The sequence below is a fragment of the Leopardus geoffroyi genome, chromosome D1, assembly GCF_018350155.1.
Source record: "Leopardus geoffroyi isolate Oge1 chromosome D1, O.geoffroyi_Oge1_pat1.0, whole genome shotgun sequence".
Lineage (NCBI taxonomy): Eukaryota > Metazoa > Chordata > Mammalia > Carnivora > Felidae > Leopardus > Leopardus geoffroyi.
Window position 1 is genome coordinate 72,290,897 of NC_059329.1, and position 72,089 is coordinate 72,362,985.

General features: G+C 46.2%; 1 long non-coding RNA gene across 1 annotated transcript; it reads left to right on the forward strand.

The window, feature by feature from the left end:
* Positions 1-14,479: 14,479 nt before the first annotated feature.
* LOC123602589 lies at positions 14,480-30,542 on the forward strand. The gene is made up of 4 exons (XR_006714515.1): positions 14,480-14,564; positions 23,053-23,083; positions 26,418-26,572; positions 30,062-30,542. It is a non-coding gene; the product is annotated as an uncharacterized LOC123602589 (long non-coding RNA).
* The last annotated feature ends 41,547 nt before the right edge of the window (positions 30,543-72,089 follow it).

Here is a 72,089-nt window from a genome sequence, read left to right on the forward strand (position 1 = left end):
TCTCAACGCATCCTCAACCATGCAGCCAAATGATGTTTTTAAGGACAAATCAGATTGGGTCACTCACTCTCCTTAAAGCTTTTCCATGATTCTGATCATCATTAGGATGGTGATCCAAATTCATCAAATGGGCTTCAAGTAAGTCTCTGCATCATCCACAATTAAATCCTGCTTACCATCCTGACCTCCTAGATACTGTCCTCCTTGTTTCTCTGTTTCTTGGGGGAAAAAATGTTAATAATAAAATTATAATGGTTAATGATAAATGTGATATAGCACATTAACAACATGAAGGCTAAAGATCACGAGACCATCTCAATAGATTTAGAAAAAAGCATTTGACAAAACTAAATAAAAAAAATATACAAACCCTCAACAAACTGGGTATAGAGGGCATACACCTCAAAATAATAAAGGCCACATATGGCAAGCCCATAGTTAACATCATACTCAAGGGTAAAAAGCTGAAAGCTTCTGTTCTAAGTTCAGGAACAAGACAAGGATGCCTACTCTTGCCACGTTTATTCAACATGGTACTGGAAATCCTAGCCAGAGATTTGGGCAAGAAAAAGAAACAAAAGGCATCCAAGTCAGAAAGGAAGAAGCAAAACTGTCTTTATTTGCAGATGGCACGATACTGTATATAGCAAATCCTAAAGACTCCACCAAAATGCTGTTAGAACTAATAAACAACTTCAGTAAAGTTGCAAGACACCAAATCAATATATAAAAATCGGTTCCATTACTACATGCTAAAAACAAACTATCAGAAAGAGAAGTTAGGAAAATAATCCTATTTTTGTGAAGAAAGAGTATCTCTTGCACTGCTGGTGGGAATGCAAGCCAGTGCAGCTACTCTGGAAAACAGGATGGAGGTTCTTCAAAAAACTAAAAATAGAACTACCCTATGACCCAGCCATTGTACTACTAGGTATTTATCCAAGGGATACAGGTGTGCTATTTCGAAGGGACACATGCACCCCAATGTTTATAGCAACACTACCGACAATAGCCAAAGTATGGAAAGAGCCCAAATGTCCATTGATGGATGAATGGATAAAGAATTCGTGGTGTGTGTATATATATATGTATATGTGTATGTGTATGTGTGTGTATATATGTATATAAATTTTTTTTTTTAAAAAAAGAAAAGAATCCTATCTATAATAGTATTAAAAAGAATAAAATGCTTAGGAATAAATTTAACCAAGGTGGTGAAAGATCTGCACACTGGAAACTATAAGACATTGATAAAAGAAATTGAAGAAGACATAAGAAATGTAAAGAAATTCCATGCTCATGGATTAGAAGAACAAATATTCTTAAAATGTCCATACTACCCAAAACAATCTACAGATTCAATGCAATACCTATCAAAATTCCAAGGGCATTTTTCATAGAAATAGAAAAAACATTCCTAAAATTGGTATGGGACCACAAGGACCCCGAATAGCCAAAGCAATCTTGAGCAAGAACAAAGCTGGAGTCGCCACACTTTCTGATTTCAAACTATATTATAAAACTACAGTAATCAAAACAGTGTGGTAGCAGCATAAGAACAGACACACAGATCAGTGGAACAAAACAGAGAATCCAGAAATAATCCCAAGAATATACAGTCAATTAATCTATGACAACATTGGGGCAACTAAGTGGCTCAGTCGTTTAAGCATCAACTTCGGCTCAGGTCACGATCTCACAGTTCTTGAGTTTAAGCCCAACATCGGGTTCCCTGCTGTCAGTACAGAGCCTATTTCAGACATTCTGTCCCCCTCTCTCTCTGCCACGTGCTTTCTCTCTCTCTCTCTTTCTCTCTGAAATAAACATTAAAAAGATTTATGACAGCATGGAAAAACCCTGAAAGCATTATGCTAAGCAAAATAAGTCAGACAGAAAAAGACAGGGTATAATATCACTTTATATGGAATATAAAAAATTCAAACTCATAGAAACAGAGACTAGAATGGTGGCTATTAGGTCCTGGAGTGTGGGGAATATGGGGAGATGTTGGTCAGAGCACAACTTCCAGGTACCAAATGCATAAGTTCTGAGGATTTAATATACAGTGTGGTGAATATAGTCACTAAAACCATATTATGTACCTGAAGTTTTCTAAGAGTGTAGACTTTAAATGTTCTCACCACAAAAAAAGAAATGGCAACTATGTGACATGATCGAGGTGTTAGCTAACCTAGGATGACAATTATTTTGCCATATATATCAAATTTATGTATATATATATGTCAATTATATACAACATAATGTAATATAATTATAATTTATATACCACAATGTGATATTTAAATTATATCTAAATATAGCTAATAATAATAATAAAAACTAACATTTACTAAGTACATAAACATATGAAGCACTACTCTAAATGTTTTACTTGAAATAACTCATTTTATCGGCTTTCTAATCCTATAAAGTAGGTTTTATTGTTAGCCACACTTCACAGATGGGAAAATTGAGATGCAGAGAGGTTTAATAAGTTAGCCAATATCAAACAGCAAGGAACTGCTATAGCCAGGTTACAAACCTAGGAGTCAGCACCCGGAGCGCACATGTCCATCGCTATCCTATGCTACTTCTCTAAATGCATTCCCAGGCTTTTCCTCATCTTGTGACTGTGGTAGATGGAATAATGGTCCCCAACTATATTCACGTCCTAATCCCCAGAACCTGTGAATCTTAGCTTATTAGGCAAGAGGGACTTTGCAGAAGTGACTACATTCCTTAAGATGAGGAGGAGATGGCCCCGGATTATATGGGAGTAGGAGGGGGGGGTCGGGGATTTGATGTAATCATAAGTTTATGTCTGCAAAAAAGGGAAGCCAGGGAGGTCTGATGAGAGAAGGGGAAAAAGCAATTGTGAGCGCTGGGACAGGGGCTGGGGTAATGCAGCCACAAGCCAGGGAATGCTGGCTGCTACCAGAAGCTGAAAGAAGCAAGGAGAGACTCTTCCCTGGAGTCTCCAGAAGGAACCGGCCCCGTCAGCACCCTGGCGTTAGCCCAGTGAAACTGATTTTGGACTTCTGACCTCCAGAATTTGTCAGAGACTATATCTGTGCTGTTTTAAGCCACCACATTTGCAATAATTTGTTACGGCAGCCATAGGAAACTCACACAGGGGCGTTAGCGCAGCCTGGCTCTTCTGGCACACATTTTGCCTTCCTTGACCCCCACTCATTCTTTGGCTCCTAGCTTCGATTTTACCTCCTCAAGGCAGGCTGCCTTCTCACCTCAGCCTTGGGTTCACCCAACATATCCTCACACAGCACCCCAGATTTCTCCTTAATACTCACTGCATTTACAATTGTTAATGGTGGTTGCTCACTCTACTGAGCCCAAATGACAGGGTATAGTACGGGTCTGTATTGTCCCCCACTGTGTCCTGAGAGTCCAGTGCAGGGGCTAGAATGCTATAGGTTCTCATGTTTGAGGATCTCTATTCTCATAGTTTCTAAGTATTTGTTGAAATGAATGCACACACACATAGTTGCTCAAGGGACTACTGGATGCTTTCAAAGCATCATGAATGCATAGAGCTTAGTACAGGGACTGGCATATAATAAATTCTTAGTAAGTAGAGTTGTATGTGAGATAGATCTAGGACTTATCTGTGTGTCGTTTGTACAAAATCACAGACACTACAGTCCTTGATCTTAGGCAAGTCCCAGAAGTGCTCTGTGGTAGGTCCTTTTCCTCAACACTCTAAACATGGCTCCTTCTAACTGCGAATTCTGATAGTCACTCAGTCTTGATGGCCACACTGAGTGTTTTATAAAGGAAGGGATTAAGACAGTCCCAGGAGTACAATGGCACATGAAGGAGTCCCCAAATCTGCCTTCTGCTTCAAGTCTATGGCAAGCCCGTTGGGCCAATCCATAAGGTGGTGGAAATGGATAATTCCAGCCCTTTTTTAGCTTTGTAGTGTGTGTGTGTGAGCCTCCAGCTGGACCAGGGACTGACTTTCCAGGCCCAGATGAATTCTCATTTCCCAGGGATCCTTCAGCTTGAGTTTGGTTCTCGCGCCAAGGCTCTGACAGCTTTATTAGCACCTATAATTCAATGTAAGCATCAATGTGTTGGGAAACACTTTGAGGCTATCTTTTAAAGTCAACTTAATTCCCTCTCAAATGCCTCTTTGTTTGCCAAAGTGCCAGCCAGAAGACTTCCAGGTAGGCAGGAGATGAGCTCCAGACAGGGGATCAGCGGGACGTGTCTGCTGGGCGCCCAAGTCACTTTGCTGGTAGCTGATGTCATTTCCAGTTAGCGGGCTCCTGGCAGAGGTGCCTGCAGATGCTCAGATGACATCACTGGGGACCAGCCTGTCACCAGGGGAGATAACAAATGGAGCCTAACCCTGAGTTCCTGCTGCCCCAGGAAGTCACAATTCATTTCTTGGCTTTGCTGTGGACCGAAAGAATAGACACCCTGTGTTCCCACCCTGGCCAAGCCCCAGTGAGCCAGTACACACCCTCCTGCTGGCTGTTTTGCGTGAACAAAATAGAGTGGGACAGGCTGAGCTCATCCAAAAGTGTTCGGTGACTCTGTAATAATAGAAACTGGACAAGCTTGATGTAGTAGACATCTGGTCACCTACTCAGTAGACATCCATTTACTCTTCCTCCTGAGCTAGTAGAACCCAATTTTTCTCACATACGCATCCTCCATGACAAAAAACTGCCCATCCCCATCCACAAGCAGTGGATCCTCATGGTGTAAGCCAATTATTTATCCATTAATCACTCGTTTATTCATTCGACAAACGGTACTGAACACCTGTTCTGTGTTGGACATAGTTCTAGGCACTGAGATAAAGTCTTGGGTTAGGCTTCAGCATGGGGTGAAATTCTACCCACTGAGATATGGCTGAAGGGGCCTCTGGGAAATGTGTCATCACTTCTAATGGGTAATAAAGGCCAGCCGGTTTGTGGAATGAACGAGTGGATGAATAAATGAGTGAATTTCCAAGTTCCCACTCATCTGTAACAGGCATCTGGAGTATTTAGGTGCACTGGAATTAGAATTAGGAGGCCTGGGTTCTACCCCTGGTTCTTTCATGAACTGATCATAACCCTGGGCAAGGGCATACCTTCTCTGAGTTTCAGTTTCCCCATCTGCATGCCAAGGATACTGAGCTAGATAGTCTCTGGAACCAGAAGTTCTGGGAGAAATGTTGGCTTTCCCCTATTTGATGTGTGACCTCCAGCACTTCAGAGCCCCTCTTGGTTACAGTTTCCTCATCTCCAAAATGAAGATTTATCGCCCCTTCCAACATTTCCATTAAGTCACAGCACAGTTGCCTGGTTACTTGTGTTGATGGAAATAGTGAAAAACCTCTAGGAAAGCAGTATTTATGAGGAAACCAACTCCTGAGTGCACATGCATACGCACGCGCGCGCACACACACACACACACACACACACAAAGCTGGCAGGGGGACCAATCTTCTCCCCTCAGAACAGCCATGCCCTCATTCCTTCTGGGTACTGAATCTCGTTGCAGTGGGCACTAGGATCTTGATGTCAATTGGTTGTACTGGTCAACTGGAGGCTCTTGGCCTCCACTGGCACTTCATCTCCAAGAGCGAAGAGCTACATTAAGAATCCCAGAGCTTGGTCCTGCTGGACCCTCCTCTGGTTCTTCTGCAGGGCCTGGGGATAAGCAAAAGATATTAGGACTTCAAAGCTCCTGGCCCAGGGTCTGGTAGGCAGTGAGTGTGCAAACTGTGTTATACCTCAGGTCCCATGCCCCACAGGCACCTCTTAAAGTGAGCATTAATGACAGACTGTAAGGGAGTTTTAGATCTCATATTTTTAAGGTGCTAAAAAGTAGGGATTCCTCAGCTGCTTCATTCATTTCAAAGGTCTAACAATAATGGATCCTTTTTGAAAGTAAATTAAAAAGAAAATAAAAGACCTACCAGGAACATTCCTCTTACCATAGTTAATGCCGGCTAGCCCAACTAAAAGGTCTTTGGTCTGAAATTAAATCAACTCTGTCTTGTTAGTGTGATCTGATCAGTACTACATACAAAGGCAGATTAATAGAAAGTGAGCAAGTAAGTATACTATGACTTAATCAGCACTTTATGTTTGAAGACTTGATCTTTCAACACTCAGACATAAGGATTACTGAAAGAGGTCCTCAGTATCAGAAAGGTTGGGAGCCAACAAGTAAAATGTTGAATGTTTTGACAGGGGTCTGCTGGTGACTATATCCCTCCCTTTGATGTCTGGCCCCTAAGAACCTCTGAGCTGTGTCGGAGTGTCCCCAAGGCACAGATCCAAAGGAGAAAGGGGAAGAGACACTGTGCTAACAGTGACTAATGTCATTTCCAGTTAACTGGCTCTTGGCAGATACGCTACAGATGTTCAAATGACCTCATTAGGGACTAGGATGTCAACAACAAGACAGATACAAATAGAGCCCTGCTTAAGATTCCTGCACATCCATGGCTTTGGAATCCCTTAACTCATTTCCCAAGCTTTCCAAAGAGTGGGAATTGCAGGCCATGGTATCAGAAAGACCTTTAAGTGAGATGGCATCTATATGAGTGGAGTAGTCTGGCTTTGCTGCAATGACAAAGAACCCCCAAAGCTCTCCCTCACTCCCCACCCCATTTCACTTTGTGGGTTGTCTTCATCCTTTGCAATGTCACATGGGCTTTCCCCAGACAACATGGAAAGAGTAAGTACGGTCTCCAGACATGTCCAGGCTTCTATTTAACCAGCCTTTGACCCCAAAGGAAAGAGAGAGCTTGCATCTCTCAGTCACCATATATAAAATCCTAAGGAAGGACTCTGGCCCAGGTTGAATCAGGTGCTCATTTATTATAATATGCATGGCTATGCCTGGATTCATACATCTGCCTCCCTTCCCAGACTGTGAGCTTGAAAATGAGTCCCACTCTGCTTCCTGTCTGCAGCCTCTCCCAGCCGGGGGCCGCCCTGTAAGGGACACTCAGTAAAACATCGGTGGAGTGGTGGAGTCCTATGCATTAGCAAACCCAAAGGTTTTCTCTGGCAAATCCACTTGGCACAAACCAGGAAGACAAGAAATAAATGTAGGGAAGACTGGTAACAAGTGTGATTCATAAACTGACTAGTCAACTGATCAAAATGTTGTCACATTCAACAGCAGCAGCAGCAATTCTGAGAGAGCCCTGGACATATTTCATCAAATAAACTCCTTCCGGAACTAATAAGAAAAAAAAATTCCTTGCACAGTGGTTTACAAAGCATTTTTTTTTTTCAACGTTTATTTATTTTTGGGACAGAGAGAGACAGAGCATGAACGGGGGAGGGGCAGAGAGAGAGGGAGACACACAGAATCGGAAACAGGCTCCAGGCTCTGAGCCGTCAGCCCAGAGCCCGACGCGGGGCTCGAACTCACGGACCGCGAGATCGTGACCTGGCTGAAGTCGGACGCTTAACCGACTGCGCCACCCAGGCGCCCCTACAAAGCATTTTTACGTTATTTTACTTCAACACAATCCAAAGAATAATCGTCAGAATCTTCCAGGTGCCCGGCACAGTGCTCAGTGGTGGGTGAGCTACAGCAGTGGAAGCAGACGTGGTGCTTGTCCTCAGAGAACTCTCAGTGAAGGACTAAAGAGAGACAGTGAATAACTGAAGAGAGAATAAAAGCCGATGTACTCATACAGAACATTTGCTATGTGTCAGGCACTGGGCTACGTGCCTGACGCATATTAAGTCAATTAATCCTTACAATAGTCCTTTGAGATAGATACTATTCTCAGCCTTGGAAGTTGGGTGACTTATCCAGGGTCACCAGCCAGCAAGCCCCAGAGCCAGAAATCAAACCCACGGAGCTTGGCTCCCAGGTCTGTGCTGTTAGCCATAGTGCTATACCACCAGCCAACAATAGTGCTGTGAGTTCAGATGGAAAGTAGACGGGTTAAGGAAGGCTCTAGCATGTCATCCAGTCAGGAGGTCTGGAAAGCCCTTCTTCATGAAGCCTGAAGGATGAGCTCATGTTATGGTCACAATGACAAGACACTGAGAGTGCCTTCGGGCAGAAACCCTTTTACATTGACGGAAAAGTCCAGGCTGGGTGAGCCTGGGTGACTTGTCCCAGCTCACACAGCAAGAAGTGATGATTCCGATCTTAGAACCAGGCCTGCTGATTCTTAGAACCCAGTGTCCTTCCCACCAGTCTCAGCCCAAAGGCTGGAGCGGTGGCTGCTATAAGCTGCGTTCACAAGCCTCCAGGAAAGTCCACTTATAACACCCCTTGGCATTCTCCAAATTGCCTTAGCATAAATAACCAACAGGTTGATGGGCGCACATCTTATAAAGCACATCCTATAAGGAACTTAGAAGCAAATTACTTTTCTGGTAATTGCATTAAAGGAATGTTTTTGTTTATTTAACTTAGAAGTTAAAACAGAATGACCTTGTCTTGAAGATTGTGAAATAACAATCAGGTTATTTGCTTATGTTTACATTTAAAATTAAAGAGCATTCATTCATAAAAGCAAATGCAAAATAAGGGGGATGGGGTTTACAATACTGGCTACCGATTGAGAGCCTTTAGACAAGTGGGTCATCATTCATTCAGCTATAATGATTAACAGTTCAAAATCCACTCTCGGCTGTTACCCATGTCTGGGGAAGAATAGAAGATTTGGGTGGCTTTTTGTTTTTGTTTTGTTCGTTTTTTTTTGTTTTTGTTTTTCTGTTGTTTTGCTTTTTGTTTTTGTTTTTCTGAAAATAAAAAGCCACATCCTTCTTTCCAGGGAATGCAGTCGAATGAGGGGTTTTTCCACAGAGCTGGGAAAAAGCCAGGATATTTTGGAGTCAAGGTCAAGGTCCCCTGCCCCTCCCACTCACTGCGATCCTTGCAGAGGAGGGTGAGATGAGAACTCAGCTGGAAGGGAAGAAGGGGCTGACTCTACCTGGAAGCACACCTGAAGGATACAGTGTAGTTGCAAGAGCAGGATAACAAAGTAATACTACGAACAACTGATGATTAGCCTTGCTGGAGGACTTACTATGGCCAGACAGGAGTCTATGCGCTTCATGCCTTTAGCTCATCGAAGCAGGCTGAAACAATTGGTATCCTTGGTTTTCGGGAAAGGAAACAGACACAGGGGTTCCCTTGCTCAAGAGTGTATTTTTAGAAAGCAGAGGAGCCAGAATTCAAGCGGGGTGACTCCAACATCAGTGCCCTTTGCCGGGGTGATGCCACAGCAACAGGGTCATCCTGGAATCACCAACGCTGTTGATTGAGGTTTTGAGACCCTCTCGAGGCCATCCAGAGAGCACCACTTTTATGAGCTCTGCTGGCCCTGAACTTGACACCCTCCAGTCAGTTTTGGTTTATAGCCACCTTCTTGCAAACTGTCAGCTTAATGTGGGCCCCAGAGCTTCCTTCCCTGGGGAGCCGGAGTGGGGTGGGGAGGGGAAAGAAAGAGACAGGGACAGAGAGACAGAGAGACTAGTTAATCACTTTTGAAGAAGTCAAACAGCATTATAACCAACCTCTCACCCGAGAGATGAAAAAGCTATTGTCAGGGCATCTTGGCACCAGAAAGGAAGATTGAGATTTTCCTGAATCATTTCTCATCTTTTATTTAGGCTTCACACTTTTCCTGGGGCCTCTGGGCAGCCTTCCAGAACCCATCCCCAGACTGCCTCTGAATTTTGGAGGTAAGCGATCTGTCCCTCCCAGGCTGGGGAAGGGGCGGGCTGAGGCTGGGACAGACCGTGCTTGGCTCAGCCCCCTGACATTGTACACGCTAATGCAATGTGAAGTAGCACGTCTAAATAGCCTGTCCAACTTTTTTGATGTTCTTGAACCCACAGATGGGATTCATTTCCACACTGTTCGCAAAACGTAAACGATACAAGGACATTAAAGAGCATTAAACTACTTGATGACATTTTGGTCACATTAATGAAAAGTGGCGTTTTTTAAACTACCAGAAAGAAAGAGAAAGAGGGTGGGGGCAGAAAGGGGAGGGATGAAGAAGCAGAGAGACAAAACAGGGAAGGGGGAGGAGGAATAGGAGAGAGATTGGTATCCATCTCAAGTGTAGGAGAAATACTGGCAGTCCCAATTGGGACTTCATTGTGTAGGACACAGGAAGCAGACATCTTTGGTGACTAGACAGATCTACAGAACATTCTGACGCCTATATAGGAAGCTGGGCAGAGATACTACTACATTAATGTCCACTTCCAGACTGACTAGTTTGGCCAACATACTACTGAGGCACAAGAGAAGGCAGGAGGAATGTCAAACTCACCTCCTCTAGGCAGCCTTCCCTGAGTGCCTCCCCAGGGTAGATTAGGTGTCTATTCTCTGGACACCTGAAGACTCTAAACTTATCCTTGTCACAGCCCACCTCACCTTGTCATTTAATCATTGATTAACTTGCTGGAAACTCCCCCTGACTATGGGCTCTTTGAGGGCATAAAACAAGTATTGGGAACATAGGTTTGAAGGGACAAATTGGCCTGGGCTCAAATTCCAGTTAGCCCATGCATTCGCTTTATGACCTGGAGAGAGTAAATTAATTTCTCTGGGCCTCAGCTATGCCATCTGTAAATTGGGGTAAGAAGAAAACCTAGCTCAGAGAGTTGCCGTGATGCCTGGAGGAGGTCATGAGTAGAAAATACCCAGCACCATGCCTGGTACACATATACTCAACACATGTTGCAGATTAGCATCAACTTCATGCTCAGCACCCCAAGTACTTGGCACAGAGAAGGCACTCAGTAAATACTGTTAAAAAAAAAAATTAGTCTCAACAGACTGAAAGAGAAGAAAAAAATAGCCTATCAAAGGGACTAAGGAATCAGACCTGGAGCCACAGAAACTAAAAATGGGTGGCAGTGGCATTTTATAACTAACTTATCAAGTCCTAGACACCTTGTTTTAAAATAAAAACTTCTAGCACCGTATTATCTCTTGTGAATGCTGGGGAAGATGTCCTGCTCCTTCCTCTGACCAACGGATCCAACGGTAGCTGGTAGCCGGTAGCCAGTGAATGGGGGAAGCAGCCCCCTCCCCTCCAACAGCCTCTGCGGCCCCCTCCCCTCCCCCTCAGCCTTGGCAGGGCTTTCTCCTTCCAGCCCTGGTGGTTACATTAATTGCTAATGACAATGGCAACCTTCACTCTGTGTGGTTTCCTGCCCAGATTCTGGATCCCTTACAAGGCTCCCTTTTCTTTTTTTCCCAGATAGGAAATGCAACCCGAGACGTGTGAAGAAAAAAACAGTGTGCGTATTGTCATAGCCTCCACTCCTCGCTGCGCTCCCAGGCCGGCCGCGTGTGCTCTGGGGTGTCTGCCCCGCCACAGGGAAGAATAAACCCAGACTCAAATCATAGGAAATTCATCAAGTGTGCTTCTCAGAGCTCTGTCTTTCAAGGTCTGTTTCCCTGCCATATGATCTCTATAAACCAAATCACTGTTAGCCAGGGCACAGGACCAGAGGCGCCGGAGGCTCATGGATAATGAATGCCAAATGCATGTGACAATAGACTGATCAGGGAGCCGAATGGAAGTTTCTGAGTCGTGCTTTTATATATATATACATACATACATACTTATGTGTACTCTGTGCCCGCACACACACGCGTGTGCACACGCACAAGTAAGCACTACAGCTCCACAGAGGCCAACTGTGATCCTTGGTGCCAGACTCGGCTTAACTCGGTTCTCTATAACTCTGTTAAATTATCAAGACAAAGAAGGATAAAATGAAACAGAAACAAAATCAGATCCCAGTTTAGCAGGGCCATACTCCCTGTAGAAGAGTCACAGACCTGACTTCAAAATTCAGAATGCCTTTCACTCAGGGGCGAGCATAGGACTCCACACAGAGGGGCCTCACCTGAAAAATGAAAAAAACAAGAACTCATCTGGGCACCAAGGGTAACTGGGAGGAACCACCCTCAACTGAATGGATTATTGTGCGATCTCTCGCAGCAATCGTTTGACTCTGGGGTCTGAACGACCCCTTCACTCCATAAGCAGGTTGCCAGTGTGACAAGGTAAGAGACGAGAACACGGGACAGAAACTAGCAGGCCACCAGCTAAAGGCAAAAAGGTAATTAATGTTATAGCCTTTTAGATTCTAGAAAATACTGCACTTAAAACTGCAAGTCAACTGAGCGGCTGTCGGCAACCGATAAATGCTTCCATATTCACAGGCATCAGCAATCTTCCCTCACAAAAAAAGTAATAATACATACATATTAATGGATCACATTTTGTCCTTTGGGGAGCATAATTTTTAAAAGGGCCAAGGCAGCAATAATAGTTCCTTTAAAAATTCTAAATGCTGTAATTGTTTTCTCTGAATTATGGTGCTAGGATTTAATTAGTGATGAATGTTCGGTATGGGGTTTGGACATTTTTGATGAATTCAGCCAAACAGAAAAGTAGTCTTGTCCTCACGGCTCCCTCCCCGGCCCCCGCCCCTTTCCTTCCCTAGGACCCTGAAATGTGCCTGTGCCTGAGAACACGTCCACGTAGGAATTTTCTTTTCTGCAGTTTGGCCGTAGTTAAGAAGGAGATTGTTTTAACCGCAGTTCAACGAGGAACATGAAACGTGGTCAGTGAGGTCATGCAATTCAGCACAAGTTTTGAGGTTTTCCAGTTATAAGGAGGAAAAAATAATAAAATGCAAATGGTAGGAATTTCTTCTTGGCTATGTTCTTATCACTAGAAAGAAGCTGCCCCGGTCTTGGGCCCTCAGTCTTGGGCTTCAAGGGCTCATGGACAACAGGGCTGAAGGTGTGAGGGGGAGGAGGGAGGAAGAGGAAAGAGCTTTCTTCATTCATTCAACGAATAACCATTAAGCAAAGCAGAGTCTGGGTGCAGACTCTGAGCTGGGCACTGTGCACATAGCCCTGGCAAGGGAACACTTGCCTGGGGATAAACACAATCTCTTTGTTCTTCTCCAAACCACTTCTTTGTAAAAGCAGCTGGAGAGAAGCCCAGAGCAGCGGCCATCCACACAGGCCGAATCAACGTGGCCTACACAGCGGGGGGGCCCTGGGGGCCATGCCCACGCCTCTCATCCACCTTCAGGACTTCTTTCATTTGAGACCTGGAGGCTGTTCCTGAGTTCCCAGTATCCTCTATTAACATGCAAATGCCCCTGGGAAAGGTCGCACCTTGAGACCCCACCAGCTAACCTCTTGCTCACCAGTTACTTCTTAGCAAGGATTAGCAGAAATAGAACACCCGAAAAGGCTGGGGGTGGGGGGTGGGGGGAAGGTTAAGGCTTGTGGGGAAGGGAGGTAAAAGACCTCTTCCTACTGCCAATGTTTTCCTAGACAGTCGATGTGCTTTAATTTAACACAACAAATCAATATTCTTATTTCAATAATGGTTGTTCTTTTAAAACTGTAAAACAAAACAAAATTTCACTTGCATACCCATCATCCCTGCCTCGGTTATGCCATTAGTATGGCCCACTTCAAAATTTTGCCCAAGTATTAAAAATGCTGCCTCCCAACATGGCAAGCCATGGTGGTCAACAGAGGGTTTTTCCCCCCAGTCTGTCTGGCACCCCATCTTGTTTCTCCCCATCATCCCCCCCCTTCTCTCATTCTTTTTGGTTATCTCCTCTTATCACAACACCCTTCCTCTTCCTCACCATCCGTGCTGGGGGCATCTCTCCAGAGCCCTTGAGGCCCACGGATCCAGTGATGACAAGATTTTCAACATTCTCCTCAATAAAGCCTTTGAAATGCCACGCTGGGGAGAGTCATGGTTAAGAGCATAGGTTAAGAATCAAAATCAGCCAGAAAGATGTGGGTTCAAACTCTTGTTCTGCCACTCTAGATACTGGATGCAAGTGACTTATACTCTCTAATCATTAGTTTCTTCACTGTTTATCTTCTGAGATGAATAAATAAATAAATACATAAATAAATAAATAGTGCCTAGCATAGTGCCAGGCCCACAGTTAAGTACTCAATAAATATTTGCATTTGCTACTGGTATAATATATCTGATGTATTATATATTTTATCTTAGAGTCCCATTTCCCATGAGATGGGATTCCAAAATAACATTCAGGTAGTTTTTAAGAAAATGGGGGCACCTTGGTGGCTTACTCAGTTAAGGAGCCAACTCTTGATAGCGGCTCAGGTTGTGATCTCGCGGTGGTGAGATCCAGCCCCGCGTCAGGCTCTAGGACATGGAGCCTGCGTGGGATTCTCTCTTTGTCTCTCTCTCTCTCTCTCTCTCTCTCCCTCTCTCCTCTGCTCACATGCATGCTCTTTCTCTCTAAATAAATAAAAAACATTTTAAAACATGAACCATAATATATATACCATTGAGTGTAGCTCTCAAAAGTTGTTCTCTTAGGGAAATGTTTACTTATTTCAGCCTTGCTGTCATTGATCTTAGTTGTTATTCATTTACTACTTTATCCATTCAACAAATATTTACGTGCCCCTAGATCCAGAGATGGGCCCATTTGATCTTTGGCTTCCAGGAGCTCATCACATCTAGTGGGTCAATGCAGAGTAAGCAATAGCAGGTGCCCACAAAGAGCTATGAAAAAATGGTCAGTAGAGAACCAGCTGCCTAATGTAGTTGAAGACATCCAGAGAGGCATTCAAGCTGAGCGTTAATTAAAGGAGAATAACAGTTGTTGCAATTTACTAACACTCTTCTAGGTACCAGTCACAGAGCTAGGGGCTTAAGTATCTGCATGTATGGCATATAATATAATCATGCAAAGTAGATATTATTCTTATTTTGAAGATGAGAATCCTGAGTCTCAAGAAGGTTAAGAAGTGTGCCCATAATCTTACAACCAGTATAGGATAAGTGAAATTTCAAACCAAGTCATTGGGGTTCTCAAAGCCCATGCTTTTCCTTGCAACCTACTGGGCCAATTCAAAAGTCACTCAGGCCACAAAAAGGGAAGAAACAGTCTTGTTACTTATAAGCACACCCTCAGTATTTGCTTTTTATTATGCGATATTTTATATATACAAAACAATTTGCTAATGTATGTAAGTTTATTACCTAGAAATGTATATTTTAGAAAATATTAGAAAACATAGATATTATATATATAATACACACATATATACATATATATACACGTATATATGTGTGTGTATATATGTGTGTGTGTATATATATATATAATTAGATAGTTTACTAGGGATTCTTAGAGGAAGAGGGTTATATCTATACACAAGTACAATATTTTGATACATACTTATAAGTTCCTTTTTCCACTTAACAGCAGATCAAAAACATGTTTTGATGCCAGTTAATATACATGTATACCCTCTTCATTAATCACTGTTAAATGCTCTTTGAATGGATAGACCCCCTCATTTATTTAACCTATTCTCTCTTCAGACAGGTAGCTTAATTTCACCTTTTAGTATTATCGTGAATGACATTGTGATGACTATCTTTCACACAAATGTCTCTGTGTATATGTCAGTCATTCTCTTAAGATAAATTTCTGGGAGGAGAATTGCTGAGTCAAATGTTTAAGGTCTTTGATGTATGTTGCACGATTGTATTTCATCATGTGTGAGTTTATGCTTCCACTAATAATTTGTTAAAGCAACCTGACATTTCTTTAAAGTTAAATTTATTTTGAGAGAGAGAGAGAAAGTGAGAGAGAGAGAGAGAGAGAGAGAGAGAGAGAGAGAATGAGCTGGGGAAGGCCAGAGAGAGAGGGGGAGAGAGAGAGAATCCCAAGTAGGTTCTGCACTGTCAACGCAGAGCCCAATTCGGGGCTCAAACTCACGAACTGTGAGATCATCTCCTGAGCTGAGATCAAGAGTCAGATACTCAACCAGCCGATCCACCCAGGTGCCCCGACCTGATTTTTTTTTGACATTGCTATGTTTTCCATTTTATCTTGCTGATTTTATAAGAGTTCTTTGTATGTCAAGGCTAGGAACCTTTGTCTTTTGTATATTTTGTGGTATATTTGCTATACAGAAATATTTAATTTTTATACAGTTAAATCTACAAATGTGTTCATGGTTTTGGTTGTTGGTGCAATATTTAGGACAGCCTTTCCTAATCATGAACTTAAATTTTCTCTTAGATATTTTGTGGACTCACTTTTTACATCTTATTTTTTAATCTAGCCAGAATTTAATGTGGTATAGGATAGGAGGAAAGAATCCAAATCAGTATGTTTCTGGGTGCCACATTCTGCCCAACCTCCACATAGGGAATACTACTTCTACTGTATACCAAATAATAGTGTGGAGGGGTTTTCTGTCCTTTCCCACTCATCTATTTGTCTATTTTCATCCGCAGGACCATATGCTGTTTTAATTAATACTGCCTTGTAGTATATTGCATGCCTGGCAGTGCTGGTCTGTTCTCATCATTTTTCTTTTTCAAAGCTATTTATATGAATCTTTTTTTCTGGTTTTCTTTCTTTCAAAAGTGAGAGTATGGGGTGAGGTGATAACTTCTAAAAGTGTGGCAGTCGTATGCATGATAAAGTGTGTGTGTTTTTAAAAGATCAGTCTCACAACTTTATAGCCACACTTGGTTCATTTCCACACCAAATGGGGTTATTCTGGTGCTTAGAGTCAAGCATGCTCAATCTGTCACTAGACTTATTATATCCTGTTTGCCAAGAACCTTGGTGAGAGGTTTTCCTCATTCTGTCTGCATGAAAAGGCAATATAGGGTAGTGGCTGAGAGCACAGGATGTAGCTGTGTGACCTTAGGAAGGGATCTAACCTCTCTAAGCCTCCATGTCCACACTCACAACAGAGGGGTGACAATACACTAACTCATAACCTACAAACTGCATGTGGAAGGCTCTCAGAAGAGCGGCTGGCATGGAGTAAATACTCTGAACGTTAACTAGTACCATCACGTCCCCATGGTCTTGTCATTCCAGCAGTTTGCTGATATGTCTTAACTTGGAAGAGGGACACCGAAAGGAAGCCATTAAATTAGGAAACACAAGTTACATAAAATAAAATTTCACAAGCCTTTGCAAATGTTTATAGGGATGAGTAGTTGTCATTAAGTCTTTATTCCTCGTGGTGTCCAGGGTGCTGGTATTTAAAGCAAGCTGTGGCCTGGCCAGAGAGGGGGCCACGTGCTGTCAGAGGGTGGCTTACCACACGAGGACCCTGAACCAGCCAGATCATCTGAACCCACTGCAGATTCTACTTCGGGCCTTTGTCTTGGCCTTTGTCAATGCTGTCAGCTCAGGACTCACTTCTGACTTCCCTTACTGCTCTCCCTCCCCACTCTGCTGAGAGCAGATCTCCTCGCCTGCCAGCAGAGAATCTGAGCCTGGGGATGAGCCTGAGCTCTGAAGTCAGACGTTGGATCAAAATCCCAGCTCTACTACAAACCACTGCAGTATCAGAACTGGGGTTTTTCTTCAGCTGAAAAATAGGGATGTTATACCTTTCCTGCCAGGTTACCATGGGGATTAGGCGACAATAACACATGTAAGAGCATTTTATGGAGTGACAGGCATAGAATAGGTGCTCAATAAAGGTTACTGCATCAATAAAAAATGTTGGATTCTAAGTAGCAGAAAACCCAATTCAAACTGGCTTAAACAATAAGGGACAATTATTGGCTTATATAATTGGAGACTGAAGATCAAGTTGGGCTTCAGGAACAGTTTGATTCAGTAGCGTATACCATCAAGGATTTTTTCATTGTTCATTATTTCCTCTCCCTTCACCCTGCCCTTCCCAGAATCAGATTCATCTTAAGGTTGTCTCCCTCTTATGGTCCCCCAAATGGCTGCAAGTACCCAGAGAGAAAAAAACAGGGTTACCCCCAGAAATTTCCCCAGATGCCTGAGGAAGAGCTCTTCTGGGAACCCCCAGCAAACTTCTCTTCTTGTAGCTCTGTAGTCAGAATGGGGTCACAGTCCTGTCCCCGAAGAAATAACTATGGCCAGAAGACGAGATTGAGCACACCAGCTTCGGTCTGGGCCACAGGCCCTAGGTATAGAGTCACCTCTTTGCTGTTGCTAGAACTGTGTAGAGGCAGGGTGCAAACTGGACCAAATACCAGAGTAATTACCAGGAGAAGGGGCAATGGATTTGGAGGAACTAACTACTGCAGTGCCCACCCCTCATGTAGAGCACAGATGAGTAGGTAGGCAGGTTTCCACGGAAACTTGAGACAGGGAAAATAGCAATAATAATAATAACAATAACAATAATAATAATGTACATAGTTTCTCTTTACGGTTAGTAGTAAAAATAGCATTTTCAAAGTACAAAAGTATTCTCGTTCCACAGCACTGGAGTAGTAGATATTTGGATGTGTGCCGAAAGCCAATGATCAAGTCATAGGCACAACTGGTATTTTCTTTTAGACTCACTCAATGCCTGGGACCTTTCTCTTTAGGCGGCTCCCTTTCTCTCTGCCTCTTTCTGCTTCCCCTTCCTCCTCTGTTTACACTTTATTACCCTCAAGTACCTGGGGAGAAACCTACAAGAGGAGGGACAGTGTGGGCTCAAGGCCCGAGTGAGCCCTGGTTCCTTCTCAGCCCATGCCTGCTGCTGAGTGAAGCCTGGTCTCCCAAAGGGTTCAATGGCAGAGCCCAAATGGCCCCTTCATGCCTCCAGGTTGCTAAGCAACAAACACTTCAACTTTGGAAATCTTTATCCACACCGGATATATTATCCTGGCAAATTGGACTTTCAGATCTGGCAGCAATGGAAAGAGTAACTTCTTTTTTTTTTTTTTTTTTTTTTTTTTTAAATAGAGACAATTTAGATGATTTCAAAGACATCTGGTCTCTTTTTCCAGCGATGTAGGACTCTTCTCTTTCACTAAGCACATTGGATCCAAACACTTCACGTGTACAAAAACACAAGGTCCCTGAAGAAACAAGTGTCTCAGTGGCAAAAGTGGACTCACAAAAAAGTACTGCCAGTTGGAAAGGCCTGGAACCCTCTAGGGCAACAGCACCAGGGCACATGTCCTTTTCTCTTCCCTCTAGTTGAAGCTTCTTTTAACTTGGTTCCCCCCAAGGACTCTTTCTTCTATCTCTTATTCTCTTGGTTGCTGACTCCCTTCCTGTCTTCTTGTCTTTATCTTTCTCTCCCTTTTCCTCATTCCCACCTTTCTCTCTGCAAACTTCTACCCAGCCTTCTGTCTTCCTCTCCATCCTTCCTTCTCCCAAGTCCAGATGACACAAGGACAAAAGGCACCTGAATGGCTTATGGCCAGGGGCTCTTCAACTTCCTGCCCCACCACCTTGGTGGGGCATAGAGTTGATCATTCCCCTTTCCTTCCTAAATCATAGTTGGGGTAATCTCAGGGCAGAATCTCTTGGCCCTAAGTCTTTCAAAAATTTTTTTTCAAGACAAACCCAAACACCAAAATACCTTCTCCACCTGTTTGCTAATATCTAGAATTCTTCCAACAGAGAACATTACATTCCACAATTAAAGACCAAATTTCAGACATAAATAATAAACAACTCACATCTGGGCAGCTCTTAACAGTTTTCCAAACATATCCAGCTGTTTTCAACCAATTCCCTCATTTGACCCCCACAATAATCTGGAAATTGAAGCATTATTTTACTCTTACCTCCATTTAAAAATGAGGAAACTGAGGCTCGAAGATGTGAAGTAACTTTCCAAAAGTTGCTCTAGCCCAGTTCTGTCTGCTGCTAACATCCGTATTCCACCTCACTTCTCTAAGAAGGAACCATCATAAGCTGACATGAGGAGGAATCTTCCTCTAATTTCTTCAGACCCAAGATGTACCCCCCCCTTCCCCAATTCCTAGCTCCCTGAGATCTTTCATTTGTGGTATTGCTGTGGAACCTGCCGGTGGGGTATGCTGCCACCAGATGGCAGATGATACTCTGGTTTAACGTAAGCTCCAGAGTTTTACCATAACTATGAGACTCAAGTGTTTCTCTATGTTTTACCATTTTATAATCAAAATTATGGTTCACTAAAGAATAGGTTAAGCATAGCAGTATCCACATGTATGTAGAGGATACACAAATGACATATACTTAGAGGAATAAGTATGCAGGCTGATGATATGCCTATTAAAATGCTCATTGGTTGTTAACAAGCACAACTCAGTCTAATTCTGCCCACAAAGTCACAGCCTACTTCAAGTTTCCAAGATGTTGGCCATGGCACTCTAGGGTCACTGCCTTCCCATCTTGGCCATTCATTCTCCAAACACTGGCATAATAGTAGAAGTCAGAATGGTTCTCAAACCTAAGAGTACCTCTGAATCACTGGGAGGACTAGTTCAAGCACAAATGTCCAGGTCTCCATTCCAGAGTTTCTGATGCACTAGGTGTGGAGCCAGAGCTGTGAATTTACATTTCTTTTCTTTTTTTAATGTTTTCTTTATTTTTGAGACAGAGCATGAGTGGGGGAGGGGCAGAGAGAGAGGGAGACACAGAATCCGAAGCAGGCTCCAGGCTCTGAGCTGTCAGCACACAGCCTGACATGGAGCTCGAACTTGTCAACTACGAGATCCCGATCTGAGCCAAAGTCGGACGCTCAACCGACTGAGCCACCCAGGCGCCCCTGTGAATTCACATTTCTAACAAATTCCCAGGTGATGCTGATGCCACTAGTCTGGGGACCACATTTTGGGAGCCCCTGGACTGTGGCAAGCCACCCTGTCTGGCTCTCATGCTTCCCTCCTTTCCCCTCACCTCTTGCCAGCATCCTGGAGGAAGGAGTGTGAGCCCCAAGGCCTCCCAGCCACAGCCTGGGGTCTCATTGTGAGCGATTAATCACAGGCCTTACGTGCTGTTCCTGACACCAAACATTGTGCCACTTTCGATCATATTTTCGCTGCTAAGTGCTGCCTTCTGATCAGATATTCTGTGGTATCAATGCCTGTCAGAAGTCTGTGTCCTCTGTGTCTCACTATTATAATGATAGAAAATGCTAGCATTTATGAAAGCTGCCCACACTGAGGGAAGTGTTGATTCATTGCCTCAGCTAATCCTCACAACAATTCTATGAGAAAGATACCATCATTACCACCCTTGTGCAGATGGGAAGGCAGAGGAGCCAGATTATAAAACCACCAAGCTACAGAGCCTGGACTAAATGCCAGCTTCCCTTCAGAACATAAGCTCTCTCAGCCACTGTAGATACTGATTCCAAGTTTTCAATTTAGATACTAAAACTTGGATTCTGGCTCCCTCAAGTCAGTTTCTTCTGGTTCCTACAGCTTCTAGTCGTAGCATTAGCCTCACTGGTCCATGTCCCAGCCCACCAGCCAGTCAGGATGCCCCTCAGAGTCTCCGGTCTAAATTCGCTGCCTCAGTCCACCATACCGCCATACTGGATGCAGGGGAAACAGTCAGAAGTGCAGGCCCTAAGTGTCTTCCAGAGAGTCTTAGGCAACAAACATAGATTCAAATGTATTCCCCAGGCGGTACTTTCTAAGGCAGAGATGTGGAATCAGACACTTTATAATGAGCTTCTACAAATGTTATGTTGGTGAGTTGAAACAGCATCGTAAGAACTTCTCACTTATTTATGAAAGAGCTATGCAAACATTGTGAAAGAAGAAAGTGAGGTGGAAGAGGGTGGGAGGGAGAAAGGAGGGAGGGAGAAAGGGGAGGAACAAGGGACGGAGGGAGGAAACAAGGGAAGAAGGGGGCTAGGAGGAAGGGAGGGAGAGAAGGAGGGGGAGGAGGGAAGGAGGAAAGAAAGGAAGGAGAAAGGGAAGGAGAGAAGGAGGGAGAAAGGGAAGGAGAGAAGGAGGGAGAAAGGGAAAGAGGAAAGAAGGGAGGAAAGAGGAGGGGAGAGTGATAAAGAAGCAACCTAGGAGAAAACATAACAAAAGAACAAAAGGAAATCTTCATAGCCTTTCAGGTTATAGAACATCTTAGTAAGAGTATAAATTCAGGGACAGAAGCTCTGAGAGACAAGATAATGAGGTTGAAGACAAATTAGGAGATGGAGGATCTAGAGAAACAAACTGAGGACACAAACCACATCACTACAGAACTAATATAAAAATTAGAGCAAGTGGGGCACCAGGGAGGCTCAGTCGGTTGGATGTCTGACTTTGGCTCGGGTCATGATCTCACCGTTCGTGAGTTCGAGCCCCGCGTCGGGCTCTGTGCTGACAGCTCGGAGCCTGGAGCCTGCTTCGGATTCTGTGTCTCCCTCTCTCTCTACCCCTACCCCGCTTGTGCTTTGTCTCTGTCTCTGTCTCTCTCTCTCAAAAATAAATAAATGTAAAAAAAAAATTAGAGCAAGTAACAGGTATATTTCACTAAAAATGAATTAGATGGATAGAAGCTTGAGATAATCACAGTAAATGTAGATTAAAACAACGGTATTAAAAACAAGTACAGGGAAACTAATAGATTTTTTTAAAGCCTAGTAAATAAAAAAAATAAGTTTCCAAACCCAAAGGTAAAAATTTTTTAAATTATCTAAATAAATTAAAAACTTGCAAAAGCAAATTGAAAGATACACCATGTTCCAGGAAAATTTAATACAGACAACTCAAAATAGAGGTATGTAAGTTTAAAAAAAAAATGACACTTCAAACATTTAATCAGCAAAAGCAAATCATTTCAAGGGGTTAAAATCAAGCTGGCCTCAGCTTTCTCCACAGCAACATTTAAGGCCAAAAGACAGTGTTCACAATAAGAGAGAGAAAATGTACCCCAGGTGTTACAACCGCACAAGAGTGTTGTTAAATATAAAAAGCAATAGACTTTCTCGAAGCTGAGAAATCAGTAATACGGCCCCCTTCTTGAACAAAACTATGTGACAGTGACATTCAGGCAATTAAGAAATAAAGAAAAAAATAACTTAGGAACAGAAACACCATGAAGGTGCACTAGTGGTAAGCAGTAGGTCTAGTTAATATTTATAGTGGTAATAAACACTATCTTCAATGAAGCTCGCCCTAACTGCCTTATTTCCTATGGCAATATGTGCCCACTCCACTCTACTCCAGTATTCTGGACCTCCCTTTGTCTGCTTTACTTTTTGCTTTTGTTCTATAGCATGTATGATTTCCTAATACACCATATGTTTTACTCTTTTGCGGTTTAGCTGCCCCTACCCCACTTACCCTACCTACAAGGTAAGTCATGGGAGCTGGAATTGAACGGTTGCATGAAATATGGGAACTATTCTAGTTAGAGAGCAGACAGAGCTGTAAGTCTGAACAATGTACAAATAATCATATAACTAACAAAATCCAAATTCTGTGGAGAGGGGAGCTGAGAACGTGTGAGGGTGTTAATGTCTTTATCTTCCACAGCCCAAACGTTATTGCTATTAACATTGAAACATGGTTTCAGAAGACATGATGACTGCCATCTCTTGATGCTTTCTATAATCACTTCCATCGACCTTGAAAGGATTTTTCATGAAATACTACCCTATGGTAAAGAAGCATGTATTCAATAATCTACAGTTTTCTTTGGTATATTTTCTTCTGTTAAATTCCAGGAAAGTTAAAGGTAATACTTCATATTTTACAATAGTATTTAGAGTTATGATTTCATTTTTATTAAAGTTTTTTTAGATATTTATTTTTCTATCTATGTATACAAATACAAAGACAACAGTGATGATGTTTGCTTATTCTCAATATATGAGTATTATTATTTGGGTTATTTTACTATTTTCATTTCTAAACTTTTCTCTATTTAAATTTTTTTTAAGTTTATTAATTTATTTTGAGAGAGAGAGAAAGACAGCAGGGGAGGGGCAGAAAGAGGGAGGGAGAGAAAGAATCCCAAGCAGGTGCTGCGCTGTCAGCACAAAGCTCAATGCGGGGCTCGATCTCACGAACTGTGAGATCATGACCTCGTTGGAAACCAAGAGTCAGATCCTTGACCAACTGAGGCACCCAGGCGCCCCTAAACTTTTCTCTATTATATTAATTGTTTATAAGGAGCATGAACATATCTTTCTTTTTTCTTTTTTCAAATACAATTGAATGACTTCCCTTTGTTTTAAAAAAGTAAGAGAAAAACTAGAAGCATATATGTCATGGAGATAGACACAGAAATATAGAGACAGATAGAGACACATCAGATGGAGATACAGGTATAGATGTTTAGCACCCATGGTGGAAATAACAGAACTCAAGCCTTAACCTTGAGTTAACATATCTTTCTTTCTGTCTACCAGAACTCCCCTGTGGACTTGCCAGATGGGAGGAAGGAAATTAAAGCTGACTGGAGAACCCACTAGGTGCTTTGCCATAAACTTTTGGTTAAGTCTGTAGGGTAGGAATAGTCTCATTATTTTAGAGAAAATGAAGAACTTGAAGTTTACATAGGTTGTGACTTGCCTGATGTTGTCTAGTAGGAGGGATGACAATAATAATGGCAAGAACTGCACATTGAGTACATATAGTCAGGCTCCATACTCAGCATATCTGTGAAGGATCCCTTTTAACCCTCACAACAGCCTGTGGCGCTAGCAATTTTTACTCTTATTTTTGAAACGTAATTCAGAGCAAATTGTATGGCCAAATGTCACACAGCTAGAAGGCAGCAGTGTCAGGAATGGAGCTCAGGTCTGTTCCACACCCACACCCATGCTATTTCCTCTGCACCGTGGTCCTTGTAGGCTGAAAGAGGAGTGGCCTGTGCTGGTCACTGGGATCTAATAGAGAGTCAGGCTCCCGCTGGGGGGCTCTGCCACCAGCCAGTCATGAATCCCCTTGTCCCCTCCTGGGTGTCCTTGCTGAGCTGAACAGGCAAAAAGGAGCACCGGTGGTTTCCTGAGATGGCTCCAAGTCCAGTCTGGGAGCTCAGGCCCCATCTCAGCAGGCCATTCTTGGATGGCTCAGACACAATAAACAGTCAGGACACAGTACTGGGTTATGGTCCGTGGGAATGCAGACAATGGCTACTTCAAATGAGTGTCAGGAGATCTGGATTCCAAGTCCACTTCTACCATTCCTTTGTGGGTTGACCCTGGGGTAATCGCTTGATGTCTCCGAGCCTCATTTGTCCCATCACTACAATGAAAGGGTTTTGCTACTGGACAATTCCCAAAGTCTCCAGCTCAATACTTCTCTAATTTAGTCAGAGAATAACATCCTCTCTTTGGAAGGGTCTGGGTGTTTGGCAGCAAGCTTCCCTTTGAAAGAGCAAAATGGCAGCCAGGGAGCCAAGCCAGCGAGGGGCAGGAGAGCCTAGATTATCCCCAGATGGGAAAAGAGTGACTTTAAGGAAACAAGTCTTTGAGGCTATAGGAAGGGTCTCTGTTGTAGGCCTTTGCTTTCTCCCCAGGTGGGTCTTGGCAGCTGGACCACAGGCCTTTATGAGATTATCTGTTAATCATGGCCTGGGCATGAGCACTCGAGAGGTGTCACATGCAGAATGAGATGCTTTTTTATGATGCAGTAAAAGAGAGGAAATCGCCTTGGCCTCTTGCCTCGTCTTGCATTCAGTAAAGAAGCAGGCAGGCTGAGCCAGCCTCCCATGGGTGAGGGCCCTGAGAGCTCAGAATTTCCACCCAAGGGCTGCCATTTCATTAGAGTGCTACAGGGAGGGGCTGTGGCAGGGGGGAAAGAGAGATAGCCCCCACCCCCCGACTCTCACCCCACTCCAGACGTTTAGGAGAGGCCGGGGATTGCTGAAATCCACCGACAATGAAAGTTTAGAAGAGCTAGGGTCACACACACTACATTAGTAACATTATATACTCATAACCACAGAGTAAATCACTGGCCCCACTTGGGACAGGAATTTCTCTCCAAATGCTATTATGGCAACAATCTATTATATTTTCTCTGAAAAGTAGATTGTGCCCAGAACTACTGTTCCTCCCAATGACCACTCCCACTCACTGTCAGGGTAACTAGTGATGATTGTTACCCCAAAGATAAAACAGAGGATTCAACCACCAGGGCCATGGAAGCATCATAAGAATTAAAGCAATCGAGTTAACAGTGATCTGGTAACTTTACCTGTATTAACTTATTTAATCCTTATAATAATGCAGATTCAACCCAACAAAAATTAAGTTGATAATATCATCCCCCCCATTTTATAGATGAGAACACCGAGTCCCAGAGATGCTAAGCAACATGTCCAAGGTCACACAGCTAGTTGGTGACAGCGCCAGGATGATCTCTCTGTGTGCACCTTTACTGCTCCCATATCTGCTTGTCATAATTTACCGTTCATTCTAAGTATAGGTCTCTGGGTCCTCCCTCCTTCAAGAATGGTCTTTAATCTTAACACCTGTAGTGGAAGCCATTCTCTCTCTCCCTCAAGATGTTAAGAAGAAACCTTCTGCTCTTTGCTTCACCCTCTCCTAAGCTCCCTGCCAGGGGACTGGCGGTTTGGGTGAGAATGCTGACTTCCACTGGTCCATCACTTTGTAACAGGAAGTGATGGGGGCGTCACTGGTTAAGACTCTGTATGGTTATTGTTTTCCTCATACTGCAGATGAGGAATCTGAGGCTCAGAGGATGCAGACATCGTGTCCATGGTACCCATGTCAGAAACCGTTAAAGTAGCCAGCAGACACGAAATCAGACTTCTCGCCACCAAACTCTGCTTAGAAGACATGAACCACAACCCGCAGGCCTCCTGAGAACCTGGTGAGTCCTGCCCATCCCAGTACCTTCACTGGGAGGAGAGAGCAGAGGAGGTGAAGGTGACAGGGTGGCCTTCAGGACTCTAACCCTGAGGTGGGGGCAGGGGCTCTCTCTTCCCTGAGACCAGCACTTCCAGACCTAGAGTTCCACAGTCCACAGGTTATTCACATGTGGTGACTAACTCAGGTGACTCCTGTCTATCCATTGGTGTCAAGGACCAAGAGCCTGTGATCCCAAGTGGGTCATCTTGAAGCCATGGTTTATATCTTTGCCAGAGAAGCTCAAATACAGCTGCTGCAGATTCCCATTCTGCTGGGGTGCCTGGGTGGCTCAGTCGGTTAAGCATCCAACTCTTGGTTTTGACTCATCTCATGGTTCCTGGGTTCGAGTTCTGTGCCGTCAGCAGGGCTGACAGAATCCTGCTTGGGATTCTCTCTCCCTCTCTCTCTGCCCTTCCCCCATTCCCTCTGTCTCTCTCAAAAATAAATAAACTTAAAAAAATTCCCATTCTGCTAGTGCTTTTGTGCAAAAGTCAATCTGTTTCCTGGGGCTAGAGGTGGCAAGGCAGAGTTTGATTTTGGAGAAGGAGAATCAAGAATTAAGACTAAAGAAAGATACTTTCAGGCAGTATAGAAAAGGTGGGAAGTGTGGCACTTTTGCTTAGACCCTGCAAGGCACATTTCTCCCTGAATTAGTTATGTCACCACGGTCTCCTCCTACATCTGTCCTGGCCTCTGTGCCAGCTTCCTCCTAGCCCATTGTCCACACTCTTTTCTCCAGCCTTGTTAAACTTCGCTTTCAAGGCTGCTGCTTCTTCTCCTCCCCCTCCTCCCCCTCCCACTCCTCCTCCTTTCCTTCTCTTCCTTCTTTTTTTCTCCTCCTCCTCCTCTTCCTCCTTCTTTTCTGGTCACCTTTCTCATTGCCTGAAATACCTATCCTTCCTTCTCTTCAGCTGGGTATTTCTTATTTGTCTTCCAAAGGCCAGGTAGGCATAGGCATCACCTCCTCCAGAAAGCCTTCCCTGATCCATACTGTTGTCTTTGTTCCCAAGGCACTCAATGCCCATTCAGACAGCACTCCTATGCTGTACTGCCATTCTATCTATACTGATTCACAAAAAGAAATCTTTAAAAAATTTTTTTAACGTTTTTATTTATTTTTGAGACAGAGAGAGACAGAGCGTGAGCAGGGGAGGGTCAGAGAGAGAGGGAGACACAGAATCTGAAACAGGCTCTAGGCTCTGAGCTGTCAGCCCAGAGCCCGATGCGGGGCTCAAACTCACGGACCGCGAGATCATGACCTGAGCCAAAGTCGGATGCCCAACCGACTGAGCCACCCAGGTGCCCCTGATTCACAAAAAGAAATCTTAAGATGGGTTGTTAAGAGCATGGAATCTACAACTTGACATGTGTAAGCCAAGTCAACCTGAGGGGACGACACTTTTTCAACATTTCATAGGCCCCAATATTTCAAGAACTCCTCTAATCTCCATCCAATTCTATTCCTCCCATTACCATCGTGACCTAAGGGAGAGGGAAAGAGGTGTTATCATTAACACTAACGCTGTACCTGCTTTTAATGTTCTACATAGGTTGGCTTCCTTATCACCTCATGTCATGCATCAAACATCCTGAATTACCTAAAACTTTATATCTATAAGCATATACATATACCGCTACAACAGCCTGGCACTGGCCAATCAGAACTGATGCTGGCCTGTCAAGCAAGGTCCTGGGCTCCTGGTATGATAGACATTTCCTCTTTTCTTGCTGATTTGTGGGAGGTGCAGGTCCAGGGGGAGGTCACAGTGTCAGGTGGAGGGGGTGGATGGGGAGGAGTCTGGTCCATGTGACAGTGGCTATTTACTAACCAGTACAGAAATATTCTAATATTTTAACCGCAGTTAATCAGAAATGACAGCCTTGCAGATATTATAGATCAGAAAGGGATTTAAACACTCATCTGATCTCACCATTATTTACTGAGGCTCTAACTGATCCCAAGCTATGGTGCCCACAGACTATTAGGATCTATGACATTTCCAAACTGTTTCAGATTTTTCTTTAAGGAAACAATGTCAGAGAAGTGGGGGGGGTAGATTTTCCTCTATTTTTGTTTGTCTATTGGACTTTCTTCTTTCTTTATTTTGAGTGAGAGAGAGAGAGAGAGAGAGCGAGAGAGAGCGTGCGCACAAGTGGGGGAGGAGTAGAGAGAGGAAAGACAGAGAATCCCAAGCAGGCTCCGTGCTGTCTGCACAGAGCCAACAACAATGCAGAGCTCGATCCCATGATTGTGAGATCATGACCTGAGCTAAAACCAAGAGTTGGAAGCTTAACTGACTGAGCCACCCAGGAGCCCCTGGACTTTCTTCTTTCCTCGTATGTTCTCTTTTTCTTGGAGGATGGACTTTGAATTCCCAAGATTACTCTGATTATGTTATTTCCACTCATAATAATTGTGTATTCCAAAAATACCCATGCTTTTCAGTTACTTTTAAATTAAAGAATACATGTACACATTCTTATTGTAAAAGCTAAGACTACACAGATAAAAAGAAGCCCCCTTTAGCCATCCTTCCTCCTGCCCAACTCTTCTCCCACCCCCAAGGTAACCACTTTGATCTGTGTCCTTCCATAGTCTCAATAGGGATCTAGACACACACGTACGCATATAGAAAAATGATGGTTTTGCTGTATTGTGTGCTTTTGTTTTGTTTTTACCTGGCATTACACTAACTATTCTGCAATTTGTTTTGTTTACTTAAAAATATGTTTTGAAGATCTTTCATCTACCTCATTCTTGTCATCTCTGGCTTAAATCCCATGGATTAGATGTCTCATAATTTACTTAACCATCCTCCAGATGGGCATGCCTGTGGGTTCATTTTTCACTATCACAGACACCATTTCCACAAGCATTCTTGAACATAGGGCTTTGCATACTTGTATTTTTTTTGTTTTGTTCTGTTTTGTTTTGTTTTGTTTTGTTTTGTTTTGTTTGCAGTAGAGTCTTAGAAGTTCCCTTTTTGGGTAAAGAGCTATGCACATCTTCACGTTTTATATCGATATTCTCTTCTACCAGGACTGCATAATAGTACCTGTTTCCCCAAACCCTTACCAAAACTAAATGTCATCATTATTTAATTTTCCTTAATGTGACGGATAAAGCATGATTCCTCTTTATTATTTTAATTTGCATTTCCTCATGATTAGTGAAGCTGAGCATCTTTTCATGAGTTTATAGGTCATTTCTCTGTCTATGGACTACCCACTTGTATCCTGTGGTAGGCAGACTTCTAAGTGGCCCCCAATGGTCCTCATCCCTTGGTATTTATGCCTTTATATAATCTCCTTCCCTTAATGACCCAGTGACTTGTTTCTAATGAATAGAAATGACAAAGATGATAGTCTGTCATTTCCAATGTTAGGTTACAGAAGACAGCGACTAACATCTTGTTAGCACTCTCTCTCTCTTTTCCTGGCTCTTCCTCAGTCTGACGAAATAAGATGTCACGTATTTAGCTGTCTTGTGGAGAAGCCCACATGGCTTCCAGCCAACAGCCAATGAAGAACAGAATCTCATCAACGATCATGTGAATGAGCTTGGAAACAGTTCCTTCCCCAGTCGAGCTTAAGATGACTACAGCCCCAGCCAGCACCTTCACTGCAGCCTGGGAGAGATCTTGAGCAAGGAGCCCCAGCGAAGCCCTGCCTGCATGCCTGACCTACCCAAGCAGTGAGAAAATAAATGTTTTAAGCCACTAAATTGAGGGGATAATTTGTTATGTGACAATAGATCACTAATGTATATCCTTTGCCCATGTTTTTTTAATTTTTTTGATTTGTAGATATTCTATACAATACAGTTGAAACGTCCTTTGTGTGTGATACATATCACAACAATTTTCTAGTAATCTTTTGCTTACTATTAATTTTGTTTACTTGTGTATTTTATTATACAGACTTCAAAGTTTTGATGTCTTCAAATCATTTATTTGAATTTCATTTGAAAGATTTCATGCACATCTTTTCTTCTACGGCTTTTAAATTTCAAGTCTTGTTTAAAACGGTCTTCGCTCCCTCAGAGTCGTAAACATATATTTGTTTATTTCTTTCTCCTAACCTCCAATGTAAGTTCCATGAGGGCAGGGGCTCTGAGCCTTGCTCCTCTCCGGATCCACAGTCCCTCAATATAGTGCCTCGCAAGGAGGTGGCATTCAGGAAGGCTTGAAGGCCTTCCATGCAGACACACTGTGCAAGTCTGTATTCCCTTCTCTTAGTAAATTCTCCAATTCTCCCTGGTGTCTTATATCCATTCCTGGGTTGAAGTGTGTGCCTATCTCTGCTTGCTCTTTGCTAAGACAGAGAACAGATACCCTTCCGGCCCCTTCTGCGTCTTTCTTCCCGTCACCCCCAACAAGCACATGAGCACACACACTCCTCTAAAACTACACAGTCTTGACACTAAATATTGCTGGTAGGGTGTTGAAGATCTCACACTTTCTAAAAGGAAAAAAAAGGAATAAAATAATCAAAAGATTTCACTTAAAGTGCTGGTAAGGATTTGGTGCCAAGAAATGTAAAAATGACAGCATCAATTACCGTGCAGAAGACGCAATGTAAGGAGAGGCTGTCTGTGCTGCAAACACAACCTAGCTACTTACTGCCACCCCACTGCTACCCCAGACACTGACATGAAGTCAGAGGCTGAGAGGAGTAATGCCAGGCAGAAAGAGAATTCAAAGGAGGAAGAGGCAGGCCAGTAGTGGACTTCCAACACATAGCCCAAGAAAAGTGAAGAAATGCACCAGGCTCCTGGGATATAATTTAACAGAGAAGGGATGGTTTGAGACCATACACTTTACTCTGCCATCAATGTCTATATATAAAACCATAAGACACTCTTAATTATGGAGAAGAAACTGAGGTTGCTGGAATGGGGGGCGGTGGGGGATAAATTGGTGATGGGCATTAAGGAAGACACTTTTCAGGATGAGCACTGGATGTCACATGTAAGAGATGAATCACTAGGTTCCACACTTGAAGCCAAGACTACACAGTATGTTAACTAACTTGAATGTAAATTAAAAAAAATAAAAGCTGAGTCTCAGAGAGGTGAGGTGGACTGAATATGATTGGAAGCAGTGGTGGGACGAGAACCCAGGTTCCAGCTTCCCTGGTCAGGGCTCTTTCCACATCGCTGGAGGATGGCAATTCAAGAGGAGTCCTGGCTCCAAGGAGAGGGATGAATATCTCACCCCACATTCTACAAGGTACAGTGAGATAGGTCCTACTCTTGGAGAAGCTGGGGGGTGAACTGGCGCTGACATCTAGCATTTACTCCCCAGACTGTCCTGAGGGAAAGGAGTTTTTTGAAACCCTGAAGTTGGGAAATTCACTCAGGCTGTTTGGACCCTGAGTCCACTCTCCCCTCAGACAGAGCTTGGCTCTCCCTAAGCAGGTCTGAGCCCAGCCCACTAGGTCTGCCACAGTAGGGTCAGGAATTGCTTTAAGGGGAAGAACAACCACATATCAGGCTAGGAGGAGAGGTGGGGAGTGTGTTCTATAGTTAGGAGATGGGTGCAGGGCACCAATATCTGATCGGCACCATCACCAGCCTATGGAATACTTTGTACCAGTTCAAAAAAGGCACTCCTTTATTGAGATATTTTACTACCTGCCATCTGCCAGAAAAGTAAATAAATATACAAGTCTACAATGAATAGTGTATGAATGGCACATCCTAGAGTTGTATAATGCACATCCAGAACAACTGTGCAAGTCAGCCTGTGAGTTACCTTATTCCCCTCAATCTAGCTGTGCAGGTGCTGTTCCTAGAACCAATGGAGCCCAAGATATTCTAACTCCCAGGGATCCTTCATGGTGCTTCTTGCCTTCAAGTTCTCTGCCTACATGGGTACTACCTCTTACGGGCCAGACAGATTTCCCTCCTACATTCTGTGAGATTCAGAGATCACTAATCAGAAAACACTGCAAAAAACCAAAGACTTGCCTTTGCGAGAGCCCAGCCCCTTGCCAAACAGTTGAGTGAAAAATGAAATTCCCCTGAGCCTGGAGTTGGCCATATCAGACAAGACCATACTCCCACTGACCTCTGCAGAAATGGAAGTGACTGCATGAGAGCCAGTTTCTGTACCTCTTCGGGTGTACATACTGAAGGTCAAGAGGGGAAAATCATGAAAAGGGATGTCCTGATTTCAAACTATGTTACAAAGCTATAGTAATCAAAGAAGTATGGTATTGGCATAAAAACAGACATATATAGACAAATGGAACAAAATAGAGAGCCCAGAAATAAATCCATGCATATATAGCCATTAACATATGATAAAGGAGGCAAGAATATACAATGGGGAAAGGACAGTCTCTTCAATAAAGGTGCGGGGAAAAATGAACAGCCACATGCAGAAGAATGAAACTAGACCCACTTTCTCACACCATCCATAAAAATTAACTCAAAGTGGATTGCAGACTTGCATGTAAGACCTGAAACCGTAAAATTCTTAAAAGAAAACATAAGCAGAAAGTTCTCTGACATAGATCTTGGGGATGATCTGTTTAATCTGACACCAGAAACAAAAGCAACAAAAGCAAAAACAAACAAGTGGGACTACATCAAACTAAAAGACGTCCTTTTTCATATGAAAAAACTAAGGCTCATAGAAAGTTAACATGTCCCAGTTCAGCCAGCTGCTAAGAGGCTGAGCTAGAATTTGGACCCATGCCTGGCTCAGTCCTAGGCTTATTTCGCCCAGTCACACCATCCCCAGCTGGGAGGGATGTGATAGGTTGTGCGATAGTACTTCCATTAATGAAAAGAGAACTCTAGCTATGGGTTCTTGTGGGTCAGACTGGACTGACAAAAGTTCACCTCACAGGTTTGTGCAGTAAAGAAAGCCAGCTGAGACCCAATTCTTTGTTTTTCTAAACTCATCTAAGGAAGGAAGGACTATTGAAGGTAAAGCTGGAGAAAGAGGCAGGGTCCAGGGTTTGGCGAGCCTTTTCAAGTGTGTTTAAGAATCTGGACCTTGATTCAAGAGTAGTGGGAGGCTGCCATCTGCCCCCCCACCGAACAGCAAGCTCCACAGGAGTGAGCACCATGTCTGTTTTAGTCACTGACACACCACCTCTAGCCCTGTGCCCGGAGAACTGTAGGAGCTTAATAGAGATTTGCTGAACTGATTATTTCATGCTAGAGGCAAAATGATCTATTTCCTGTTTCTGAAAGCCAGCTCTGGCTGAGATGTGGAGAATCGATGAGAAGAGATGAAAGTCAGAGTCTGCGAGACAGACCGCTTAGAAAGCCAGGGCCACAGTTCAGGCAAAAGTGGAGGGGGCCTGGGTGAGGTTGGCACCTGTGATGATGGGGGGAGAGTTAAAACAATACAGGCATCGGCCCTTCATTCGACCAACTGAGGCACCTTGGCAAACACCTAAATCGACCCGCGGGTTCTTTTCTTTTTTTTTCAATTTTTTTAAAATGTTTATTTTTGAGCCCGAGCAGAGGAGGGGCAGAGGAAGAGAGGGAGACACAGAATCCAAAGCAGGCTCCAGGCTCCAAGCTGTCAGCACAGAGCCCAATGCAGGGCTAGAACCTGCAAACTGCGAGATCATGACGTGGGCCAAAGTTGGACGCTTAACTGACTAAGCCACCCAGGTGCCCCAAGCCTTGGTTTCTCACGCATAAAATGGGGATGATAATGAAATGTACCTCACAGGAATGTGAGAATTCAATGAGATTTGCCTGCCTAGTGCCTGGTGTTTGATCAGTGTTCAAAAATGTTAGTTTAATGTTGCAGCTGCTATTGCTCCAAATGCAGGGTTCTGGAAGGAGCTTCTGGATTGGCCATCTTGACCTTGGGATCTCAGCATAGCTCTGCCTGCCTGACCGTGGGCCAGTCTCCCTCCTCCAGCGGTCTCAGTTCCCCTGTCTCTAAAACAAGGGGTGGGTCTCGCTGACCTGGTAGGGCCCTTACGGTGCTCACATTCTGTGAATGCTAGAGCTTTTGTCAGCCCAGGCCGACAGACAAACACGCATTTACAGAAGAGGGGCAGAGACACTGTCAGCATGGAAATGTAGCACCTGCCAATTTTTTTGGTTTGGTGCCTCTGACTTAGTGCAGTTGTGTTTCATGGGAGCAAATTGGACAACAAAGAATGTTAACTGTAATATCTATTCAAGGTCCTTTATTAGCAGAACTATGAGTGAGGTGGGGGGGGGCAGATCTACACATTTCTGAAATATCTGTTTTCTTTTTGCAAGACAGGGAACAGAATTCAAGCTTTCAAAGTGTTTATAAAGTAATCAGCATTAATTTGTTCTGTTCAGGTTTTAATTATACACTGTAGGCCATTCTGACAGGACACCACCACCGCAGAGTCTGTCAGGAGATAATTTCCCACCAGGATGACCACGCACCTCATGAATTATACATGAAACTTTGTTTCCCCGAGACTGTTTGCTAAAAGATGCTGTCAGCCTCCTGCAATCTCAAAAGATCTGCAATTGTTTTTCGATAAGTCTAATTAGCAGGAAGTGGGTGGGGAGGTGTTAAGAATGACTTCCCAGGGATGTAAGATGCTGGGGGATACTGAAAGGGTCCTTCCTCAGCCCATGATCCCAGCAGACGCGGCCCGGAGTTGGCCTCGGTGGGTGGAAGTCAGGTCGAAATATTTGCTCCCACATACCCGACAGGCAACAAGATTTACACTGGTTCTCCCTGAGACTGAACCCCAGCAAGCCAGCCAGAGACTCCAGACATAATTCTGTTATTCAAATGGGAGAAGAGTTTGATAGCTATGCTAATGACTTTTATCTGTGAAAACATAACTAATAGCTTGGTTTACATTTGCGTACATTTATGAGCATAATTTTAGCACATAATTTTATTGCACAATAAAACATAATGCACCATTAGTCGGCTTCACCAAAAAAAAAAGGGGGGATACCTTAGAGTGATCTGCACGTAAACCTTCACACCGCATTTATATGACAGTATCATTTAAAATGTTGACCCATTTGAATTAATGAAAGAGTTTCCCAGTTAACAATTAGCTGCATAAGGCCATTTCCTGTAGACATAATATTTGGGGGTGATGCTTATGATTTGCTGCATAATTCATTGCAGCATTGACTGCTAAAGATTGTTTTTCAACACTGTTATTCTTACAGTTAAACTGGACTGGATGAAGGTGATCTTTCCTACATCATGCACACAATCTTTCTTGGAGTCTCTGCTGTGTGGGTCCCATGTTAGAAAATGCAGAAATATCACACAGGCCAAAGGGATTCCTTTTGGGCTTGAAGAAGAAAGGACATTGGTGACAACACAGGGACATCCCTCTGCACAAGAGACCTGTCTGATGGAGCAGAGCCCAGAGATAGAGCCCAGGAGGCAGGAAAGGATGGGACACCCAGACTGAAAGCTGGGCTGAAAGTGACCAATGTGAAACAAGGGACAGCAATGGTTGAGATGTCATGAAGGAAGAATGCTGCATGATCGTGGCTGAATGCAGCCAGTAAGAAGCAGGGAGGTTTGGCAATAGCCATGACCAAATACAGCGTGTCCTTCCAAAGCGGCCCATAGGAGAACATTGGCTGTGTTGGATGTACTGGTCAAGACTCTTGCTTGAAAAAGCAGCAACGTAAGTCACACTAGATCAAGCAAAGATGGAATTTTGGGGCTCATATCACTGAAAAACCCAGGGGTGGGTTAGCATCAAACACAGCTAAATCCAGACACTTCAAGTATATCACCAGAGAATCAATCCCCCCCCCCCCCACTCTCGTTTTCTACTTGGCTGGCAGCATTCTCTACTAGGGCCTCTCCTGGGGGTGGGAGAAGCTCAGGCTTAAATAATAACAACCCATGATCACAAGTGAATCACTGCAAGAGTCATCGAGGGGTATGAGGTGCTCTGCTGGGGATCTGCACTCTCCCTGTGGTGAGGAGGTTGGGACTCTTGGTCAGCCTTGTCAGAATCACAAGGAGTGGGGCACAGACTCTTCCCAGAAGGGAGAGAGGCAGAGAGGCAAACAGGCAGAAGGGTAGTGGCTGGCCAGCTCTTCACCCAAGGTTGTGGTGTGAGGGACGAGAGAACATTTATCATCATCAGGAGCCTTGATGGATGGCCTAGAGAAGACACTGCAGAGGAGAGTACTGCGCAAGGCCGGAAGCACATATGGCATAAGCGACCCGGAGGAAGTGCGGCTGTTCACTTGGGCACCAAGAGAGCTTAGGGATGCTGATAGCAAATATCAGAGGCCTGCTTATCATACGTAACTCCAGAGGGGAGAGTGAGCAGAGGGTGAAGTGACAGGCCAACGACCAAATTTGGCTCAAATATCTGGCCAATACAAGGTCCCAACAGGCAGACAGAATCTAACCAGACAAGCTTCCCTGGGCTTGGTAAGCCCCACAGCTAGGTGAGCAGGTGCTAGAAACACCCCCTGCCAAGCTGCCATTGCTCTAGAGGACCGTCTACCAATAGCACAGGGATGGGGGAGTCACCTGTTAACTGCAGCCTCAAAACACAGGTACCTTTGAAAAGGTGAAGCTGAGAGGCATGTGTCTGAACCCCCTGAATATTAAAAGCTAAAGCAAACGAAATAAAGTTGAATGTAAGGATACAACAGACAAAAGAGTGGACCTGGACAACCGGGGGGCAGAGGAACATCGCAAGAGGAACAATTTTCTGAGGTAAAGAGGAAAACTGAAAGTGAGTAGAAAGGACACAGGAGACGGGGACCCCAGTATGCACATAAAACACCCTCCTAGGGCGATGCTAGAGAGGATTAGGAGGCCTGCCTGGTGGAAAGCAGGCCAGGCTGGTGTCCTAGTGTCCTAGGACTGCCGTGACCAATTATCACTAACTGGTGTCTTAAAACAACCATGTACGCTTTCATATTCTGAGCATCCCAAACCAAGGTGTTGGCAGGGCAGTGCCCCCCTCTGGAGCCTCTAGGAGAGAATCCTTCTTTGTCTCTTCCAGCTCTGTTGGCTGTCAGCATTCCCTGTGGCTGCATACTTCCAAACTCCGACTCTGTCTTCCCATGCCTTCCCTGTCTTTTCTGGCTGTGTCTTCTCTTCCCCTGACTCTTGTAAGGACACTTGTCATTGGATTTAGGGTCCACTGAGGTAATCAAGGATCATCTTATCTCAAGATTTTTAACTTACGTACGTCTGCAAAGACCCCTTTTCCAAATAAGCTCATATCCACAGGTTCTTGGTGGGCATAACTGTGGGGGGCCACCATTCAACCCCTATACATCAGGCCACTGGGCAGACTTGAGACCATCACAAGAGGACATCGTGGGTGTGGTGGGAGATGCTGGCTGAGAAAAGAGAGGCTGACTTCAGGCACAGCTGTCGGGAACTCCTGCCCCCCTGGGGAAACTCAGAGCCTGTGGTGGAGGCCCAGAATGGGGGAAAGAGTAAAGGTGTCTTGCGTGCACGAATGCCCCTAGGAAAGGAAATAAAATGGCCATGGGTTACAAAGAAATTTTACAGACTGAAAGTCACCCAGAAATTCCCAAGATTTATCTCTAGCCTTGCCATGTAATGTTAAATATCTATTAACCACTTAGTCAAATATTTAACATAACTTCTGGTAAAAGCATTTATTTGTATTTCAGATTTCTCAGGGGTGTTGGTAAATGACATATGCCATGAAATTAATTATCTGGCCAATCCATGAGAAATCGCAGAGAGAGAGGTGTCCACCTATATAAACAGCAAGCATGACTGTGAATGGCCACATTCACCAGATAGATGAGCGACAGAGACCTCTCTAAAACTTCCTGGTTTCATATGCCCACAGTGTCTGAGGAGACTTTAATATGCCCACTTGTACAATATCCCGCTTTGAGAGCTAAATCTAAGCTCGAGGTTGTGCCCCTGTCCTGGTCATCGCATTCCTATGACAACAATATCATCACCATGTTTAAAGAGCTCCCTTAATGCCGTGAATGTGACCAGGACACTGAAAGCAGGGGAAGACAGCTGTGACATAGTGAAAAGGGTCTCTCAGACTTGAAGCCATCTCACTGTATCATCCCACAGGCCCTGGTGGCAGCTACTCTTGGTCCCATTTTACAGAGAAGGAAACAGAGGCTCTGACTACCCAAGTTCCCACAGATATAATAAGTTAGCAAGGCTGAGATTTAGATCCACGTCTTTTTTGATTGCGGTATTCTTTGCACCTTGGACTTGCCTACAGCACACAGACCAGTAACGATTTCGGGCTGGGCCTGTGTCCCAGTACCTAACTCAGCCTACAGCTTCAGGCCGTGGTGGGTCTGGTTGGCCTGTCCCAGGCCCGTGTAGGAAGAGGTTGCTAAGAAAGGGTCCTGTTACAAATGTCACATACAAGCAAGCCAGGAGAGGCAATACAGTTAATTACTCTTATTAAGTTGGCTGATGTCAAAAGATGAAAAACTTACAGTATTGTCCATAAATGCCGGAAGAGATAAGGGAGCCTGTGGGGCGTACAGAAAGAACGCTGCCGGAAGTCTGGGGGTGCCCCTTTCTTTCCAGGTCTGGCTCTCCAGGATTTAGGGCCAGATGTAGTTTGAAGATTGCTATCTTAATGGTGTTCTAAAAGCTCCTTTTCCCTCCCGGCTCCCAAAATTACAGAGGAGCCCAGAAACTTCCCACTGCATTGATTGTTTGGGGAACTGTGATCTGCTCCCACGCTATCTTGTCTTTACTGTGTCCTTTTTTTCTACCGTTTACAATTTCTTGTCTTTGGTCCTTTGTCTAGTCAGCTCCTCTTCGCAATTAACCCTTTTTTATATCTCTGGGGGGATGCAGACCAGCCCTTTAGAGGCCTCTAATGACACCCACTTTGGCTCCTGCTGTGCCCCTGGAGATAATGGCCTCGAAAGCTTTCTCAGCGGCACGTGCAGACTCTCCTGCCCAGCCCTCTGTGCCCCAGCACCAGGCAAGGTTTGTATTAATAGATACTCAGTTTAGAAAAGAGACAAAGGAAGATGACTTAGCCTGTTGTGTCTGAAAGACACGGCACCATATAAGTGTCTTCCTGTCCCTGAAACCAAATGTTCAGTAAGCTCAAGGGTACTTCTCTGAGACCCCCTGGGAGGCACAGTTCAACCTTGATTAACTAGAGTGTTCAGGAAAGGGCAAGGGGATGGGGGAGAGGATTATAGGTAATTGTAAAGTTCCAGCTTACTGGAAAGTTAGCCAAAAATCTTCCCCACCCCTCCAATCTATATTTCAGCTTTTTTCCTGAAACACTTTATGAAATCACACGTTTCCATATTAGAGTGAGTTGGTGAACATGGTTGTTGCTCCCATCTTAACTTCCTGAAGGGGTAGTTGAATCTTCCTCTAAGTTCCCAGACCACTGAGTTAGATTCTGTTAGCCCGTAGCTTAGGTGATTGATTGCTCTTTGTATCCATCCTTATTCCTCTACACCTAGAGAGCAGGAATGATGTCTTATAGTCATGAACCAAAAGTAAGATGTTTTAGACCCCCTATTTTGGCCACAAGGATGTTTGATCTCACATGTCATGGCTTCCATTTACTAATGGCCTAGCCAAGGGCACAACAAGACCATGCCATAAGGCAAAGAGATGGGAAACAAGAGAAGGTGATTTGGGCTAGCCATATAACAGACCAGTCCAGGGCCAGAAAGCCATTCTGGAACCCCAAAGGGAATTACTCAGAACTTTCTCTAGGATTTGCTATTTAAAATTATTATGGAGTCTTTATCTAAATCTTAATGAATGTTATCTTAATGAATAATTAAGATATTGAATGTTTTGTAAAAATAATTAACAAAATAAAATGGATAATGGATAAAAATGGTAACATGTAGATATACACAATCTGACCCAGGAAAATTGAACTTGACAGAAATAATGTCTAGAAAAGACAACTCACCAAACCCAAGTCAATAATCAATATACTTGGTATGAATCAAAAACAGATCCGTAAACCAGACCTCTATTGTAAAGTTTTCATGGAAAAGGAGTGAACAAAAATAAGCATAACTTTAGTAATCTACAGTGAAAACTGAAAAAATAAAGATTCTGTAACTATTTAATAGTTTAACAACAACAACAACAAAGTCAAGGATTTGAGTTGACCTAAGGCCTTTTGGTGCTAGAAAATAGTTTTACAATAGAAATTCATCATCATTACATAATTCTGATTTAAATAGTCATATTAAAAATGCCTGGATCAAAATGGAACACTTGAACATTCTCCACTTTGTGTATCTCCCATGCTTTGGTTAAGAACTCAGTCCGTAGAAGCCACCTCCCTGTGTAGAACCATAGGGTGGAAGAATATGCCATCATTCAAAGGAAGGGGGTAGGTCTGAACAGACTGACATAGTGGAGTGCCCATAACAGCCTTTCTAGTGTCCATTTTCTTAATTTAAAAATATGAATTCAGTCAGTGAGTGTGAGCATAAGTCTGGGAGAAGAACAGAGATAGCATGCATATGAGACAGGGATATTATGTATACATGCACAAGAACCTGGAAAGATATGTACCAACTACTGACAAATAAGAAAAGGAGTTTTTGCTTTTAAAAACTGTTTACTTTTCTGTATTATTTAAAGTTTTCACAGCAAACAGGTATTAGTTTTGTAATTAACCCAATAAAAAATGTTTAAAATGTTAAAGGGATACAGGAATGAATGGGTGCCAAGAACTGAGAAAGGTCTGAGATTTGATCTTACTTATGAGCCAGCAATTAGGAGTTGGGCGGCCATTGTTCCATGGATGCTGCAGGAAGAGAAGAGACTCCAAGGGACTAGTCAGAGAATTAGCATTTGCGCATTTCCCTATGTCTCCAGTTCTCCTGAGGTAACATAAATGGGCCAGATGATATCTGGCCACACCCACCAGAATGCACCACATCTTACTTTTGGTACATGAATATAAGACATCATTCCTTCTCTCTAGGTGTAGAGCAATAAGGATGGATACAAAGGTTGCTGAGGAGAGCAACCCTCGGCTTAGGAAACCCCAATCTTTTATAAGGGACACCCACCCATCCTGCTTGACCTTGGTTCCATCCAGAAGAAGCCATTGTCTCTGTCTAGCAAGGCTGTTAGCTGTGCAAAGAGGAAGAGAAGTCATGGCCTCTACTCACCAGATCTGCAAAAATTCAAGAGACCCGTTTTCCAATGATGACTTAGTGAATAAACTTGAATCTCTCTGCATTAAGTATCATTCTAATGGGCTCCCAGACTATTTCTCTAATACCCTGATTATTAAATCTCTTGGTTCAGAGGTAAGGATGGAGAAGGAGCAAGAGACTGGCTTAAAACTTCAGGGGAAAAAAGTTTCCATCTAAATATCTAAGGCTGTGTCATCCTATTTTATGCCTCTATTTTGTTTGAATGCGGAACTCACATGTGCATTCCATTCTACTTCTAAGAGATTTAACTGTGCCAAAGATACATGGCTTATTCATGCCACAGAAATCTATAAAGGGCTTACTGTGTGCCAGATACTGTTTCAGGTAGAACCACTACATCATATTCTACATTATATCCTACATGAAGAGTGCCTTCTGGAATTGTGCAAAACTCAACAAAAGTGACCAAATCCCCTGCCTTTCTGGAGCTTACATCCCAATGTGCAGAGAGAGACAACAGATTTCAAAAACATAAGTAAAATATATAGCATGTCAGACAGTAATAACTGAGGTGGTAAAAATAAAGCTGGGAAAGGGGAGAGGAGTGGTAGTGTGGGGAGTACATACAAAGAGGCTGGAGAGAAGGCCTTGTTGATAAGGTATCATCTGAGCAAAGACCAGAAGGAGAAGGGATAGATCTGCATCAGTATCTGGGGTGAAAGTGTCTCAGGGAGAGGTAACAGCCCTGAGCCCGGAGCATGTCTATGTGTCAAGCATCCACAAAGAGCCCAGTGTGGCTGAAATGGAGAGAGCAAGGGATAGCAATAGCAGAGGAGGTCCGGCAGGTAGTGAGGGTCCTGCTCATTAAGTAAAGCCTAAGTGAAGATGGAGATCAATGGAGACAGCAACAAGACCATCTGGACAGACAGGTATTGAGTGGACTCTGTCCTCTGAGCACTGAATGTCCTTGTTGAGGATGTTCAACGAGTGCATGACCAGTCGCTGGTGGGCAAAGAAAACCAGCCTATTCTTAAACTAGGCATCTCTCCTGTTAGAGCAGGAAGGAAATTTGGGGAGCTATCTTCTTGCTGCCCCCAGATCATGAGTAGGAGCTCAGAAAACCACAGAGGAGAACCCATTTGCCCAAGGCCATATCAGGATTCATGGCAAGACAGCCTTAGAACTCAGGACTCTTAGAACACAGTTCAGTGATCTTTCCTCAATGACTTTCAGTCTCCTGATTGGATCCCGTGATTTGGACCATACAATCGTATGGTCAATGTCCTCACACGGTTGTTGTAAAGAGTCATTCTAACTTATCCTAACATATCACTGGGATTTAGAATCAGACACATCCAAAAGCATGGGGCAAGGAACACAGAATAACTCTTTCCATGGAGAGAAGGAGAACGTAAGCAGTAAGGAGGTAGCAGCCAAAATATGGAAGGCTATGACAATATGACACATGTTGGGGATCTTGGTCACCCAGTCTAGCTAAGGGAATCTTAGGGTGAGCCCCATGGAGACAGCAGCTGCAGGAAGAGGGAAGAATGAATTTCCAGAGGGACTTGATGAAACATGGCCCATAACCAACACAGTCTGGAACCCAAGCAACACAGACTGGGGGGAGGGTATTTTTTTGTGGAGTACGGTTGAATTCCAGCCTCTGAAGAGTGACAAACTGAGGAGCATTTGGGGATCTGGCCCTAGTCACTGATGTCAAAGCTTTAATGACTGCCATCGGCAGGAAAGTAGGAAAGGAAGGTTTCATGGAAATAACAGCCAATCAGCTAGTTTAAGAGTTGGGTCACCATCCTAGGGTCCCTTCAAACAGGACCAGGGAATTCTGCAGGATGGGGCAAGAGCCAATGAAACATAAGATAAGACCACTCCCGAGACCCTCATCTAGGCCACAGGCTAGAGAGATCCTGAACAAAGTTGGAATATGCTTGTATAATGTCTGGCACATAATAGGTACTAAACTAATGGTGTCCTTAAACCTCACACTCTTGGAATTTTCAAAGCAGCCAAAGGCCCATTCAGTTGGAGTGCCTGAGAGTGAAGTCTAGAGAAAGATTATTTTTTTAATGTCTATTTATATTTGGGGGGGAGCGTCAGAGAGAGGGGGAGACACAGAATCCCAAGCAGGATCCATGCTGTCAGCACAGAGCCCGATGCAGGGCCTGAACTCACAAACGGTGAGATATGACCTCAGCTAAAATCAAGATGCTTAACCTACTGAGCCCCCCACACGTGCCCCCACAGAAAGATTCCTTGGGGGGCCTTGGTGAACAGGCTCTGACTAGCCCTGTGTGGTTGGGAATGACCCCCATTATGAACCCTTGGCAGTTGCCAAGATTGGAAGCTGCAGCGTCTGATGGGTGTGAGTGTGTATGTGTGTACCTGCCAAGCTCACATGATTCATAGGAGGAGGCATTAGAAAGAAAAGGTCAGGAAGAGAGAAAGATGATGGGCCAAAAAGGGCAGAGCAGAGAGCCTTGAAGACTAGACTGAATTGGAGGCATGGGGCCCATCTACCTCATGGGAAGTCCACATCCAGGCTCGAGTGGGGAAGGAAGTAGAAGGAAGCTGGGGATTCTATTCAGTCTCAGGCCAGGCAGCTGATTGTTTCTGATATGAGCCAAAGTTCTGCCAATAATCAATTGTTAGGCTTATCGTCACATTCAAAACAAACAAACAAAAAAAAGTGTTTCCTAAATAACATCTGTTCCAGATTTCATTCAGATTTTGGGCAAGCTTTGATCCCATTATCTTTGAGCAGTTGACACCAGTAACGGGAGCTGACTGGTCTTAGTGGTGAAGCAGCTCAGAGACCTCTGGAGTCACCCCTGCTCCTTAACTCTTAAGAAAGGGCTGCTGGGCCCCTCTGGCTAGGCCAGAAGAGAGACAGCCCAGTGGCAGGCCACCCACCCATGCTCACACACCTACCTTGGAACCCGGCCCAGTGCCTCTGCTCACATCAGCAAACCCCCCCATCCGTAGACTGGAACCACCTCCACATGCTGTTGCCCATCTCCTCTCATCTGGTCCCCCTGCCTTCTGAGAGTCTCAGGCTTGCCTGTAAACTGCTATCTGGGGCCAGGACAGCCGCAGAGTAGGAGGGTTCTGGGCTCAAATGGTGCCAGCTGTGCCTCTTACTTGCTGTAGGCACCCACCGAGAGGGATGATCTTTACTCCCAATCTTGGTTTTCTTGTCCTCAAATAAGACAGGGTAGCAAACATCTTGCGAGGGTGGATGTCTAGCCCAGCACAGGGCCAAAAGATAGTAAATGCTTAATAAGTGCAGCCTCTACTCTACCACGAGGGTGGAGGTTTTCATCTTTTATTCACTGATGCAGTCGCTGCACGTGGGGGTGGGGGCGCCTGGCCGCAGCTCAGTAAACATTTCCTGCGGGAATGAAGGAACTGAGGGGGCGTTCTAATGAGCTGAAGCAGAAGCCCACCCCATTCAACCTCTCTCACTACCTCCTTCTGTTTTACTTACAGACTCAGCCTACAGCCCCCTTCCTATAAAGAAGCCCAAAACTTCTCAAATATTGTTTTCCGTCCTTCCCTCCTGAAAAGCCAAACTCCCTCATCAAAGGGTTCTGGATTTCTGCCTCCTGTCCCTGCACACTCACCCGCCTTGAGGTGTATGGCGTTATGGTCCTGTGACGACATATGGGGAACCCAAAGCCTAGAGGAGGGAGTAGCATGCTCAGAGAATAGGGAAGCTGGGATTGGAACCCAGTTCAATCAGGCTCTGGTGCTTCTCACTTTCACCCCTGTCCTGTCCTCCTGCCCTGCAGTACTCAGGGGACTCCCAGGATGTGCTGGTCCCTAGCTCCACACCCTCTGCCCCTTGGGGGAGGCAGCCACACCTGCCAGACCCCCTTCTCTAAGCCTCTGCACCTGCGGCTCCCATGGCCTGTCTCTCCCATGCAGGGAGATCAGGGGCATTTCAATAATGATTAGCTACATCTCTTCTCCCTCTGAGTTATAGTCAATTAACAACGAGGATGCTGGAGTCAGGCGGATGGTGTGAATAGTTTGGATAATTCAGTAAATATCCGCTCCCCTCTCAGCTCATTGGAGAGGGCAGAGCAGATTTCCCCGGCCTGCCGAGGTTTGGCTTGGTTACGTGACTGGCTTTGGCCAGAGGAATATTTGCAAAAGTGACCCAAGAAGAGACCTTCATGTACTGAGCAGTTTGGCTGCGGTCTTGTGCCTCTGCCATCACCATGGCTCTTGCCCTGAAGGAAGAAAAGATACAAGGGGCAGATGTGAACCCACCCTACAGCCCTAAGACCGACCCCAGTGAGATCAGCCAACACCCAGATGACCCACAGACACAGGGGGAAGAAGAAAGTGTTGTTTTAAACCACTGTTACAAGGATTGTAGCTTTATTACAGCCAACAAATGAGAAATATAAATGGGGATCCAAAAACAAAATTTCTAACCAACAAGGCTGACTGGATAATCCTGACATCTTCCCCCATAGCCACACCTGTCTCTGGCCACTCTCATCACCCATTACTGTGTCGGGAGAGGTGGCACAGGGCCAAACACACCCAAACCTGCAACCAGCAGCCATGCAAGATGCTGTGCATTTGGATCCCAAGGTAACTGAAGGCTCGGACCCCTTCCATTTCCACCTATGTTCCTAAAAAGCTCTGGGAAATGTGACCCTTTGCTTCCATGACTTGGTGTTGCCAAGGCCACGGCATCAGGGCTGGGACTGAAGGTCAAGATGGGGGTCCTGCTGCCCTGAGGCTGGGCTGACCCTGGCACCTCCCCTGGGTGACTCTTTCTAATAACTTCCCCTTTTTCGGATGCTTCTTGCCCTGATTCCTGGATTTCAACATGACTTGTGATCATTCAACTTTCAACTGAGAGGTAAAACATGGACGGAAAAAAAGCAAATCACTAAGGGCCCTACTTTTTGTCTCTAGTACAGTGAGGTTTTTCTGTAAAAGCAATACAAAGGACCCCTCTTATATGGCAATGAGCTGTGGTGACGTGGTCAGGTACGTGCTCTCTGGCACCAAGCAGGTGGCCCAGCCTCTCTGAGCTCCTCCACAATGCAGGAGTGGTGAAGTTTCCTTGCCTTCCCCACAGAGTCACTGTAAGCTGCAAATGACATAAAGTCGGGATGTGGAAACACTTGGAAAATCATCACACCTGCAAATGCGAAACAGTAAAAACGGTTCTACCTCCGGCAACCTTGGTCTCATTTTCAAAGTCAACATATTTACATAAAATTTCACTGGACTGCATTTCTTTAACAAGAACGTCTGCCCTGTTCTTCATTCTTTCTAAATGAACTGGTCTCTCTCTTCTTGGCATGTTCAAAAAGAACACAGGCTTAGGAGACAGAGAAATGTGGGTTGAAATCCTGGTTGAAATAGTAATAAGCTGTGTGACCACGGGAAGCCAAGTAATTTCATTGAGGCTAAATTTTCTCATCTGTAGAATGGGTGTAACAATAAACGTCCCTTCAGATTGCTGGGATGGTCAAAATGGACATTGTTATCAGTGGTACATTATGAACTGAAAAGTGATACGTAGATGTCAGATGTCACTAGTACTGTCCTTCAAGCATTTGTGGAGACCTATCATGGGCTTGATGATCAGGCAGTTTGGGAGCAACTTCTGCTATTTTCCCATGAGCCTTGCTTTCCCTTTCTCCAGGCACCTTTTACACTCAGAAAGCTCCACCTCTGTCCTCAGCAGTGGTGGCTGAAAGGAGAAAGCTGCAGGAAAGGGAGGCCTGGGAGGAGCCAAAGGCTCTTGAGGTTCCTGCAACACCACCTGGTTTCTGGAAAGCTCACAAGTGCCCTGCATCTCCTCAGGGACCGAGAAGATGAGGTGTGTAAGTTGCTGCTGGGGAACAGTCATAGTCATAAAAGTAACACCGTGAAAAACCCATTTTGCGGGTAACAACGAGAAGTTAATGCAAAGACTCATTGCCCTCTGTTAGCAGAGAATTTGGCAGTGACTTTTCCAGGCTCCCGGGAAGTCTTTGGAGAATGCTGCTTTAACCCAGAAGCACTTCATCATTTATATGAATGAAATGAGCGCAAACAGATTGTCGGGATGTCTGTTAACATCACCTCTTTTTTCTTGCAAAGAATCCCCTCCGTAATTACATTTTGCCTGTCAGTTCATAAATTTTTCTTATTACAAACTGGCCATTATTGATTGCTTTTTAAAAGTACTAAAACTGGGCCCAAAGCAGTAGATCTCTCCGTAAATTCAAAACATACTATCTTCTGTCCCAATCGCTGATGAGGAGGGAGGGGAAAAGTCTCTGAGTTTACTGTGTGCTGTGGGCCGAGGCAGGCCTGCCATACGTTTTGGTTTAGAGACTTGGCTTTGGGGGCTGTGTGTTTTAAACCACAATGAAAATAATAAATAAAGGATAAACTTATTTGGCAAATGCTGACACTCTGCGAGCCAACATCCTGTCATTGTTCTTCAGCTGGGTCCCACTGCTCAGGGGGTTCTATTTGGGTTTTTGGCGTTTATGACCAAACATCATGATGATCAAGGGGGAGGGAAGCAGTGGGACACTGGGAAGGATGATAAAGACTTAAAAAGTTTTTAAGTAACCAGTAGAACGTTTTCCTATATCCTTTTTAAAATGAGATGCTGTGGTTTTCTATATTTCAACCTCTCTGATTAAAATGTGAAAGGAGCAAAATTTCAAGTGATTTCTATGTTCTGGGGAAAGAATGGGTGTTCCTTACTGTTCCAAGTTTGAGAGAAGTTTCTCGAACCTTTACAGGTCTCAAGTAAGGAAACAGAGCAGAAGACACTTAGACTCCAGGCCTCTGCTTTGACCCAAAGATCTAACTGGAGGACACCCAGGGGACATCCCCTGTCCCTCCAGCCCAGCTACCTGAACACAGTCTCTTTAAAAAATCAGCACAGGCTGCCAATGGCCAAACCCACTCCTTTAACCTGCAACTGTGGAAAATGGATGGCAGGGGGTGGGGGGAGGGAGCGCAAATGAAAACCCGGATGTGTGTGATCGGCTCCCGATTGGAGCCGGAGAGAATCAAATAATCAAAGCAAGCCACAACATGGGCTAGGTCGGGCTGCCAATCTCGGACTGCTCACTTCCTCCAAGCAGGCAGCAGCTACTGATCTGGCCAGGAAACAATGCCCCATTCAGCTCTCAGTATCTGTTCTTAATATCAAGATGCAAAACCAGGGTCCCCATTGGTGAGGAAGCAAAGTCTGGGCCAGCAGAGCAATTACACCTTAGCCAACCAAGTGAACAAAATGGGAGACATAAAACCATTTCTAAAGTGGAAATAATTTAAAGGCCTTCTAAATATCTTAACAGCCCACTTGGCCACACTTGGGATTAGGAAGCAGTATTTTATGTTAGGCAGCAGGGCTTTTGTTTCGTGTGTGTGCATTTTTCTTTTTAGCCAGGGATCTAAAGAGAGGACTGCATTCTGTCAAAATGTGGCACCGACCCCTAGAGCCCCCGGCAGGGCATGGCATCCCCAGCATTTGGCAAGAAGACAGGAGAGTCCTTGATGAAACAGACCTCGTCAGGGGCCCTGTCTTGGCAGCTTTGAAGCATACCCCCCCCCTTCCTGGGCCTATAGATCCCTCCCTCACGAGGCTTGGTTTATGGGAGACGTCTGCCCTCAGAGCAAAACCCAGCAGACAGGCAAAGGTCCAGAACACAGAGGGCCAGAGCAGGGTGGGGCTGGGACTGGGACACCCTCTGTTTTCTGTCAGCAACCAGATAAGATGAGGAAAGGTCGGGCCTGCCGGGAGGAGCCGGTAATCCCCACAGAATCCCTCCTTCGGCCCCAGTGTTGGCCTCTAGGCCATAAATCTGCATCCTGGGAGAAGTGACCCTGCTCTGCCTGCCCATCAGTGTTCCCCACTTGACTTCTGAGCAATTTCTCTGTGCTAGGCACGGGGCTCAGAGAGGAACAAGACAGGGAGGCTGACAGGAAAGAGAAGGTGATAATGACAAAAATAATGAAGAGGATAGAACTAACATTTATAATGGGCTCACCCTGAAAGCTTTACACATAACAACTGCTTCACTCCCCAATCCTGAGAGATGCTATTATCATCTGCCCCAGTTTACGCATGATGAAACCAAGGCACAGAGTAGTCAAGTAACTTGCTCAAAGTCACACAGGCAGAGTCAGCATTCGAACTCAGAACATCTAGCTCCAAGGTCCATGTTCTTAACCACTTTGCACCTAAAGGAGTTGCAGGCTGGGGAGCAGGTTAGAGAAGACTTCCTGAAGGAAGCTCCTGTGACACTGTCTACACAGTGTGGCTCAGAGTCCAGAGCATGAGAACGGGGTTACTCAGAGTGTGATCCCTGGACAGCAGCAGCAGCCTTGTCTGGCAGCTGGTTAGAAAGGCTGATGCTTAGGCCCTCTGCGGCCTTCCTGAAACAGAATCTCACTTTTAACAAACAGTCCCAGGCACCGTCCTGGTACAGAAGTACGAGCTATGCATGCCCATGGAGGTGATAGGAGTGGTGTGGCCAAGGCCACAGAGAAAGCCAGTGGAGAGCTAGTGACAGTGTCTCACCATCTGTGCTGTGACAACCGAGTTGGGGCTGTGGCTTTTCTCACCACCACAGTCTGATAATGGGAGGCAGCTGCTGCGTGGCTCCCCCAGGCTCTTCCTACTGCTGACTCTCCCGCACGGACCCCTTCGAAAGGAAACCAGTCTCTGACTTCCATATCAACATTTACTGGGTTGGGGGCAGGAATAGTCTCTGACATCTCACTCACTAACCTCAATTCCCATTCTCAAGGGGGCTATCCTGTCCTGTTTCTCAAACCAAGACCTAGGGGCAGATGCTCGGCCAGCCACACTCCCTCTCCCCGTCTGTAATCTCTTCAGGGACAAAACATGTCCTGATGGAGAGAACACAGACTTTGAAGTTACAAAGACGCAGGTACAAAAATCAGCTTCATTACTCCCTACCTGTGTGAGCTTAGGTAGGTTGCTTAGCCTCTCTGAGCTGCATTTTCTTCATCAAATGGAGCTGATAACATTTACCTCATAAATTGATGAGATAATATGTGTCTGATGTCTAACACATTGTTCCCTTCTCTCACCACCTTCCATCAATGACCAGCAGGCCTGGGACCCAGGCATTTGGGAATAACGTGAATGATGCCAACCCAGAACAAGATCACCTGGGGCCTGCTGGCTCCAATAATGTAAGGAATGCCATGGGGATATGGGAAGTGCAAAAAGAGGCTTATCACTCAGGGGCTTCAGATACCCAGCACCTAAACCAGCTCATTCCTGTCATTGCATTAGCTAAAACTACCACCCAGACTCATGCTAATGGCTGTAGGTAGGGCTCAGGAGCATATCTCTTCCGGGGTCCCAATGGCTTCAAAGAGAACTGCCTTGGCTGGGGTGATGGTACAGATTAGACCAAAGGACACACAGGAGAGACTGAGGCCCAGAGTTCTTTGCCTCTGGGATTAGAGTCAACAGCCCCAGGTGATCTTGTTCTGAGTTGGCATTGTCCATGTCACTCCCAAACACCCTCCAAGGCACTGCTTCCCACGTCTTGGCCCACCAGAGTGAAAAAAAGCCTAGGAAGGCTTTCAAGGGCCACACCTAAGAATAGCCCTTGCCTGACACCCATGGGACAAACATCACATGCAACCATCACCCTGGCAGAGTCAGAAGGATGAGGAAACACAGCAGAGCAACCTGAGAAAGCTGCCGTCCGCATAGACCAGGGCTCATCTCCCCAACACTGCCTTGTGCATTGCCCAAAGCATGGTCATTGTCAGAAAGATCCCCCCTACCCTTCTTAATCCTGCTGCTTAACCATTAAGTGGTTTTAAAAAATAATCGTATCATTCTACCACTTTCTCTTTTTCATTACACTTTGTCTATATTCTATATGGGAACCACAGCCAAAAACCCCAATTTCAGTGGAGCTGATCAATATGGTGGCTGGCAGGACCTCCCTCATTCAGCACACTCTACCTACATTGACATGACCCAAGACATCAGCAATCTTCCCCCCTGCTGACACACACTGAGCTAATACTAGCACAAGAGCATAAATATTTTTCACCTTCACAGATTTCCAGAGGGATTTAGATAGTAGGCCTATCCCCTTCCCTATTGGGTCTGAGTTAGAGTATAGCAGAGCAGTCTCTGGAATCTTCTCTGCCAGTGCAGGCTGTCCCCATTGCTCTTCCTTTGCCCTGAGCCTGTAAACTCCACACTCCTCATTAATAGCAGAATCAATAATTGCACTTCCTCGACAAGCAAGAGTCAGACCCATCCCTAGACACCTCAGACGCCCCAGACCTGTGTACTCTCTCAGAATTTATATCTTAAGAAATAACGATGATTGCCTATTCCAAATGGCAGGTTCGTCCTCCTGACCTGTGGCTTTCGTTTTTGCTCCTGAGCTCAAGTCAAAGGCCTGGAGCCAAAGGGTCTCACGTAGAGGCAAAAAGTTCTCTCTGGCCTGTAAGGTAGCCCCTCCTCATTCTTTCTCTAGCAAATGATACGAAACTTTTCCCTAATTAGAGTCTCCCTCTAAGTTCTGTAGGCTGCTAATGAGTAAGAAAGAGGAGGCACTTGGGAGCCCTGAAGAAATTATTTGAAAGCAAAACCAAGTGGCCTCAGTAAAATATCACCATTTCAGTCGAAGGGATTTTTTCTTCTCTTACACACGACCACCTGACACAGGCCAGCTGGCCGCATACTGAGAATTAAGTGACTGTCTTTCTTCAGAGAAAACGGGCCTCTACTTTATATTTTGGGGGCTTCTTTTGCTTGGCAAACTACACCCTTATCAACTTACCCTTTCCGTGACCCTGATCTCCCTCAGCCAAGGCAGAAGCTGGAATCCCCTTTTGCCCAATGCTCTCCCAGGGGCCCAGAGAGGGTAAGTTCACTGATTGAGGTTGCACAGTACATTGACAACAAGGCAAGAAATGAATCTTGGGGCTATGGATTCAAGGTCATTTCATTCCACCACTAATAATCCCGAGGGCTCACTGGGTGGTGGGAACAATGCTTTGCAGGCACTCGCTCAGTCATCTATCTATTCCTCCACCAAACAGCTACTAAGCCAAAAGTTACCCAGTTGCTGGGCCGACAGCAGTGAGCCGAACCAAGCTCATGCTCTCCAGAAGCCTGCATCCTAGCCTGGGAGCCAACCACAGACAAACATACAAGACAATGGCAGCCACGGCTCAGTGCCAAGGAGAAAACTGTATCCAGATAAGGGAACAGAGAAGGGCTGAGAGGGCTGTGTGGACAGGGAAATCAGGATGAGGCGGCAGAGGCTTGAGCAGACATTCGGTCCAGCGACAAGCTATGCCACTGCTTGGGGGAAAGGCATTCAAGCAGAGGGAAGAGCAAGTACAAAGGCTCTGAGGCAGGAGCCTGGGATATTTAGGAACAGCAAGGAAGCTGCCTGCTGGCCCAGTGCACGGGGCCATCTAACTGGAGAGTAGACACGGCAGGGGGCTGATCACTGAGGGCCTGCCAGCCCATGGCAAGGACTGCAGACTTTAAACACTGAGTTGTGTGCTCGGGAAAACAAGCTCTGACTTCAGTTTTAAAGAGCTTATCTGGCCACTCTTGGGCGAACAGTCTGGAGGCGGTCACAGGCAGAAGCTGGGAGCTAAGGGGCAGATGAAAGTAGCAAATCCTTGGGCAACCCTGTAAGTCCTAATACTACAAGACAACGAGGCTCAGAGAGATTCAAGGGCTTGCTTCAGGTCTCACTCCAGGACGTGGACAGCCTGAGAATGAGCCCACATCTGACCCCAAGCCTGAGCTGCCCCAGGCAGGACTGAAGGCTCACAGACCAAAGGACACCAAAGACAAGGGCACTGGCTGCTGTCTTTAAGGAATAAAGCTCTCTTATTTCAGGCTTGCCCCTCGCCAGCCCCCCTGAGCCTCGGTTCACTTGAGAACCACCATTGATTAGGGCCTCACTGTGTCCCAGGCACAGGCCAGGGTTTTGGACATTGAGGATCTCATTTAATCCTCACTGTAGCCCAGGGATCTGGGTATTATTATCCCTGTGTTACCAGATGAAAAAGATCTCATTTTCTCAGTGCAGATAGTGAAAACATTCCAAAGCTGCTTTGGGATTTAATTCACAGAAACCTCAGCATTTAATCTACTAAACCAGAAAGTAATCCCCTCTTTGGCTGGCCCCGGGAGCCTGGGTCTGCCCACAGTCGTGGGGGAGGACTTGGTAGCTCACACTTGCACACAAGTGCCTGTGCACACGGTCCACCCACTAACTCTGGCAGATGCCCTTACACATGCAAATGATGCCAGCCCCCCATGAGTCCTGGATGGCTCCCTCTCCCCCTTCCTCATCAGAGCCCTCTTAGCCACCCCCTAGGCCTCCCTCTCCCCTCTACGCACACACAACCAATGGCCTCCCTCAGGCCATCTGGCAGCATCGCCAGAGATGCTACCCCTGGCCTCAGTAACACGCTCACACACACTCCACCTCTCGTAAAAACACTGCGCCCTCAGGTCTAGGCCCCTCCCTGCTCTTGTATCTGCTCCAAAATTTACCGTACCTGTGCCTCCTTTTTTCCACAAGCTGGCATAGCTAATATTACAAGCTGAGCTGGCCAGGCTCAGCTGTGAATGGCTGCCAGAAAATTACTGATATCACAATCACAGGTAATCCTTTTGTCTTCCAAAAGAGACCCTTTCTAAGCAATTGTTTGGTCCAAGGCAGTGAAGATCATGGATAATGTTGCTTAGCAGTGGCAGACATAGAGAAACCTCACTATGTCTGGTTTCCTAAAATTCTGCTGTTCCAAGACTCTTGACCTTGGAGAGAAATTTAATCTGATCATGACTTAGGCACCTATTATGTGCTAGACCCTCTGCTTATGGAGCTCCCAGTCTTGCAGGGAACCAGGCATGGGCAATTACAATGACAGGGTGATCCGTGCAACCCCAGAATTATGTACATGCTATGGCAGGGTTGAGGAGGAAGGAGTTAAGTCTATCCAGGGAGAGTTCACAATGGTTTCAGGAGCAGGTTTTGAACTATAAATGCAAATGTGCTCATACGGCTGATGAAGACAGAAGGCCTTTCCAGGCATAAGAAACTGTGGGGACAAAGGCCAAGAGGAATGAAGCACTAAGTATATGGGCTGTGGGACCTTGGCACTGCTAGTGTGGACAGGGAGATGGGGGAGAAACAAGGAGATGGTTTTTCTTACTGATATGTTTACACTCGATTTTTCAATGAATTCCTCAGCAAACTCCATTTCCTGGCCTCCCCCTGGGGCAAGAGGGTACAACAGGAGCTACAAGGTCTTCAGCAAGGGAATGGTTTCCTGCTGGGGTCACTACGCTGCTCAGACACCCTTCTACTGTGGTACCTAGGGAATCAAGTTCATATGAATGAACAAAGACTAAGGGGCTCCTGCTAAGCTCCCAGCAGCCTCTCCCTCTTACTCTTCCCTGGATTCTCCTGTCTTCTCCATGAGGCTGCCCTTGATTCTTCCCTGCTGAGAGGATACTTCTCTTATGATACAGTAATGGTCCTCCTATGTCAGAGACTTCCATGAGAGCCCCATTCTGGGGCCGGCATGGCCCAGTGGGAAAAAGCAAGTGCTCAGGTGTCACCATGAGGTGTTGTGTTAGGGGCTGCTGTGGACATGAGCAGGGCTAGGGCAGTGCGGTGCAGTGGTTAAGCCCACAGGTTCCAGAGACAAGGTTCTCAACCTGGTTGAATACATGCAGCCTTGGGGTGAAGTTATTACATGTCGATACCTAGCCTCACCCTCAGAGATTCCAGTTTCATTGGTTTAGGGAGAGATGCAGATGCAGGTACGTTGTAAAAGCTCTCCAGGTGATGCAAATGGACAGCCAAGGTGAAAACCACTGATCCAGAGCCCGGTTGTGGAGTTCAAGTTCCAGCTCCACCATCACTAGCTGGGTGACCTCAGGCAGACTAAGTCACCACCAAGTCTCAATATTTGAAACTGTCAAAGGGGATCACACGGCACTTCCTCTGAGGACTGCGAAGGGCTGAAATTAGATAACGCGCATCAAGCTCTGAGCATAAGCACAGTACATGGTGAATACGTACTATCAGCTCTCGTTAGTATCGCTTTCGGCTCGGTGTGCTTGCCTGGGCTCTGCGTCCCCCTGCAGAGCCCACCACAAAAGAGGCACTGGCAGGTAAGGCTGTATCAGCATCCGTTAACTGAGCTCCTTTAGGCAGCCAAGTGCTTCCCAGGCAGAGTCCGGCCTGGGCCAGCTCCTTCCCTGAGAACCCAGCAGGCTGGCAACTTGGGTCCTCTCTGGCATCCTTTCATGACCAGCTCAAGTGCAAACAGGGAAGATCTCAAGGCGACCCCGAGACCCCTCTGTCTTCTCACTCCCCACCTTCTGACAGGATGGACTGCTTTGTCACAGACCCCCTGCAACAGGACCCCCAAAACCAAGAGTGTCCCTGATGTGTTCTCAAGACACAAATTCAGGCATTCCGACCCTTCAAATGCGGGCCACTGTGCCCAGTGGCAGGAGAATGCCCCAAGACCTCTGGCCTCCAGTCAGTTAATAGTAAGGATTAACTCTGCCCAGCGGAAGAAATGGTTGAGGTGTGCTCATCTCGGCCATTTCTGGGAGCTTGCCAATCCAAAAACCTGCATCCCAGCACCCTGGAAACAAAACCTCACATTTTCCAGGAAGGCTAGAAGATGCCTGCAGGCCTTCTGCTGTTACATTTATCAAGAACCATAAAGTCAAGAACATGTAAGAGTTGCAGTACGATTGCCAGGAAATTTCTTTTGCTCTTGTCGCTAAGGCTTTACAGCACAACTGAAAGACATCTCTGTAGGGAAAGAGAGCCCCTATCCCTCTCTTCATCTCTCTGACCAGCCTTTTCCTCACTCCGTTGCTAATAGGATTCTGCCAAGAGGGCTAGATGGGCCAAGTTTCCTAATCAGCAGAACCACTGATGGAGAGACCTGACACCCACGGGGCCTCTTTCCCACTTCCTGTGGCTTCTGGGCAGGGGGCTTGGTAGGGGACTGGCGCTTGTCCCTCCTTAGGGCAGACCCTGCCTCTTTTCTCTCTCTATATGCCTTACCTGAACCGTAGCAGTGCTGCTGAAGTGTAGTCTGCAATGAGATTAGGGGCAAGACTGTAAATCACCTACATCACTATGCACGCTGTTTAGTGCAGCTGACTTTTTCCCAGCAAGATTTTCTTGATGAAGGAAAAAGGGTGTTGATTTACATTCTGTGTATGATGCTTATCTCACTGCAGAAGGCTAACAGTTCATGGAGGCCTCTGCTGTCCATCACTGTGCTACAGAACACCCCTCACTTTGGACGGCACACGTGGTTGGTGCTATGGTTCGGATTTGAGGTTAGATGGAGGAGAGAGAGGTCCCACCAATGTCCCAACCGTGTCTTCCCAGGCCTCTGCCAACAGCCCAGAGGGAAGGAGGGGTGAGTGGCCAGCCAGAATGCAGGCTCAAATACAATCCTTAACTTCCTAGTGCCTTTAATTGCATCTGTATTTAATATTTATTGGTATGTAGTATGCCCAAGGTTACCCTGAACGAGCCAACAGGTTTCAGATGGATGATCTCTATTAGGCAGAATCTGTGCTTGTACATGGACCCAGGAGACGAAAATTTAGGAAATGTTCTGAAAAAAACCCACCCAAAATACATATATCTGTGGAGGTACAGAAAGAAAGCCCCTCGTTTAGGTAACAAACCTAGTCTTCCAAGGACCACAGTTAAGCCCAGTTACGAACGTGCTTGTTACGATAACCAACGATGAGGCTTCACAGCATAATGGTGACAACTACAAAGCCTTACGTGTGTATTGTGCTTCATTCTTTTCACTACCAGCAAAGATCGTTGAGGTTCTCTCATCTCTCAGAGTACCTGCTTCAGCACTTACCATATGTGTGACCCTAGAAAGTTGCCAAGACCCAGTTTCTTCATTTGTGAAATAAAAGTGAAAGCAGCCATCACGGGAAGACAGATGGGGGCTCCGTGCAGGGAAGTACTTTGACAGAGGTGCCCCGGGAAGGGTGGCCCAATGCTGTGCCAACTCTCTGAGGCATTGGGACAGCAGCTGGATGTCTCCTTGAGAAGAAGGTTGGCAAGGAGCGCTGGTGGCTCCTGAAGTTCCCTCCAAAAACCAGTTGGCAATTCTCCATCTTTCCTTTCCGGATGCCAAGAGATCTCAACAGCCAGAGCTACAGGGAAAACCCATCAGATTTTAACCAAACCCTCCAGCCCCATATCTCCATGGCCTGGTATAGAGGGGTCCATGAGCACATGTGGCTATTCATTTTCATTTATGTTTACTCGATTAGTAACATGTTGTGTACAATGCCACCCAAGTTGCAGGGAGGCCTCCTGCCTTCATGCCTTAGCTAGGGGGAATCAAGCACTCCAGACCCAGGTCCTGATGAGATGACTGGCCACCTCTTCCCACGTCCCCCATAGGTGTCAGGAATGAGGGGAAAGGGCCCAAGGTGTCTTTCTATCCTCCAACGTCTAGGGCTGCCTAGGTGGTACTTTGTTAGCACCAACTGGTGAGCTTATGACAACAGAAATTTATTTTCTCATGGTTCTGAATGCTAGTCCAAAACCAACGTTTCAGCCAGGCTGTGCTCCCTCCAAAGACACAATCCTTCCTTGCCTCTTCCAGCTTCTGGAGTCTCCCAGTGTTCCTCAGCTGGTGGCCACATCACTCCTGCCTCTGTCTTCAAGTGGCCTTGTCCCCTTCTCCTGCCTTTTCTTTGGTTTCTGATAAGGCAGTTGTCATTGGACTTACGGCCCACTCAGGTAATCCAGGATGATCTCATCTTAAGATCTTTAATGACATCTGCAAAATCCTTTTTCCAAATAAGGTCACATTCACAGATTCCAGAGATTAGCATGAAGGCCTATCTTTTGGGGGATGGGCCACTATACACCCACTTGACCAGCTTAATGCCATCAACAGCGCCCAGCATATAGTAATGCAATAAATGCTGAATGAAGGAATGGATCTCCTTTGTTCACTTAAAAGACCCTGAGCTAGACCCTGTGCCAGTTCCTAAGGACACTGAATGCCTGGGACTCACTTCTGAACTTGAGGAGCTCGAGCTCTGGAGAGGAAGCAGAGTCAGACAGAATCTTAGCTTCACCACCTACTAACTGGGCAGCTTGTGAAACTCAGCCCTTCTTCCCCGGCCAGAGAATAAAGAAAATAATAACAGTGGCCGGAGAAAGGAGCTGGGAGTTCGTTGTTCCCTTACTTATGGAGGGGCCCACACACCCCTTCCTCTGTCCTCACTCACTTGGCCTCAAAAAGTAAAAAGGAATTATCTGACTGGTGAGTTTGGTAAGATTAATATGGCCATGCCCCCTTCAGCCCTTCTCTGTATCTGGGGAAAGCTGGCTTGCCTGCAGCGGGCGTGCATTTTGCTCTCGGCTAACAACTGACAGATCCATGCTCTCACCCGAGGCAGCCTGCCCCGGGCTGCCTGTGCATGTGTCCCAGGAAGGAACGACATAACTGTGAGCTTCAGGTTGAGAAAGCCAGCTTGCCTGCAGATACCAGCCACCTTCTCCAATATCAGCTGTGGTATCAATAATAGACAGGACATCTGGTCTCTTATTTGCCTTGCTCTTTTGTCTTATTTCTTAATTAGGCCAGAATAAGGGAGAAAAAGAAGGGTATCATCTCCCGGTGCCACAACTACTGTAAGTGGCTATTGGAAACTTTAAGATAATGCATGTAAAAGTGTGTGTGGGACACAGTAAGTGCCCAGCCAAGGGCAACTAAGCCATTCTCCCCTTCAGCCCACGGCACCCCTCCACACCCCCGATGGGAGGGAAGCACCAAGCCTGGTGGGGAGACTGCTGCCCGGCTCCTAGGCACCCTGAGCCCGCTGGTCCCAGAGCCAGGGCCCCGCTTCAGATGCCGCCTGCTCCCGAGTGGCCGAGAGCCTGGGTGGTAATCAGGGATTCCAGCCGAGCCTTTGATGCCACAGCCGGCACAGCGAGCCGGGCACTGTTTGAAGTGCCTGCCTGCGTAATAAGGCTTTCTAATTCGCTCGAACCAAAGCAACATTTGCAGTAAAGATCATTTTTGGAATGAAAAATACATTGTGACTGGAGGGTCTGGGTTTGTTTCAAAAAGGGAGATCACCCACAAGCATCATCCTCTCTAGGAAGCCACCCGCCCGCGTGTTTTAAGATGGAGAGCACATCACTCAGAATTTCAAAGTGCTGTTAATTAAGAGCAGTTTATTAAAATGTCAATCTTTTAAACCAAAACAACTCTCTTCCCTAGACTGCCAGTGGGCTTCCCAGCCATTCTTCCCATTCCAGATAATCTAGCGGGCAGCTTCACCAAGACCCACAAAAAACATCTGTCTGTAGACTGCTCCTGAAGAACGGGGAGGAAGTGCTCCTGAGGACCCTCCCCAACACCCGTCATTCCGACAGCCCATCCCCAGGAGCCTGCCTCTCAAGAGAAAAGACGGCACAGCGACTAAGCGACTAAGCGTATGGGCTCAGGAGTCAGATCGCCCAGGCTGGAGTCCCACCCTGGCCTGCCAGCTGGCTGACACAGAGCAAAGAGCTAACCTTTCTGTGCCTCAGTTTCTTCTTCTATAAAATGGAGTGATTGTAAGAGTACCTACCTTACAGGCTGCTGTGAGATACTGCAAACAGTACCTACCTTACAGGTTGCAAAAGAGATACTACATTGAAAGCATCTGGACGGATGCCTGGTACACATTGCTAAATGAGCATTAGCACTGCTATTTTCCAAAGTCTACGTGAGCATGCACAAATCTCATTGATTTCTTTACAGACCTGTCTCTTTCAAGGCAGGAAATGAGCCTTATTCAGTTTAGTGACTCCAGTAATCAAGATTTAGCACCCAGTTCACTATTGGCGGGAATGCAAATTGGTGAAGCCACTGTAGAAAACAGCATAAAGATTCCTCAAAAAATTAAAATAGAATTACTGTACAATCCAGTAATTCAACTACTAGGTATTTACCCAAAGAAAACAAAAGTACTGATTTGAAAAGATATATGCATCCCTGTGTTTACTGAAGCACTCTTTACAAAACACACAGAAGCGACCAAAGTGTTCCTCAGTAGATAAATGGGTAAAGAAGGCGTGGTGTATATATACAATGAAATATTACTCAGCCATAAAAAGGAATGAGATCTGGGCATTCATAACAAGCTGCATGGACCTAAAGGGCGAATGCTACGTGAAATAAGTCAGACAGAAAGGCAAATGCCATATGATTTCATTCATATATGGAACTAAGAAACAAAAATGAATAAACAGGAAAAAAAAGAGAACAAAAACAAAACCAACAGACTCTTAAGTAAGAGAAAAAACTGGTGGTTGCCAGAGGGGAAATGGGGTGATGGGTGAAACAGATAAAGGGGATTAAGAGGTACAAACCACCAGTTACAAAATAAGTATTTCATGGACATGAAAAGTATAGCATGGGGAATATAGTCGGTAAGATTTTAACGTATGGTGACAGATGGTGACTACACTTACGGTGTGAGCACCGAGTAGTGCGTGGAGTTGTTGAATCATTATGTTGGACACTTTAAGCTAATATAACACGGTATGTTAATTATGTTCCAATAATAAATAAATTAAGTAAATACATGATTAGCTGAAAATAATTAAAATAAATAATTTTTTAAAAAGAAAAAAAGATTTAGCTCACAGTAGATACAGAGTAAATGTCTGTCAAATAGATGAGTCCATAAGTGAATGAATGCAGGCAGCATCCCCATGGATATTTGTGAACAGGACAAGGTCAGCTGCCACACAAGTATTCATGAGCTGAGAGCTGCCAAAGGGAACAGGGCTGTGCAGTGGCAGCTTCTGGCATGACTCCCAGTGGCCCCCTCCCCTGGGTGTGTAGGGACCTGGATATATGCTCCTCGTGACAAAATACAGCAAATTGTGATGGGATGTCACTTCCATGATGAAGTGATACAGACTGTGACTTCCATCTCTCTGGCTGCCTCTGACCCTCTCAGCTTGCCCACTTTGAGGAAGAGACCCTGTGGCAAAGAAATAGGGACATCTTCTGGCCAGCAGCCAGCAAGGAACTGCATCCTGCCAATGGCCACAGGAGCTTGGAGTGGACCCTTCCCCATTTGAGCCTTCGGATGACTGCAGCCCCAGCCCGCACCTTGACTATGCCTGTGAAACACCCTGAAGCTGCACCCAGATTCCCGACTTACAGAAACAGTGAGATAATTAATACTGTTGTTCCAAGCCAGGTTTTGTTACACAGCAGTAGATAACTAATGCACGCTGTGAGGTAAGCAAAGAACCTGGGGCAGGGGTAGGGCTGTCTCCCACCTCACCTGGGATCTACCCTCTGCAAGGGATACTAGCAAAAAGACTCAAGTCAGGAGGCGTGGGTTTGAGTCCCAGTTCTGCTGTTCTTGAGTATATAATCTTGGGAAGGTTCCTTAATCTCTCTAAGCCTCTGCTTCTTTGTCTGTAAAGAAAGATCACAATGTCTACCTCATGAGTGTATTAGAAAGACTGAGATCATATATGTGAAAATACCTGGCAGAGTTTTTCAGACCTGTTAAGGGACAAACAGATGAGAATGACCTGTGCCCTCACTCTGATGGCCACCTGAGGCCCCCCCCTTTCCCTTCAATGATTCAACACATAGCCTTGGAGCACCTACTGAGTATCAGGCTTTGTACTAAGCACCAGGGACACAGGAGTAAACAAAACAGCCAGTCCCTGCCCTCACAGTTTACTTTTTGGTGGAGACATAGAAACTGACCAGGAGTGATACACAACAATGGAAGTGCAGTCCTCTGGGAGGGCAGATATACAGGGGGTAAGGGGGGACATGGGCTAGTGTAGGCAAGGGAGAAGGCTCTGTGAAGGCGTGGCCTTTGAGCTCAGAACTGAAGGGTTAGTGGATTCAGCTGAGTGAAGAAGGTGGCAGAAGGATCAGCATGTTCAAAGGCCCAGTGATAAGAAATGGCAGAGCAAGTGCTCATTCAAGAGTTATGTATTTAGCAGATACTGTATGTCACTGCTCTAGGCACTGAGGATGCAACATTAATCAAAACACAATTTCCCCCTTCATGAAGTTTGTATTCTAGTGGAGGAAGACAGATAGTAAACACATAAAATTTAAAAAGATAATTTCACATAGTGATAAAGGTGAGAAAGTAAGCAAATAACCCCCTAAGTAAGGGGATGGCAAGGGGCTGAGTATGGAGAGGGGGACATCCATTCAGGTGGTGTGGCCAGGAAAGGCCTCAAGGAAAGACGTCTGGACAGGAAGGACTAAGGCCCTGCACAGGACACAGCAGGTGGAATGAGGTGACAGTGTATGCTCTACAACCAGCAAGAAGGCCAGTGGGCTGGAGTGGAAAGGTCAAGGGAGAAATGACCAGAAACAAGGCCAGTGGGGTGGACGGGGAAGATCGTGCAAGGCACTCTAGGCCAAGGGGAGAAGGTTGGACTTTTTATCCTGGAGTCAACATGACAATGTTTGAGTTCTGGAGACATATGACATGGAGAATGAATGGGGCAATGGTGGGACAGGAGGCCGGGTAGCCAGTGGGGAGCTGCCACAGGACAAGTATGAGAGAGATGGTGGCGGTGAGGCTGAAGGTCAGGGCGAGCCTCTAGAGCCTGGGGCTCCCACTCAGCTCTGACTCATCAGGCCAGAAGTCCACACTTGTCTCTGACCAAGTCCCCTCCCTCTAAGACCTTTCCCGCAGAGGGTCCCTTCCCCAGCTGGGCAACAAGAATCTCCCCAGATCTGTAGGGGACTGCCACACTCCCCCATTGTGGACCTTCCATCAAAGGTCTCTGCATAAGGGATGGTAGCATAGGCTCTGGACACAAATTGCCAAGGTTCAAATGCCAACTCCACCACTTAGTAGCTGTGGAACTTTGGGCAAGTTACTTAACCTCTCTGTGCTTCAGTTCCCCCAACAGTCAGATGGGCAATGTAATGCCACTTCATAGGGCTGTCACACAGATTAAGTGAGGACAAGTGCTACAGCCCTGGAACAGTGAGCGCTCCCCAGTGTGAGTGATTAGGGGGTAAAAGTGCCCATAGGCTGCCCTTTTCTGTGACTTCCTCCTCACCAAGCTTCAAATCCTCAGGGTTTAGAAAAACAAATGACAAACGATGTCTCCCCACACCCAGTGGCTCCATGTGTTCTGGCCTGACTTAACAGGTCCCCCAAAGAACCAAAGCTTTCTCCTCTGCTCTGTCCTGCATCGGTTGGGTGCTCCCCACCCAGCTGGTGCTCTATGGCCACACACACAGCATGCTGCCAGCAGATGAGTCAGGTGTGTGAGGCAGCAGCCTGTCCGGGTCCTGAAACCTGCCCTCAGTGTCCATTTTTCCAGCAAGTTGCTCCCAGTGGGTTCAGGGAGGGCTAGGAATGTCTCCACCCTGGTCTCTGATGGGTGCTAATGCCTACCTAGTGCTCAGCAGCTATGCCTTAAATGCATGAATGAATACATGAATGAAGGAAATGAATGAAAGAATGTGTGTGTCTTCTCCACTGATACGTGAGTTTTATAAGGGAATTCGTTCATTTATCCGACAGATTTATTGTGTGTGAAACTTCTCAAGTGGTCCTGCAAACCTAGGCTTTATTTACCCAACTCCAGGTCCCAGGGTCCTGACTTCCATGGACCGCATTATTCAGGTGCCCTTGTCCTTTGGCTTCATGAGACCAAAGGGCAAGAACAGACCAAAGCAATCTGCCTTCTCCTACCTGGGGCAAGTGAGCAGCCCTCTGTCACTAGCCCTGGGGTGCTTCCCACCCTTGTTGGGTTTCCTTAACCGTGCATACAGTTGATACACAGGCTCTTCATTAAATTCCTTCAAAACTCACCCTCCACCTCACCCCTTCCCCTACGTTTGGCACAGGGCGTGTCACTTGGTTTCTGCCAGGTCCTCCAGCCACAGAGCCTGCCCTTCTAGGCAGCCTTCTAATCACTGAAGCAAGGGAGGCAATTCCTGCCCTCAGGGAACTTACATTGTAGTGGGAAGAGACTGACAAGAAGTGTGGTCAGTAAGTAAAATATATATTAGTCAGCAATAAAAGCTGAGAGATGGGGGGTGGGAATTATTGTGGGTAAGGATGGGTTGCCATTTTAGATCAGGAGGCAAGGGAGACCTCACTGAGAGGGTAAGGCTAAGAAAAGATCTGAAGTAAGTGTAGGGGTATGGCTTCTGAAAGAAGAGAAGCAGAGGGAAGAGAAGTGCAAAGGCCCTGAGGCAGAGTCCTTCTTGGTCAAGGAATTAGAGGAGGCACAGCCTAGCCTTTTCTTTCTCTCAGCACCAGGCACCAGGGAGGCTTTAGGGAATGTTGTCATTGAGAGAGAGAAAAGGGGAGGAAAGGCAGAGCATTCGTTGGGCAATGCTCTTGCCACAGTGCCAACTGGAGGAGCCTCTCTCAGGCTCAGTGCCCATTAGGTGATTAGCTCAGCTTCCTACCTCAGACATCAGGGTCTCTAGGTCATCACCGGGGGTGGGGCCCACCCCACATTACTAACTCCCACCATGACCATCTCTTCTGGTACTCCTCTTGGTGGAAGCTGCCTACCTCTCAGATTGTACAACCTTCCCTCAAGAGAGCTGGTTCCCAAGGTTTTCAGTGGCAGCCCCAGGCTGGGAAGAAGCCAACCACATAGAGGGGCCCTGGTCCCTGGGGCCTGAGTCCTGCCCTACTCCCCAGGCTCACTGCCCTAGGGTCTCCCTGGCTGACCACAGGCAAGACCAGACCTAGTAGGAGGGAGGGAGAAGGAGAAGAAAAGAAGGGGGAGCAGGCAGAAGGCAGCCCAGCCTTGTGTCCAGGGAGCCTGTCCCTGGGGAGTCTCTCTCCCTTTGGTGATTGTTTCCCAGGCTCCCCGGAGCCAGAGGAGGATGGAATGTTCTTATCGCTTCCCAGAGGGAAAGCTTTCTTCTTCCTTCACAAAAATGTTAAGCTTCATAATCCGATAGGGAACCTGGACAGGCCGCAGCTGGTGGCCTGGGTCCTACTTCTGGGAACTGTGGGGAGGGGAGACAGATGGGAGGGGAGGAAGTAGAGGAGGGGAGGGAGGCCTATTGAGCAAGACCAGGGAATGAGGACTCGGGGTGAAGGCAGGGGCCCGGCAGACCCTCCCACAGCACATGGGAAACTTTGGCAATGAACCTCAGACCCCAAGACTGTGAGAGATCCCCTCCTTCCCTGAGCACACCATACCCTGAACTATGAGGAGTGGGGTCCCAGCCAGGGCAGAGTGGGCCCTGCAACCTCTAGGTCAATGGCCTGTTCACACACCTCCATGAAGAGCAGGGTCACTCTACAGGGAAGGTTGCCTTGTCCCTTGTGGGAAGCTGGGTCTGGAACAGTCCCTGATCACAGGGCTACAATCACAGGTCAGAGGTCTGCACAGAAGGAGAGAGGACAGGTGACCTCAAGGGGCTACCCTCCTCAGAAAGCCAGAGTTCCATGAGCTTAGGACTCTGATTTCCTAGGAGAAAGTCCACTCCTGAAGGGGACAGGGTGGGGAGGCTCTCTGAGACTCTGAAATATAGCTAGAGCCAATGAAGATTGAAGGAACAAGGTAATGTGTCATGACTCATTCATTCATTCATTCATTCATTCATTCATTCATTTGGCGGATATCCATTCAGTGTCTTCTGGTGAGGAAGCCAGTGAGGCACTAATGGTAAGCAGTTGCTGACCTCCCACCTCTGTCTATCCCAGGACCCTGAAACTCCTCAGGTTGGCCTTTGAAACTGTAAATGCCCCCAGAGGACCACAGCTCTGGGAGGCCAACAGGTCCTGCCATCATCTCAGGATCCTCAAGGAGCAGCAGCTCCTCCCTCAGGTTGGTCTGGTCAGGGGAGCAGGTGCACCGGGGGACCCAGGGCCAGGCCCCTCAGAGCCTGTGTGCCCACTGCTCTCTTCACTTCCTTCCATAGGGGTGACCATGGCTGGCCCTCCCTGGCCCTGCCAACTCCTGGACTCCAGGAACAATTGTGCTACAACGACAAGAACTGCCACCTGGGTCAGCTTCCAGATGGGTGCCTGGTTGGTGAGCCTCGGCTGACACAGCTCCACTGTAGGGAGCTCCATCCTAGGGGTGGTCGCTCTGTTAGACAGCTCTTCCCATCTCCCCCACCGTCAGACACTAACACAAACTGCGTTTTCAAATCCACGCTATGGTGGAATATCTTTCCATGTACATATTCATTTCATCCTTAGATCTACATATGAGAACAGTTTTATTTGTAGGCTTAAAAAAAACTTTCGGTGATGGTTATCTAAGTGGGGTTTCATATAAGATGACTCTTCACCTCCTAATTTATGTATTTACATATTGCTTGCATTTCTATAGGATATGAATTACTTTTACAATACAGAACAACATGGACATTTCTATTCCGAAATTAAAAATAAATCAAAGGTCGTTTAAAAAACAAAAACCCTTCGTGTGGTGGAGCAGTGGCATAAACTGAGGGGAAGACCACAGCAGTGGGCATTGGGGGATAGGGTGGGTGTTCAATTCCACACCTGATGTGCCCTGAGGCCATATCCCCCAACACAGGGTGACTCATTCCCAGCCATAGCATCAACTATCCTTATGTGAGCCAGTGAAAGGAAGGGTCTACCCTGGGGGACTGCATGGTGGGGGGGGGGGTGGCGGCAGGGTCAAAGTCAAGCTAAGAGGGCTAACAGCCATCCCCCACTTGGCACCAGACCATGTTATCTTCAGGAAAGATGAATGTTCACCTGGGCCAGGTATTGTCAGTGTCAACCAGGAAGGAGCCAACTGTGGTTCAGCAGACTCTGAGGGCACCCTCCTCCTCTGTTCACTAGATAGATCCCAAGGCCACCCCTGAGCTGCAGGATGGAGCAAAGGAAAGCCTTCCTTCCATGTGCTCAAAGCTGGAAGGTGCCAGAATTCACAAATGTTAAAAGAAGGAGAAGAAGAAGGAGAAGGAGAAGGAGAAGGAGAAGGAGAAGGAGAAGGAGAAGGAGAAGGGGAAGGGGAAGGAGAAGAAGGGGAAGGGGAAGGGGAAGGGGAAGGAGAAGGAGGGAAGGGGAGGGGAAGGGAGGGAAGGGAAAAGGAAAGAAAAAGGGAAAGGAAAGGAAACAGGACCAGAGTGGGGAAGGTTGGGGAACCTCTTCCCCTAGGACAGATGTGACTTCCAGGGTAAAGGAGGTAAGGACACCTGACTGCGGGTCTTTGGGCAGAAAGCTGTGTGGAAATGAGAGGAAGCTGAGGCATCTGTGCATTCCAGGCTGACTGTCGCTGTCCTTAGGAGAGAAAAAGGAAAAGAAAAGAAAGAAAAAGACCTCTGTGCTTCTCTTTTGAGATGGGCTCTGCACACCGCAGAGGTGCTCATTTGTCACCTTTGAACAGCAACCCCCTCCCCGGCCACCGCCTTCTGTTTTGGGGGAAACCCCCTCTCCAAGTCTTGGTTGGAGGCAGAGACCACCTCTTTGTATGGAAGCCAGACCCCCGCCTTCCCAGCCTCCTTGCAGCCAAAGCTCAAGCCCATGACCTCACTCTGGTGACCCAACTCACCCACATCAAACCTGGAATGGAAAGGAAATGATGTAACAAAGCAGATGCATCCTGGAGTCCATTCCAGCGAGGGTGTAGCAGCTACCACACCAGGTTCTACAAGAACTAGGACTAATGTTCCGAGGCGCCTAGTACCAAGTGCTGGCAGTGACATAGTGCCCGCTACAGTGTCAGCACCCTGCAGTGACGGCCACAGAGCTCTCCCCAGACCCATCAGTTCTACAAAGTGACTTTGGTGTTGTTTCTGGCTGGGAGGCCTCTAGGCCAGGCGCCCTGGCCCTTCCAGAGATTCTTCAAGTTCCCAACACCCTTTAATAAATTGCCATTTTAACCAAATTACCCAGAGCTGTTTTCTGTATTTGTAAGGCAGAAGCCAGGCCTGAATCAGAGGCCTGTGTGTGTTTGGTTTGAGGAGGGACAGGAAGACAGGAGGTTCTCGGGAAGGAACAAACCACCATGGACACGTCGCCCTGTGGAGAACTGAGTAGTGTCCATTGGTTATCAGCATCAATGGGCAAGACCCCTCTCCCCAGCCCTTTCTCTTACACAATAAATAATAACATTCTTGACTTCCTGAATTTCATCTGCAGGATGGTAGAGAAGCCCGAAGTTCTGAAGCCCAGGGAAAGCTAGCGTCTCCTTCCCCACAGCAGCCTTTAAGTCCGAGGGAGTCTCCGTGCCACCTTGTTGCACAGCCCAGGGGGGCACGTTTATAGTCCGTTCTATGAAAACAGCGCCTTTACTCTCGGGGACATGATTCCACAGAGCAGGGTGAATGCCGCCCCAGAGCTGTGAAGTGCAAGCCAGCGGCCTGGCCATCACGGGGCAGTTGAGAAAAGAGTTCTGAACCCAGGCCATAGAGCACTGGGAGGTACACGTCGGCTGGGAGTGTGAAAGGACTTTTCTATAATCAGAGCATTCCCACCCTCCCAAAGCTTCTTGCCTGCCAGCACCCACATCTCTGCCGCCCACCCCAGATGTCACAGTCCAAGAGACTCCCCTGGCCTGGACACCTACTCCTCGCACACACCCCTTCCCTTAACACCTTCTCCTTCACTGGAATGTCTGCGTGGGAGCTTGTCTTAAGGCCAGCTTGAGAAGGGGGCTGATGGGTGAATGGTGTGTGTGTGCACGCCCGCCCATGCTGGGGAAGCACAAGTACTATCTCCCTGGAGACGGGCTGGACCCCGCGATGCTATCGGCACCTCCTCGCTCTTGCTTTGCCGGCGCCAAGACAAACAGAGCCGCAGAGCCGCCCCCAGGCTGGCCGCCCGAGAAGGCCCACGCCTCTGTCCCACCCTCTTGGGCAGCTACCCATGGAGCCAGGAGCCAGGTATCAGGCTTCAGCTGGCCAGGCTCCCAGCAGCTCCTGCTGGCCCTCACTGGCCTGCAGCCCAGCCTGCCCACAGGCGCTGGCCGCAGCCTGAATGTGGGGCCTCGGAGCTCAGCCTACTAGCACCCACCAGCCACCGGCCCCTCCAGCCCCTGGGGTGCTGGCTCGGCAGAGAAGCAGGGCATGTGGATGAGGGTGCCCTGACTCACTGAGTTTCCCCGAGACCTCCAAATTTGCCCCAGGGCCCTTTCCATGAGGCAACAGGAAACCCAAGCGCTCGGGCCAGAAACAGAACATTTTGAACAATTTGAGGGGAAAAAATTATTCAGACCAATTTCAAGACATCTGAGAGCTCAAGGGGAAAATTGCAGCCACCTCTTCAGGCACTATTGTGTGTTCACGCCAAACCCCAAACAGCTTGGACCGAAGCAGCACAAAGGCTGTGAGTCCCCACATCCCTCCAGCAGGGAACTGGCCTGATGCCTGGGGGCTCTCGTCCTCTGGGCCACTGGGCACGTTCCCTCCTCCATGACTCCACTTTTCTGGACTCCCATTGTGTGTGGCTGACGCTCATGGTACCACCCACCAACTGGAGCCATCTCCTTGTCCTTTAGAACTCAGCTCAGACACTGTTTCCTCTGTAAAGCTTCCCTGGCCCTCCAAGACATCCTACTGCATGTCCTGACACATTAATTGTGCCACATGCTCCTTGGGACTACTGTTTGCTGAGCCCTTGCAGGTACTGGGCTCTGAAAGGAGAGCTTCAGATAGGTGACCCCATTTAAAGGCACCACCACCTTATGTGTGTCATCACTCATGTCGAAAATGAAGACACTGAGGCTCAGAGAATTTAAGTCGCTTGCCTAAAGTCACAGCTAGAAGGTACTGGAGCTGGGATTTAGAAGCAGGGAGTGGGCAGTGTGGAGGCAGAGGCTTTTCCCTGAACCATTTCTCCTATCTCTCTAGGAGCTTCCCAGGGAGGGAGAGGCTAGCTCTGCTGGGGGAGGGGTTAGAGTCAGGAAGCACTGTGGAAACTTCCACAGAGGATCCAGGTAGTAAAGGATGCACAGATGTCCACCAGGTAAATACAAAAAGCCTTCCCAATGGAAAGCACAATGGGTAAAAAAGCGTAGAAAGGCAAAATGGCATAGGGCCCTGGCTCTGGGTTCCTATATGTGGGGTGTGAGAAGGATATGAGGAATAGTGCTGGAAAGTCAGGCCAGACTCTGGCAGCACAACTAAGCCACAACCCCTTAGAGACAGACAGACACACACACACACACCCCACTAGGTCCAGAGTCTCAGTCTCTGTTCTGCAGGTGGGGAAACACCAGGGCTGTGATATAGGAAGGAGGGGGGAATGCTCAGATGTGACTGGAGACCCATCCCTCACCATCCCTCAAGGACCTCTTGGAGCCAGGGCAGGTCAAGGCCAAGGTCAGTCACCGTTAATGGCAGTGGGGGTGGGAGCAATGCTGACGGACAGAAGGACACCTCTGGGAGGCATTTAGGAGACATAAGTTTTTAAAAATATATTTTTTGCCCAGTTTCTCTGGCATTTGATCATATTCAATTAGAAAAACTTTTTGTTTACTTTCAAGTTTTTTCCTTTAAAAAAAGGTTATACATGCTTATAACAAAAAAAAAAGTTGTTTTAAATGTAAGTGTATGAAGTAAAAAGGGGAAGTCACCTTCTTGTATATCCCCATCTATTTCCCTTCCTAGAGGTCATCCCTGCAATAAACTTGATTCTTCCTGAATTTCTCTAGTGGCACAAACATACCTGGTTATTCACATGTATAGGACTTTCTTTCTTAATTAAGGGCTACATATATTCTTTGGCAGCATGATCTTTTTTTCACTCAGTAATATATGGTGAATATCATCATTCACCCAAAAATAAATATTCACTGGGGTCCTACTGCGTGCCAGGCCCAGGGCCAGGAGGCTGACCAGAGCACAGGGAGGTCCGGCTCCTGCCATCAGGGCTTTCACAGACCAACACGAAATAATTACAGACCGTGAACAGGGTTGTAACGGGGGCTGCATGAACCAATAATGGGTGCACTTCAGCCACAGGTAAAGGGAGCCTTTTCTCAAAACATTTAAGCTGAGACTGAAAACATGAGAGACAGAGGAGTCAGAGGAAAGAACCCAGTACCAAGTCACCCCCAGGAGCTCAGGCCCAGGGAGCCCGTGTGAGCAAGGGGAAGTGAGGCAGGTGAGGGGCTGGAAGGGGCAGAGGACTGGGCCTGCCAGGCCCTGCAGGTGGAGGTGATGACTTCTGATCTTGTTCTAAGCATAGCAAGAGGGTTTTAGGCAGGAGGATGATACTACCTGACTTGTGTTTTTAAAAGATCCCTCTGCACATTCTTGCCAACACTTGTTATTTCTTACCTTGTTTATTTTAGCCCTTCTGACAGGTGTG